The sequence below is a fragment of the Oncorhynchus clarkii genome, chromosome 18 (assembly GCF_045791955.1).
Source record: "Oncorhynchus clarkii lewisi isolate Uvic-CL-2024 chromosome 18, UVic_Ocla_1.0, whole genome shotgun sequence".
Taxonomy (NCBI): Eukaryota; Metazoa; Chordata; class Actinopteri; order Salmoniformes; family Salmonidae; genus Oncorhynchus; species Oncorhynchus clarkii.
In genome coordinates this window covers 26,778,788-26,850,876 of record NC_092164.1, presented here as the reverse complement: position 1 = coordinate 26,850,876, position 72,089 = coordinate 26,778,788, and the positions used below count along the sequence as shown (strand labels likewise).

At 43.0% G+C, this 72,089-nt stretch overlaps 2 protein-coding genes across 3 annotated transcripts in view; both read left to right on the top strand.

Moving 5' to 3' along the window:
• Positions 1-6,111, top strand: part of LOC139373284 (neuropilin-2-like) — a 69,716-nt gene extending 63,605 nt beyond the window's left edge. The window contains exons 16-17 of one of the 2 annotated variants that reach the window (XM_071113619.1): positions 3,203-3,262; positions 3,710-6,111. In XM_071113619.1, the coding sequence (XP_070969720.1) occupies positions 3,203-3,262; positions 3,710-4,026 (377 nt within the window). In that variant the 3' untranslated portion in view covers positions 4,027-6,111. Of the gene's footprint in view, positions 2,998-3,202; positions 3,263-3,709 lie in introns of those variants that run through there. The other variant, XM_071113620.1, reaches the window with a different exon arrangement.
• A 38,481-nt stretch (positions 6,112-44,592) lies between these two features.
• LOC139373283 (ATP-binding cassette sub-family B member 6-like) lies at positions 44,593-71,235 on the top strand. Its single transcript, XM_071113617.1, has 20 exons — positions 44,593-44,796; positions 46,062-46,589; positions 48,397-48,540; positions 50,774-50,963; positions 51,220-51,312; positions 54,385-54,577; positions 55,510-55,631; positions 59,051-59,160; positions 59,416-59,481; positions 64,039-64,164; positions 64,968-65,044; positions 65,310-65,373; positions 66,013-66,098; positions 67,402-67,459; positions 67,623-67,727; positions 67,986-68,160; positions 68,534-68,646; positions 69,082-69,176; positions 69,446-69,514; positions 69,783-71,235. Exons 2-20 carry the CDS (start codon positions 46,074-46,076, stop codon positions 69,940-69,942), a joined length of 2,562 nt encoding a protein of 853 aa, XP_070969718.1. The 5' UTR covers positions 44,593-44,796; positions 46,062-46,073; the 3' UTR covers positions 69,943-71,235.
• The last annotated feature ends 854 nt before the right edge of the window (positions 71,236-72,089 follow it).

Below are 72,089 nucleotides of genomic sequence, written 5' to 3'. Positions count from 1 at the left end.
CTTTCAGTACTCCCAGTGCTCAGCCAGTAACCCGGTGACCGCCGCTCCAGGGACGGAGCCCGTGCTCACCGTGAGGCTAGACAACCACGGCCACCAAACATATGCCCTCTGCTGAAAGGAAGAGGTGGGGCTTACAGCTAAACACCTCCCCTTTTGATGGCATGGATCATGGATGATGCAACGGGGGACAAGGATCGGAGTGGTATTGACAGTGACATTTTCTGTTGGGTCCTGCTTTCATCAGCAGCGGATGTTATTGTTCACAGACTAACTCTTCGAACACTATTTCTATCATTTGAATCTGTCTACGGACTATGGACGTAGTTTTGGCCACTGTTTTTCTGGGGGAGTTGGTCGTTGACATTTCACACTTCAAGCTGGGGTGATGTGATTCAGAGAGAGATGAAGCGATCTATGTGAGTGGCTCGTTTCAAACCCAACCTCCAGCCTTGCAGGACTATTGGTTCAAGTTCTGGTTCCTACCCCCTGGGGTTTCCTGAAATCACACCAGCACGGACACACTCAGTGTGGGCTAACCTCCCGGCCCTGTGTGGGTGCAGTAGTTCAGCCATGCAAAACCTCCAGCGCTGTCAGACCACAAACAGACAAGCGAGAGACACTGTCTCGCTGACAGCTCCGCTGGGACACTCCGAGAAGAGAGAAGAGCGAGAGGAGGGGGAATGTTACAGACAGAGACGATGGATGTGCCTACAGGAGAGGCTTCATTGTAAAGATGGTGCTTCAGGACAGGCTGCTAAGATGTCAGTGTTAATATTACTGAAGGAGATGTTAAATAGATACACTGTAACGATTATGTGCGTTTTGTTTATTATGAGTGGCCCGGGTTTATTGGGTATTCCAGTGTAAGACTAAAAGCATGTTTGAATATGAAGTTGAGCATTTTTGTGTCGCCCTTATTGACCTGAGGAATCAATCTCATTCATGCAGCTCAAGAATAATATTTTAGTAGTCCCACACCGGAAACCCCGCATCAAGCTTTTGATTGAATATGACCCCTCAGTCAGTCTGTGAGCAGAGTCCCCGTCTTTATAATATAATTATCATCATCATCATCATCATCACTTGTGATTTAATGCTCATTCCCACATTGTTTGTGTTCTATCTTGGAAAGTCCTCGATGGTGTCACCCATGTGAAAACATGTGTCTGGTAAGCCCCACATCCAACTCTATGCAATACTCTCAAACAGCTGGAAGACCATTTTTTTTCCTGTTGCGTGTGCTCTTAGTTGAGAAACATCATGCACAAACTGAAACACCGAAACATCATGGACAAACTGCAAACGATGCTTCCCTATAACTTAAGATGGAGGCTGGCGGGATGCATCCCTCATTAGAACATTGAGGGCATAAACAAAATGGCAAAGAATGTAATGGTATAACAACTGGTGGCCAAGAGAATTGGAAATATGTTTAAAATGGGACCAGGCCCAATTATGATTATAGTTAGCACATATTTAAGTTGGTTGGTTTGTTAGTGGTTATGTAGAGCTCTGTGAATCAGATGGCCCTTAAAGGGGAAGTTCACCCAAATTACAAAACATTGGCCATGTAAACAAAGCCTAAGCATGGATTCTATAGACTGATTTCAGGGGAATATTTTTGTTGTTGTTGAATTGTGTAGTTTGGTTGAACTATCCATTATTGTAAATCCAGAGCTAGTTTAGTTCAATACCTGCCCATTCAGCCCATTCAGCCCATTCAGCCACCCACCAACTATGTGAAAGGTGTTTTCCGACCTCAAAAGTAGTCTATGAGATGAGTCCACGTCCCATAGTTGCGTAGATCCAGCTATATGCCTCAACCTCGAGTGAGTGGAAAAGATAAACACCAAATCAAATCAGCAAATGATGGTGCTTCCATTTTGCCACCGGTGAACTGGGATGTGAACTTATCTCAACGTAAGACCAATTCCCAGGTCTGAAAGCATCTGACAAACTTTGAGTTTGGAATGAACTGTCCCTTTAAGTAGGACAACCATGTTTGGGTTAGAGTGATGCCTCCACGGAATTCAATAGAACATTTCTATGGAAGCCACCATGTTATCAGTTGGGGGGGGGGGGGTTGAAGAAGGCTATAAGGAGTCTTCCCATAGAGTCTTCCCATTGAGTTGGGTGAATGTGTATGGCAATCAGGCTTTTTACTTTTCTCAGAGTTAAGAGGAGTTTTTTTGGCATCCACTCACAATGTGCTTTTAAATCAACTGGGGGTTGGGCACCCCACTCTGTCCATCTCACCGTAGGTCCGCTCCAAGCTCTTAATATCTCTAATTAGGTAATGGAGTGATAACATTTATTTAGGCTGTGGTAAGCACTTTTCTCTTTTCCCATCTCCTGCTCACACAGACACAATCTCTCACGCAAACACACACACACACACACACCCACCCACATGCAGTCTCTCTCACACATGCGCACATGCACCCCTCCCCCGACACACACACTGCACCCCCCACACACACACACACACCAGCAGCCAACAGCAGTTGCCCCTGGAGACCATATTAATGATTCTCGTTGAGGGCTCCAGTTAAGGTGTTCCTGCCAAGCACTTACTCCCACCCCTGTCCACATGCCAAGTGTTGCGCACACACCTCTCGAGATGAAAATCAACCTGAAGTTAAAGTGGCCTTTTCAAAAACGGCGTCGGGGTGAATTTTGGGGCGTTGAACGGAGGGCTCGGCTTATGCACTCCTAAGCACCACTCTCAGTGCTGATACTCATTGGTATCTCATGATGATCGCACCACATCACAACGCACTGGGTGGAAGCCAGGAGGGAACTGTGTTTGATTGTCTCATTGTCTGTTTAGCGCTCAATGCAAAATCTATTTGTATGATGATGATGATGATAAAATGGTTTGCTGATACTTTACTTGGGCTTTGCACCTCTTTGTGAGCTATGTTGAAAGTGTGATTTGAAATAGTTAAATGAATGTGAATATAGTATGGTCTGTGGTAATAAAGTGATATTTTTCTACATTGTGGTATGTGTCTGTATGCCATTGGACTTTAGCAGCCCCAACACATATTATAGTAATTCATTACTGGCATTAGTAATTACAGTGAAGGAAGATTTTACATAGACAGCTTAAATTATTGCATGAAACCAAAATGTACTGTGTGGATGCTTGGCATTGTACATACTTTGTACAATTGTTCTGTTGTATCTTCTTCTCTCATAGATAGGAGACCAGAGTTTGGAGACAGCAGACTTTTTAATGGCAGGGACCAGTTAGATGGAGGTAAGTGCTTCCATCAACTACAATGTATTTCATGTGTCCATTACTGCAATAGGTTTTTCCAAATGTGAAAAAACACCTAGTCTCTAATAAGCATCTCTCTTTGTCTCTCCTTCTCTACTCCTCCTTTCTCTCTCTCTCTCCCTCTCTCTCTCTCTCTCTCTCTCTCTCTCTCTCTCTCTCTCTCTCTCCCCCTCACTCTCCTCTCTCTCTCTCTCTCTCTCTCTCTCTCTCTCTCTCTCTCTCTCTCCCCCTCACTCTCCACCTCTCTCTCTCTCTCTCTCCCCCCACTCTCCCCTCTCTCTCTATCTCTCCCTCACTCTCCCCTCTCTCTCACTCTCTCCCTCACTCTCTCCTCTCTCTCATCTCCCTCTCTCTCTCACTCTCCCCCTCTCTCCCTCTCTCTCCCCTCTCTCTCATCTCCCTCTCTCTTTTCCTCCTGTCGTCCAGGCTGGGCGTTCCCCGAGGAGTTGAGTACCGCGGCCCCGTCCTCCGAGCCACTGGAGACGCGCGTCTCCTCCTCGGCAGACAAGGACAACTCGTGGCTGTACACGCTGGACCCCATCCTGGTCACCATCATCGTTATGAGCTCCCTGGGCGTGCTGCTGGGCGCTGTGTGCGCCGGCATGCTGCTCTACTGCACGTGCTCCTACAGTGGCCTGTCATCGCGTAGTTCTACCACGCTGGAGAACTACAACTTTGAGCTGTACGACGGCCTCAAGCACAAGGTGAAGCTCAACCAGCAGCGCTGCTGCACCGAGGCATGAGGGGAAAGAGTAGAGAGGGGAGAGGGGTAGAGGAATGTAGAGAGGCAGCCATTTTGAGGAGATTATTTTCTCCTTTGTTTTCTCTCCTTTGCTTGGACCGTGAATTTCCTTTCTGAGCTGAAGGACTACACCTGCCAGATGGAAGGACATTTTGGGGGAAATACACTTTTTTTAGACTGATCTTGAGACCCCTCCACCCTGCTTCAATCAAAGTGGTGCAGTCCAGGGTGGGGTTTTCTGGACCAAAACCAATGAGGGAAGGACCGGGTAATTCCCAAAGTGGTCCCTATAGCGGACTGTTCCATTGCCAGGGGAGTTCAAATATCAACACATATCAATACCTACTACCCCCCCCCAAATTCCATATAAATACGTCATAGTTTTCTAGGCCTAGTTTTTAAACTGGAAAGATGTTATGCTAAACTCCTTGACACAGGAAACGCCTTAGACAGGTGTTCATGCAGTGCTTAGATAGTATTTCTCTATCACGTGGACACAGTGGCCTAGAACCTAGTGAAGTGAATTCTTTATGAAGTGTTTTCGTTGAGTTAGACTCTTGCGTCTCTGTAACACATCAGCCTCAGTTCTCCACCCCATTTTCTGACAGGTCTGGGGTATTTTTAGATTAATCACCATCTTTGGTGTGTCTTTTTGTTATTTGTTCAATTCTTCTCTGTTTTCTTTCTCGTTTTGGCCCTTTGCCAGCCTGTGAATGCTGATAAAGAAAGGATGGAATGGGGGGAGAAGGGGGGGGGGGGGTTCTAATCATGTTCTCTTCTAAACGTGTTCAGTTTGAAGATAGAAAGCAAGGGAGTTTATTGTTAGATTTAGTTTCAGGCTGTTGTTGCCGGTGGGTTTGTATCGAAAAGAAGGTTGACAGTCGTGTTTACAGTAAACTGTGGCTAGGTGAAGTAAAGGTTAAGGTGGAGATGGTTTTGGACAGTGCAACCTATGGATTGCTGGGAAATCCAGGCAGAGACTGAATAGCCATCTACAAATGAGAACTGATGAAGAGAGAAGGAAACAAAATGATGAATCAATGGAGCACAAAGTCCTAAATCAACCTCTCTGGGGACAATGCACTCTGTGTGTTGGATCAGGAACGAATCGACGATAAAGCGCAAAGTGGGATACAAAAAAAAAAGATATATATATTCTAGATCATTACTTGACAGTGGACACACATCTGAGCTTTAAGTCAGCGATTGGCAGAGGAAACCCCAATGGAAGGACACCATTTCCTCAGAGTGGACCAATGTGGTCTTGGTGTCATGGTTCTTCACTTGTGCTCTCCTCGTTTGATGTTTGTTGCTCATTTTTTCACACTTTGACGTTGTCACGGTGAGGCTGGCGTGTTAACAGGAAACAGGTTTATGGGGAGAGGTAAATCAGGAGGATTTAAACACACATCTGCTCCCTCTGGACTCTAGCCTTGTGAAGGAGGAGTGGGAAAGAGAACAGTAAATCTTTCCACTGTACCTCAGACTTCTCACTTTCACACACACTGATCACACACACACATGCACAGCGTGCACATGCTAGCGCACACACACCGAAGACAGAGTATCCTGGTCATTCTGATGCAATGCTGGGCATGTATAGGGCTGTGTGCGTCTGGATGCACTGAAGTGGACCCAGGCTTGTGCTGACCGAGAGGCCCAGGTTGTTGGGGGACGGGTCGCTGGGCCGTGAGGTAGAGTCTATCCCCTTCTCCCTTCCACCCTCCACCCCACCAACCCACATTCCCTCTCCTATCCCAGAGGCTCCCATCACTGGACCCCACTGACTCTCTTCCAAGTGCCTTGGAGCTTCTGTGATCCAGCTTGCCTTTGTAGCCCGAATCAGATTACAGATACAGAACAGTAGCCCAATCTGTCTGGGCGGGAGGGGCTAAAACACACCTCCCTGGGCAAGAATGAGTCAAACTCACCCCTCTGGGCAAGAGACCTCACGAGGACGACCTTGACACTGGTCAGACCTAATTGTTGCTTGGGGGCTTTGTACAGAAATGTTCTTTTTATGATTGTTATTAATATTGTTATTATGATTATTTAATAAAGGATTTATACCGTACAGAGAACGTCATCGCTGGATGTGCTCATTTGTCTTGCTTTGTGTGAGTTTCAGATGGGTTGTTAGTATGAGGACACTGAGGTAACCTCGGCTTGTACACACACACACACGCACACACAGTACATTGTATCGTCCATAGCCATGTACACACTTGTACACTCTAACAAACCAAACACCCTCACAGGCACATTTCTATTCACACACTGTACACCGTTTGTATTCACAAACTCTCTGTATAGGTCACACACACAGGCTTTCAAACACAAACATGAAAACAGACATGCATACACACAGTGTCAGCCAGCCATAGTTTTCCTCTCATCTCTCCATGGCCTCCCATTAGCCCAGACCTCTAGTCGCCCTTGTTCAGGAGCTCCAACATCAAAGCTTTGAAGTGCCCAGCATCTCTCTCACACACACACACACACACATAACACACAAAGCACACACACACATATGATTACTCTGCTTCCTCCATTTACATGGCTCCCCATCTCCTACACATGGTTTTGTTTGGCCATGTCAGCCCTCATACCTAAACACTAACACAACCAGAAGGTATGGCCTGTAACATATCCGTGACTGCAAGGATTTCTTTGGCTGGCATTAGTAAGAGGGAGGAAATGGATACAGTCATAATATGAATAGGCCGTGTATTGAATTTAAAGGGAAGGTTTAATGAAATTTCGTAATTCGCTAAACTATCCCTTGAAGGGGGAAATTTGCCACACAACAGACCAAAAAGGTAATTGTCTCATAACTTTTCATATCCCTCACAATGGATTGACAACATTCACTGTTAGCTACTTCCTGGGAACCGTGGCTCAGCTTAGAGTTAGTTGGCTCCTTACTGAGGGCGTAATACCCACTGCTCCACAACCAGTGATTCAGAGCCTCGACACATGTTGTTACCCAGTCAAAGTGGGTGCGCGGCTGTTAGCACGCTCTGCGGTGCAACATAACAGCCCAATTATGGTCCCTAAACGCAACACCCGAACCAACAGAGGAGCACACCACCATCTGTTAACTAGCGAGCAAGTGTGATTGATCCCAGCAGAAACGAGCTAGCACACCAGACACAAACCATGACCGAACCGTCAACAAGAAACTACCAAAGAAGACTGATTGTCGTTGTTCTGTGCCGGGGGTGGGGGGGGGCGGGGGGGGGGGGGGGCTAGGTTCTTAAGACTCAAATTATAAAAAAGAAAAATAATATTTTGCCAAATAATGTTTTTTCCCTTTTCTCTGTGAGTTAGAAATGGAATACTCCACATGAGCTCAGAGAGACGTCTCGCTTCTAACGTTGCACCCGGCCAGACCAGCCTTCAAAGCATCTGTAAACTGATAGGGCCAGATTAAGAGCGGCAGCGCCAGTGGACGCACAGCTCATTACTCATTCTGTAATCACAGTGTCTGTGTGAGGGCTACAGTGGTTGCTCCACTAAAAGTTTTGCGATTATGCTGCGGGACTTTGTAGGTCCAATCATTTATTTGTATCTTGATTACATGTAGAGAGGAGAGTGTTGTGTGGTGTGATTGGGTGTTGCTGTATATTTTGTTGGTTGTTGGTGTATTTGTTGAATGTAGGTTAGTTGGTTTGAGTGGATTTTCTCTGTGACTGAATCGACAGATGAGAGATAGACCTATTGACAGTCTGGGCGAGTTGGATCTGATCGAGATGGAGTGACAGTCCATTCTCCTCATCAGTGATTAACAGGAGCAGACCCCAGAGAAGCACCAAGAGACTGACCCAGTATCCCTTTCAGCAGTATCCAGACCCCTCACATCACACCCTCCCTCCCCCCACACACACACTCCTTCTCCCTTCCACTGAGCAGCCCCCCTGTCTCACAAGGCATGCTGGGAAGTCAGCCCAGTCACATCCCTGCCTGTCCTGTCCTGTGTGCCAATGGTTCAAAGCTTGTATCTGGGTCAGAGGAGGGGTGGACAGGGGATCCGGGCTGCTGCTGCCATAGAAATGGAATTCGATTCTAGAATAGATTATCCCATTCAAGTCAATGTTCTGTGTTAGGTGGACCGGCGGCCACATTGAGTACTTCCATAGGCTAACCTAATTGCCTCCCTTCTAGTAATTATATTTCTATGATCGCTATCGCCCAAACACAGTGACATCCACAGCCACCTATCTAAACATTTACAGAAAGACAGGCTGTCACTCTTTCCTAGAGATTCATTCTCCGCCACTACAGGATATGGCTTCTGAAAGCAAATAAATGGAGGAAATATTAGAACAAGAACATAGAGTATCTCTGTTTGTGAGCTCAAACTAGGCCAGACTCAATGTGGATCTGTGTCCCAAATGTAACCCTATTCCCTGCATAGTGCACAACTAATGTAGTAGTGTAAGTACACCACTATATAGGGAATAGGTGGCCATTTGGGACGCAACCTGGTTCTCGCTCCCCTGTCATGGAAGGTCATCATGGAGGAAATTCACTCAGTATACATATTCCCTGTGAGCTGATTGAATGAGGCGCTCTTAAAGCTGAAGACAGCAAGAAGAAACCTTCAATTATCAATGCATTGCTCTGTTTGTAATTACCATTCAGATGGTAATTTCTCAAGTTATTAGTCAACCTTTGAGGTCAAATGTTTTTCATAAAGATCTAATATCTATGTGGCTCCGGAGTGGCGCAGTGGTCTAAGACACTGCATCTCAGGCGTCAATGCAGTTCCTGGTTTGAATCCAGGCTGCAACACATCTGGTTGTGATTGGGAGTCCCATAGGGCGGCGCACAATTGGCCCAGCGTCGTCCAGGTTTGGCCGGGGTAGGCCGTCATTGTGAGAAAGAATTTGTTCTTAACGGACTTGCCTAGTTAAATAAAGGTTACATTTAAAAAATAAAAACAACCTCATAGATATAAAGTCTCCCTGTTTAGGGGACCTGTGTGGTTTTGGTACTGGTTCCGACCAACATGTTTGCTTGTATATAGATCTGTGGACACTGTAGATCGAAGGGGTAGCCCTGGTTCTCACGGACACAGAAGTATATCTCTTCCACCTGTGTGATGTAGGACGTGAAATCTGTCACCACTTGAAGTTGGGATTTCCCTCCTACCATTTAATTCGCTCTTATGACTGTCCATCAACTTCTGGCTAAACCCTACGTTAAAGCCACTAATTAAGCACATGCCTGCAATCCTTACGACACATTCAAAGCAACTGGGAACTCCGACTTCAGTACGTTCAAGACAATTGGGAAAAATACTAGCTCCGACTGAGATAAATCGTTTTGAATGGTCATCCAACTCGCTAGAGCTGTGTGACGTTCACAGCGGTGGGGAAGACGTTTTGTTTAAGAGAGACCTTTTTAATTTTATTTATTTATTTCACCTTTATTTAACCAGGTAGGCTAGTTGAGAACAAGATCTCATTTACAACTGCGACCTTGCCAAGATAAAGCAAAGCAGTGCGACACAAACAACAACACAGAGTTGTTGGAATAAACAAACATGCAGTCAATAATACAATAGAATAAGTATGTATACAGTATGTGTAAATGAGCTAGGATAAGGGAGGTAAGGCAATAAATAGGCCATAGTGGCAAAATAATTACAATATAGCAATTAAACACTGGAGTGATAAATGTGCAGAAGATGAGTGTGCAAGTAGAGATACTGGGGTGAAAAGGAGCAATATTAATAAAATAAACAGTATGGGGATGGGGTAGTTGGATGGGCTATTTACAGATGGGTTATGTACAGTACAGGTGCAGTGATCTGTGAGCTGCTCTGACAGCTGGTGCTTATAGTTAGTGAGGGAGATATGAGTCTCCAGCTTCAGTGATTTTTGCAGTTCGTTCCAGTCATTGGCTGCAGAGAACTAAAAGGAAAGGTGGCTAAAGGAGGAATTGGCTTTGGGGATGACCAGTGAAATATATCTGCTGGAGCGCGTGCTACGGGTGGGTGCTGCTATGGTGACCAGTGAGCTGAGATAAGGTGGGGCTTTACCTAGCAAAGACTTATAGATGACCTGGAGCCAGTGGGTTTGGCGACGAATATGAAGCGAGGGCCAGCCAATGAGAGCATACAGGTCGCAGTGGTGGATAGTATATGGGGCTTTGGTGACAAAACGGATGGCACTGTGATAGACTGCAGATAGACTGCATCCAATTTGCTGAGTAGAGTGTTGGAGGCTATTTTGTAAATGACGAAGTCAAGGATTTAGAAAATATGCTAATTTATTCATACAGTTTTGTTGAATAGGAAATAAAAAATATTAAAATATTATATATTTTATAGGATGTATCATATTTACACTGTGTACTTGAGCTTGTGTCCTCAAAGGTGATTACACCTCAGCAATGTATGTCTATTTTTACCAGAAAGGTGAGATGAAACCTTTCTTGAAGTATGCAGCATTACTAGAAATTGTTTATGCCCCTCATGATAAATACATTTTTGGGATTACGGGATGTGATCCCGCACACCCCGTAACCTTTTGTTGCTACTTTCACTATCTGTTTGTGACAGAAAATCGGTCCTCAGTTGTCTGCACAAAGTCACCAGCTTAATGTACTCCTATTCTCTATTCTCAATGCAACATGTCAACTGCCACCACAGACAATATTTCACTCTGGTCCCATACTCACTCATGTTGTACAACTGATGTACAAACCATTTGATACACTAGTTGTGATTAGGGCTGTTACAGTGACCGTATTACCGTCACACCAGCGGTCACGAGTCATAACAGCAGTCAAATTCCACGTGACCATTTAGTCACGGTAATTAAGCATCTCCAAGCTCTGATGCTGCTGATGGTCATTAGTAGCCTACCGAACTTGCTAACTGCCTGGTACTTGGCACTCTATTGTCCTTCTAATCTAATCAAACACTTCATGAGAGCCCATGAGCTCATGTTGCACAACATTTCTATAGGCTATGCAATTGTGTGAGAAAACAGAGTGATGGCCTCTATTAAAAAGAGGAGGATCCCATCAGCTTTCTATAGGCTAGGCCTACTATATTTACTTCTCAACTTTGCTAATATTGAGCACATTGCTTATCTTTACAACAGGAGTATAGCCTACCTGGCTGGCATGAATATAAACCATAGGGAAACGCGCCCTCCATTCGCTATTTAAGTGCAGAGATGACATGTATTTTTTCCTCCTGCCTGTTTCGAGACAGTTACACAATAAATTAAAAAACTTCAAGCAATAATTATTTAGTATATGTAAATAGAAAATTAAATCAAGAATAGTGTGATGGGTGACAATATTAGCCTATGAACTGTGAATGATACATTATCACTTGTGAATGCTGCCCAGTTTAAGGCAAGAAACATCACATGCTTTTTTTTGCGACTTTTTCAAATCATCGTCGAACACCTCATGTAGCCTAGCCCATAGGCTTACAACAGGTGTAGTGCCTAACTGGAATACATAAGTTAGGGGGAAGATAATTTTCACCATAAAAATGCACCTTTATAATAAAAGCATTACATGCATAATCGCATTTGTGTTCACTTTTCGCTTATAATGTGAAGAAATAGCCATATAGTTTATCAACATTTCAATCTAAAAGTTCTCATCTGTTGAGTCAGGCTCATTGCGTAAAACAAGTTTGCTGATGCTAATGGTTGTATTACTTTGGGATCTATTGGATCCCACAACTGTCCCATACTTTGTTTGGAATATGTATTTCTCGCACAGAATACAATAGGTCAACACTTGTACTATGGGGGATAGTAGATTGACGTAGGCTAGTGCTTTTGAAGTTCGTTAGGCCTACTCACCTTGTTGGCTGACGAAAAGTAAATGTGGACAGTTCTTCCAATATCTTCAATATGCACCTCGGAATTGGATAAGGACTCTCACAGTTGCATCCCCGATGTGTCTGTCTTCACTTGCGAGTGAGAGGTGCTTCGGCACGCAGCCGGGAGTAGGGAATTATATTAATTTTATTTAACCCAAGGGCACAACGGCCACTGGCCACTTGTAGAACAACTAAAGTTACATGAATAACCGCTCAACACAGAATAGCCCCACGTGCTCACTTCCTCAAATCGTTTGGAGAAAATATTATTTATATTCTAAGCATATCTTGTCTGTTTAATGAACTAGTGTAGCCCACAGCCATATGGCATAGCCAGATCAGGGCCTAACATAAGGACAACTCAATCTATACTGTTCTGCTCTTCTGAAATAGAATACATTTTCTTCATATCATGTTTCTTTAGAACTGTCTAAAATAAATAACTTATTGTCATTGTGTAGGCTTTATTAAATGGATTTGTAGACTTTTTTAAAAATGTAGATGTTCCAAAGGTCTGCATCAGTGGCTGGTAGGCCATGCATGGAAGCCACTCAGTGGCCCTATATGTTGCACACCCCTGAGACCAAAATTAATTAGCTAGCAAGCTAGCTAACTAGCTAGCGAGCATAGACCAATGCTACCTGCTCTCATAAGAGAGATCTGCAATTGATACTAACTTCAATCTATTAGCCATATAATGAATTATATTCAGAGATTTCATCTGATTGTTTCTTTGGATCAGTACACCATACACACAATTTCTAGCCACCTAGCTAAAACTGACGCGCCCCTATCAAAAAGTCAAAACCTACCTGGCTAGCATTAGCTTGAAGCAATAGATTTGTGCTACATGCTCTCATAAGAGGCTATCTGCAGTTTATACTAGCTTCAATCTATTATATCTGGAATGACTATAATCCCTATAGTTGTCACACCCTGACCATAGTTTGCTTTGTATGTTTCGGTTGGTCAGGGTGTGATCTGAGTGGGCATTCTATGTTGGATGTCTTGTTTGTCTATTTCTTTTTTTTTTTTTTTTTTTTTTTAATTTTACCCCTTTTTCTCCCCAATTTCGTGGTATCCAATTGTTGTAGTAGCTACTATCTTGTCTCATCGCTACAACTCCCGTACGGGCTCGGGAGAGACGAAGGTTGAAAGTCATGCGTCCTCCGATACACAACCCAACCAAGCCGCACTGCTTCTTAACACAGCGCACATCCAACCCGGAAGCCAGCCGCACCAATGCGCCGGAGGAAACACTGTGCACCTGGCCACCTTGGTTAGCGTACACTGCGCCCAGCCCGCCACAGGAGTCGCTGGTGCGCGATGAGACAAGGACACCCCTACCGACCAAGCCCTCCCTAACCCGGGCGACGCTAGGCCAATTGTGCGTCGCCCCACGGACCTCCCGGTCGCGGCCGGTTACGACAGAGCCTGGGCGCGAACCCAGGGACTCTGATGGCGCAGCTGGCGCTGCAGTACAGCGCCCTTAACCACTGCGCCATCCGGGAGGCCCCTTGTTTGTCTATTTCTATGTCTGGCCTGACATGGTTCTCAATCAGAGGCAGGTGTTAGTCATTGTCTCTGATTGGGAACCATATTTAGGTAGCCTGGGTTTCACTGTGTGTTTGTGGGTGATTGTTCCTGTCTCTGTGTTTTGCACCAGATAGGGCTGTTTTTTGGTTTTCCACGTTTATTGTTTTGTAGTGTTCATGTTTATCTGTTTTTATTAAACATGAATCAATATAACCACGCTGCGTTTTGGTCCGCCTCTACTTCACCACAGGAAAACCCTTACAATAGTTGTATTGTGACATTTAATGAGTTATTTGAATCACTAACTTTACACCACACACACGATCTCTAGCCAGCTGACGGTCAGTTGGACGTGCACCTCATACTGAATTGTCAAAAGCCACGCACACTCATTTTCCGGTTGAGCGCACACACACAGCATTGCTAGGTCATTAATAATATATCTACTCACATGTTCAGGGTTTCTGGTTTTGTTTTATATTCCAGTATCGTGTGACTGTCTCGGTCAAGAAAGTTAAAATCCCAAATTGTATCCATCACCTTTGTTGGTGGCATATGTAATTAGTACAACAAGCTTTGACATGATAAATGTGTGCTCAATGTGTCTGCTTCAGTGCCATCATTACATGAATGTGGAAAAAAACACTTGTGCCAAAATGACTTCAACCAATCCCTGTGGTCTAGATGATTGGCATCTATGCGGATCAAAGTTGCCATGTGAGGGTGTATTAGGACAGTACAACCACGTCAATATTAGGTGTTATTCCTGTCAATGTCCATCCATGCAATTTTTTTTGTATTTGTAAATAAAGATCCAAATTTAAGAGCCTTTTTGGGAGCAGGTATGAAATTAATAGATGACAGTGAAAATGATTAAGATAATGTTTGCACAAGATAAAATCAACATTGATTATACCCTATACTATAGAATAACTGAAAATGATTATGATCATATGTTTGCACACCACATGTCAGTATTAATTATTATCATCCATGACAGAATAGAATCATTAGGATGCAGGTCCCTGATTATTTGCTCTATTTATTTCAGTTGAGTTTGAGGGCCACATTCCAACAAAGATTTGCTGATCTACCCCCTTTAACTGAAGTCACAGTGTCAACACTATCTGAAGAAATAGAGAACCAGTGGGTGGTCTCCGCCTCCTTAGACATCAGACTATCAGATAAGAAATCAATTGCCGACGATGATGATGATGAAGATTATCATCCACCTTCAGAGTTGGATGTTCCAGCACAAGTGGCAGCTGAGCCCGTGGACACAACTCCAGACAACCCATCAAACAAGAAATCCAAGATTCCACCAATGGGTAAGCCACGTGGTCCCAAATGCAAGAGGCAATGTACTCAGAATATTTCAGAGGGTAGGCAAAGGGAAATCTGGGGAAAGTATTGGGAGATGAAGTATAAGGAGAAGAGGACATGGATCTTCCACATGGTGGCACAGCAATCTAAGAAAAATATCACTATTGGTGCTGGCAGTCGACGCTGCAGGTCGTTTCTGTTCCATCTTCCAAACCAGAGTGGTTCTGTACAACAGGTGTGCAAAGTGTTTTTTTCTGACAACATTGGGCTACCACCCCAAAAATGACAAGCTGATTGTCACAATTAATCAAGTCAATCACCACCAAACTGATTCCATCAAAGCATCAGAGGGGAAAGAAAGCTTCAGCGAGCAAATTGAACATGAATTCAATCCTGCAACACATTGAGTCCTTCCATCACCAAATCAGCCACAACAGACGAGAGCATGCCCCACATCGCCTCTACCTCCCGGGTGACGTCAATATTCGGTTCATGCATAATGACTACAAGAAGAAGAACAAAGATGCCAACTGCGGTTACGAGACCTATCGCAAGGCGGTAAAAGGAAGGAACATCAGCTTTGTGAAGCTTGGAGAGGAGGAGTGCGAGCTCTGTTTGGTGCATGGTCATCATCTGAAGATGGAGCACAGGGAGAATGAGCCAAGACAACAGCCATGCAGCACCTGAATTCACCATCCCCAACCCCGACTGCATGCAATGTAGGAAATATGAAGAACATAAGAAGATGCACAGGAAGATTGGCCTGACGACTGGTCTGTGAGGAGTGTTGATATGCAAAAAGTCGTCATGCGCCCTCGCTGGCCATTCCATCGCCAAGCTGAAGAAGGCAGCGGCACCAAAGCTGGCAGAGATGGCTGAGATCCAGTTGAGGCGTGGATCCAGAAGCCTCTTCTACAAAGTCTCCCATGAAGAAAAGGACTTCACAGAGCTTGACTTTATCAGAAGAAAGTCACTCTAGAGACACCCTCGACACTACGTACACAGGATAGAGGGATAGAAGAGTCCAAGAAGATGGACATAATCACCAAGATGTGTCCTCTGATGCCTGCAAATCGAAGGCAGTTCTTGAATGCCTTGCCTGTGAACTTCATTGCTGAGGATGAGGACGGATATGGAAGAGCAATGAAGAAGTTTTACTAAAAAATTAAACGTTACTTAAAAATTAAATGTAACTATTCAGCATTTTATCAATTGTAGCTAAATGTAATTTGTGTCATCTTATGAATATGAACATGTAAATATGTTTAAAATGTATTCTTAAAACAATTATTTATTTATTCATTCAAAAGTGTAATTTGAAAAAATTCAAATAAAATGTTTTTATTAGCAATCTCATAGTAATTATTTTAAATTAGTATTACCCTACGTCATACTTCTATCATGTTCCGTCATTATATATTACAAGACAGGTAATCATTTCATGTAATTCAAACAATTGCAGTGCTGCTTTTCTTATTTATTCTTATAACAAGACATGGGCTACTTGTCAAACACAGCATGCAATGTGACTAATGCAGAACCTACATCTCTCTGTACTGGTGTCTTAGTGGAAGACACACAAACGATGCAGTTTCAACTCTGTTACACTGTCAGAAATTACACTGTTCTTTTATTAATAGCATAAATGAGAAGTAGTGTCACGACTTCCGCCGAAGTCGGCCCTTCTCCTTGTTCGGGTGGTGTTCGGCGGTCGACGTCACCGGCTTTCTAGTCACTACCGATCCATTTTTCTGTTTAGTTTTGTTTTGTCTGATTACATACACACCTGTTTTACATTCCCTCATTACATTCCCTATTTAACCATCTGACATACATTTCTGTTCTGTCCGTGATTGTTTATGTCGTTAGCGGTTGTGTTCGTGTTAGAGTTTTGTTGTATGTTCCATTTTGGAATTCCAGTTGGATTACTCAATTGGATTACTCCGTACCTGTGTCCTGTGCCTGACTCCGCTTTCACTCTGCACCCAATCGCTGACAGAATCACGGACCATTTTAATGGAGTCAGTAGGTACAGCCAGCCCTTCTCTCCCAGTAGAGGAGCGAGTTCAGCAGCACGTGACCATGTTAAACCGGCTAGGGACAACCATGGACCGCGTGTTACAAACTATGGACAGATGGGAGAGAGGAGGCTTTCCTGTCAACGCTACTACACCTCCACCCGCGCCTCAACCTACACCGATGTTCACCCCTCGTAGTCAAGTCCCAGTGGAATTCGGCTCTCGCTCCCAGGAGCCTATGACGGATCAGTTGCCAGGTGCCAGGGGTTCCTACTCCAGCTGGAGCTCTACCTGGCAGCTGTTCAGTCGGCTCCTTCCGGACGCGAGAGAGTGGGCGCTCATCTCCTGCCTGACTGGAAAAGCCCTGGAGTGGGCCAACGCCATCTGGGGAAGGGAAGGTCCGACTCTGGATGACTAGGAGGACTTCTCCCGCCGCTTCCATCTGGGGAAGGGAAGGTCAGACTCTGGATGACTACGAGGAGTTCTCCCACCGCTTCTATCTGGGGAAGGGAAGGTCAGACTCTGGATGACTAGGAGGACTTCTCCCGCCGCTTCCATCTGGGGAAGGGAAGGTCAGACTCTGGATGACTACGAGGACTTCTCCCGCCGCTTCCATCTGGGGAAGGGAAGGTCCGACTCTGGATGACTAGGAGGACTTCTCCCGCCGCTTCCATCTGGGGAAGGGAAGGTCAGACTCTGGATGACTAGGAGGACTTCTCCCGCCGCTTCCATCTGGGGAAGGGAAGGGCCGACTCTGGATGACTAGGAGGACTTCTCCCGCCGCTTCCATCTGGGGAAGGGAAGGGCCGACTCTGGATGACTAGGAGGACTTCTCCCGCCGCTGGCACTCGCCTTCTGTAAAAAGAAGGCGACTCAATTACCACCCCATCGACAGGGGGATTGTGCGATTGATCTCTTGGTAGATGCTGCACTTCCCAGGAGTCATGTGTATCCTCTGACACAGGAGGAGACGGTGGCTATGGAGACATATGTCACCGAATCTCTGAGACAGGGATACATTCAACCTTCCATCTCACCTGTCTCCTCGAGTTTCTTTTTTGTGAAGAAAAAGGATGGAGGTTGGCGCCCGTGTATTGATTATCGAGGTTTGAATACCAGTATGACCGAGTCATTACACGGGGTGCGCTTCTTCACAAAATTGGACCTCAGGAGCGCTTACAAACTAGTGCGTATCCGGGCGGGAGATGAGTGGAAGACAGCATTTAGCACCACGTCTGGGCATTATGAGTACCTCGTCATGCCGTACGGGTTAATGAATGCTCCATCAGTCTTCCAATCCTTTGTAGATGAGATTTTCAGGGACCTGCACGGGCAGGGTGTAGTGGTGTGTATATAGATGACATTCTAATATACTCTGCTACACGCGCCGAGCATGTGTCCCTGGTACGCTGGGTGCTTGGTAGATTGTTGGAACATGACCTGTACGTCAAGGCTGAGAAATGTCTGTTCTTCCAACAGTCCATCTCCTTCCTAGGGTACCGCTTTTCAGCGTTGGGATAGAGATGGAGAATGATCGCATTTCAGTTGTGTGTAATTGGCCAACTCCAACCACGGTAAAGGTGGTGCAGCGGTTTTTATGGTTTGCCAACTACTACCGGAGATTTATCCAGGGTTTTGGTCAGGTAGCGGCTCCCATTACCTCACTGCTGAAGGGGGGACCGGTGCGACTGCAGTGGACAGCAGGGGCGGACAGGGATTTTGGTCACCTGAAGGCTCTGTTTACCTCGGCTCCCATGTTGGCTCATCCTGATCCCTCCTTAGCGTTCATAGTTGAGGTGGACACGTCCGAGACAGGGATAGGGGCTGTGCTGTCTCAGCGCTCGGGTACGCCACTAAAGCTCCGCCCCTGTGCATTCTTTTCGAAGCAGCTCCGCCTGGCGGAGCGAAACTATAATGTGGGGGACCGGGAGATGTTAGCTGTTGTCATGGCTCTGAAAGCTTGGAGACATTGGCTTGAGGGGGCTAGACACCCTTTTCTCATTTGGACTGACCACCGCAATCTGGAGTACATTCGAGCAGCGAGGAGACTGAACCCTCGCCAGGCAAGGTGGGCCATGTTTTTTTACCCGTTTTGTTTTCACCCTTTCCTACAAACCAGGTTCCCAGAACGTGAAGGCAGACGCACTGTCCCGGCTGTATGATACAGCGGAACGGTCCACGGACCTCACTCCCATAATTCCAGCTTCTCGCCTGGTGGCACCGGTGGTATGGGAGGTGGACGCGGACATCGAGCGGGCGTCACGTGCCGAGCCCACTCCCCCTGAGTGTCCAGCTGGGCGTCTGTACATTCCGTTTGATGTCCGCGATCGTTTGATCTTTTGGGCTCACACGTCACCCTCTGGTCATCCTGGCATCGGCCGGATGGTGCGCTGCATTGCTGGAAAGTACTGGTGGCCCACTTTAGCTAAGGACGTGAGGGTGTATGTTTCCTCCTGTTCGGTATGCTCACAATGCAAGGCACCTAGACACCTGCCCAGAGGGAAATTACAACCCCTTCCCGTTCCACAACGACCATGGTCACACCTATCGGTGGATTTCGTGACGGATCTTCCCCCGTCGCGGGGTAACACCACAATCCTGGTCGTTGTGGATCGGTTTTCTAAGTCCTGCCGCCTTCTTCCTTTGCCCGGTCTCCCTATGGCTCTACAAACTGCGGAGGCCCTTTTCACCCACGTATTCCGGCACTACGGGGTGCCTGAGGATATAGTTTCTGATCGGGGTCCCCAATTCACATCTAGAGTATGGAGGGCGTTTATGGAACGCCTGGGGGTCTCGGTCAGCCTTACCTCAGGTTTTCAACCCGATAGTAAAGGGCAGGTGGAAAGAGTCAACCAGGATGTGGGTAGGTTTCTGCGGTCCTATTGCCAGGACCGGACAAGGGAGTGGGCGGTTTACATCCCCTGGGCGGAGATGGCCCAAAACTCCTCTACCAACCTATCACCATTTCAGTGTGTGCTGGGTTATCAGCCGGTCCTGGCACCATGGCATCAGAGCCAGATCGAGGCTCCTGCGGTGGATGAATAGTTTCGGCACTCAGAAGAGACATGGAACGCTGCCCATGTGCAGCTACAACGGGCCGTCAGGAGGCAAAAGGCGAGTGCTGACCGCTACCGCAGTGAGGCCCCGGTGTCTGGCTCTCGACCCAAAACCTACCCCTTCACCTGCCCTGCCGGAAGCTGGGTCCGCGGTTTGTGGGGCCATTTAATGTCCTGAGGAGACTGAACAAGGTTTGTTATAGGTTACAACTCCCCCCTGATTATCACATTAACCCCTCATTCCATGTGTCTCTACTCAGGCCGGTGGTGGCTGGTCCGCTCCAGCAGTCTGAGGTGCGGGAGCTTCCTCCACCCCCTCTGGACATCAAATCAAATCAAATCAAAGGGGGGGTCCCGGCGTATACCGTACGAGCCATCATGGACTCAAGGCATCGGGCGAGGGGCCTTCAGTACCTCGTGGAGTGGGAGGGGTACGGCCCGGAGGAGAGATGCTGGGTACCGGTGGAGGACATCCTATATCCCTCATTACTACAGGAGTTTCACCGTCTCCACCCGGATCGCCCTGCGTGCCGTCCTCCTGGTCGTCCCCGAGGCCGGTGTCGGCGCGTTGCTGGAGCCGAGCGTCAAGGGGGGGGTACTGTCACGACTTCCGCCGAAGTCGGCCCTTCTCCTTGTTCGGGTGGTGTTCAGTGGTCACCGGCTTTCTAGTCACTACCGATCCATTTTTCTGTTTCGTTTTGTCTGATTACATACACACCTGTTTTACATTCCCTCATTACATTCCCTATTTAACCATCTGACATACATTTCTGTTCTGTCCGTGATTGTTTATGTCGTTAATGGTTGTGTTCGTGTTAGTTTTGTTGTATGTTCCATTTTGGAATTTCAGTTGGATTACTCAATTGGATTACTCCAACCTGTGTCCTGCGCCTGACTCCGCTTTCACTCTGCACCCAATCACTGACAAGTAGAGTAAACTAACAAATTAAAATGGCAGATACTGCTCTTTGCAATTTATAACATGTCATGCCAAGGAGGATAAATAATAATACAATTTTAAAAATATTTACTCATAGTAAGGCAACAGATCATTACATCTCCAATGATCTCCCTAGAATTAATTTGGCTGGACAATTAAACTTTGAAGCCATTTTTCTCAGTTCCACGCTATGAGCAGTTACTTACTGCCTTTTTGCTTCCATATGTGTTATTTCATCGTTTTAATCCAATCAAAGTTTATTTGTCATGTGCGCCGAATACAACAGGTGTACCTTACAGTGAAGTGCTTACTTACAGGCTCTAACCAATAGTGCAAAAAAGGTATTAGGTGAACAATAGGTAGGTAAAGAAATTAAACAACAGTAAAAAGACAGGCTGTATACAGTAGCGAGGCTACAAAAGTAGCGAGGCTACATACAGACACCGGTTAATCAGGCTGATTCAGGTAGTAAGTACATGTAGATATCATTAAAGTGACTATGCATATACAGTGCCTTGCGAAAGTATTCGGCCCCCTTGAACTTTGCGACCTTTTGCCACATTTCAGGCTTCAAACATAAAGATATAAAACTGTATTTTTTTGTGAAGAATCAACAACAAGTGGGACACAATCATGAAGTGGAACGACATTTATTGGATATTTCAAACTTTTTTAACAAATCAAAAACTGAAAAATTGGGCGTGCAAAATTATTCAGCCCCCTTAAGTTAATACTTTGTAGCGCCACCTTTTGCTGCGATTACAGCTGTAAGTCGATTGGGGTATGTCTCTATCAGTTTTGCACATCGAGAGACTGACATTTTTTCCCATTCCTCCTTGCAAAACAGCTCGAGCTCAGTGAGGTTGGATGGAGAGCATTTGTGAACAGCAGTTTTCAGTTCTTTCCACAGATTCTCGATTGGATTCAGGTCTGGACTTTGACTTGGCCATTCTAACACCTGGATATGTTTATTTTTGAACCATTCCATTGTAGATTTTGCTTTATGTTTTGGATCATTGTCTTGTTGGAAGACAAATCTCCGTCCCAGTCTCAGGTCTTTTGCAGACTCCATCAGGTTTTCTTCCAGAATGGTCCTGTATTTGGCTCCATCCATCTTCCCATCAATTTTAACCATCTTCCCTGTCCCTGCTGAAGAAAAGCAGGCCCAAACTATGATGCTGCCACCACCATGTTTGACAGTGGGGATGGTGTGTTCAGGGTGATGAGCTGTGTTGCTTTTACGCCAAACATAACGTTTTGCATTGTTGCCAAAAAGTTCAATTTTGGTTTCATCTGACCAGAGCACCTTCTTCCACATGTTTGGTGTGTCTCCCAGGTGGCTTGTGGCAAACTTTAAACAACACTTTTTATGGATATCTTTAAGAAATGGCTTTCTTCTTGCCACTCTTCCATAAAGGCCAGATTTGTGCAATATACGACTGATTGTTGTCCTATGGACAGAGTCTCCCACCTCAGCTGTAGATCTCTGCAGTTCATCCAGAGTGATCATGGGCCTCTTGGCTGCATCTCTGATCAGTCTTCTCCTTGTATGAGCTGAAAGTTTAGAGGGACGGCCAGGTCTTGGTAGATTTGCAGTGGTCTGATACTCCTTCCATTTCAATATTATCGCTTGCACAGTGCTCCTTGGGATGTTTAAAGCTTGGGAAATATTTTTGTATCCAAATCCGGCTTTAAACTTCTTCACAACAGTATCTCGGACCTGCCTGGTGTGTTCCTTGTTCTTCATGATGCTCTCTGCGCTTTTGACGGACCTCTGAGACTATCACAGTGCAGGTGCATTTATACGTAGACTTGATTACACACAGGTGGATTGTATTTATCATCATTAGTCATTTAGGTCAACATTGGATCATTCAGAGTTTGCTGCACTGAAAGTAAAGGGGATGAATAATTTTGCACGCCCAATTTTTCAGTTTTTGATTTGTTAAAAAAGTTTGAAATATCCAATAAATGTCGTTCCACTTCATGATTGTGTCCCACTTGTTGTTGATTCTTCACAAACAAATACAGTTTTATATCTTTATGTTTGAAGCCTGAAATGTGGCAAAAGGTCGCAAAGTTCAAGGGGGCCGAATACTTTCGCAAGGCACTGTATGATAAACAGAGAGTAGCAGAGGCATAAAATAGGTGTTGGCAGGTGGTGGGTGGGTTTTGATGTCTTCACTATTATTCTACAATGTAGAAAATAGTACAAATAAAGGAAAACCCTTGAATGAGTCAGTGTGTCTAAACTTTTGACTGGTACTGTATACTTGACTTGACTTGGTCTTTTTTAATAAACCACAAAATACAACTATTGTTTGTCCAGTTCTGGTTGCCATATTATTACCCAATTATTTCAAAGGGAGTGAGTCAATATAAATCTGGGTGAAAAACAAGGTGACATACTGTATTTCATATTGAAAACCATCAATCAAGTATGTCAAATTGAAAATCCTTTACTTTCAATAGAAATGAGTCACCCTCAACAACAGAATGCAATGAACACAACTTGAGGCCCATCATTCAGCCAATTGTTCTCAAGATCTTTCTTTTGTTTTTATTATGTGGCAGGCAGATTTTTGTCTTTTGTTTTGGGAATAATAATTCAAATGGCCTTCTCATAATTTCCCTCAAATTTCTTCTCTTTCATTACAGACTCCATTGGGGTGATAATAAAATTCAATGGCACTTCAATATGTTTCAGAATAATTGACAATGTTGTTGCAAAAAAAAAACTTGGAGCCTATAAGGTTTGCCCATAAATAATCTGCCTCTGAATTCACTCTTCTTCAACAAATGATTTACCCAAACTGCATTATATAGCCAATCTAGTCATATTCTAACTGTTTAATCATTTTTAGAGTGAGAAGCTTGGGTGACTATGTTTCTGCAGTTTGAAGGGGCTGGTATGGGTACATTTGCTTTCTGTACTCTTTTAATGTTGACTGATGGTTTGTTCTGTTCATTATCGCTCACTGAGTGAGCAGGGGTTTTGTTGACGGACGTTCCCATGCCTTGTAGAAGGTATGTTCACAGACCTTGACAGTGTGTGTCTGCGTGCCTGCATGCCTGCATGCGTGCGTGCACATAAAAACACACACTTTTGTCCACGTGGGCAAGTGCCCGCGTGTGTGTTTGCCCGCGTGTGTGAGTGTACTTTATGTAATGACTGTGATGATACCCCTCTCGGCTCTTTCCCCTTTCTCTCTGACTGATAGTTCTGTGCTTCTCTAAGTAACAGCACCCAGGGGAGAGAGGATTTACAACCCGTCAGCTGCTCAAAGACTAAGCTTAGCATCATTCAAACCACTGAGGTACGCACACACACATGAAAGCATGCACACACACGTGCACCCAGATCAGCACCTCTTTCAATCACTTATGAATGATGATATGGAAGTGTTCATGAGGAATTTATGGAAGACATATGGAATGTAGAATTTATCTTTGCAAATCCCAGGAATGTTCCTGTATGGTATTGTTTTAGCGAGAAGATGATAATGCCCAGTACAGGAGATAGGAATCTCTAGGCACAGTGTGGTGAGACTCCACACTCTCACACTCACACACACACACACACACACACAGAAATACGTGGAAGCGCACGCACACTGAGAGAGGAGGTGGTTGAAGATAGCTAGAAGACGATGCAAGGATGACAGAAATAGCTGGGGATGAAGGTAACAGAGAGAGAAGACAGAGGAAAGGTCATAAAGAATTGTTCCATTTTTGTTATAAAGTCAAATATAATTGATAGGAAATAGGGCCTAATGCTGTTATCAGTCTCTCTCAAGATTTTATTTTGGAGGGCCTCTGAGACAAAGTTTTCATCCCAAATGGCACCCTATTCAATATTGGCACTGGTAAAAAAAAAAATAGAACCTGAAAGTGTTCTTCGGCTGTCCCAATAGGAGAACCCTTTGAAGAACCCTTTTCTGTTCCAGGTAGAACCCTCTTAGGTTCAATGTAGAACCATTTCCACAGAGGGTTCTACATGGAAACAAAGAAGGGTTTTCCTATGGGTACAGCCAAAAAACCCTTTTGGAACCCTTTTTTCTAAGAGTGTAGGGAATAGGATGCGGTTTGGGACAAAGACCAAACAGCACAGGGACAGTGGGACACTAGCTGTAAACAGTTCTCTGTAGGATAAGCAAGCCTCACAAAAGGCCTTCCTCTCATGAATAGACCGCACACAAAGAGGCAGCACTGCACTTTCCATAAACACAAAACAACAAACACCCCAGAGTCGCCGGGCAAAATATATCTCTCCAAATACCACGTTATGCATCAATATCCGTTCTTTATTTTTGAAACTGTTTTAAAAGGCGTCACCCTAGGCTTATTTCTATGAATGCCCAGTGAAGGGACCCTTGGACTCGTCACCACCTGCCTGGCCTGTCCTGCAAACAAATTTGGGGAGGAAACACAGACTTCACATGTGTGTGTTTAAGTGGGGGTTGTATGTGTGTGCACATGTATATGCGCACACACATCTGTGTGCATTCGTGCATATTCAGTGATATCCTGAGCTCTGTATTTTGAGTGGGAGCCGTCCTACCTGTACTTGTAGAAACAACAATGGCTGTTATAACGAATGCAGTTGTACAGTAGGCAAAAAGGGACACAACGTGATTTCCTATGAGCAAAATAACATAAGAACAGAGGTCAGTGGTGAGTCAAGCTCAACCATCAGTATCATATTTAAAGAAGAAATGTGTGCCCAGAAATGTCCCATCTGGCATGCAACATTAGCACAAAAAAACACTATTTGAATACACAAATTGTAACCGCTGAGTTAAATATGTGCATATTTGTGTAAAACATCAATGGCCCTGTCACACACACCCTGACCTTAGAGAGCTTTTTATGTCTCTATTTTGGTTTGGTCAGGGTGTGATTTGAGTGGACATTCTATGTTATTTTTCTATGATTTGTATTTCTTTGTTTTGGCCGGGTATGGTTCTCAATCAGGGACAGCTGTCTATCGTTGTCTCTGATTGGGAACCATACTTAGGCAGCCCTTTTTCCCACTTGTCTTTGTGGGTAGTTGTCTTTGTTTGCTGGCACTATAGCATTTAGCTTCACGTTTGGGTTTTGGATTGTTTATTGTTCTTGTCGGCGTCAATATAATAAAAGGAATATGTACCCTCACCACGCTGCACCTTGTTCCGGTTCATTCGACAGCCGTGACATTCCCTTTGAGCAATTCAAGGTGATTTTCACATAGTTGTGGAAACAACAGATCATTCCCCAACAGACTAGGAAAGAAACTCAGCTTCACTCTACTCCAGACACTGGCTCCCTGCTGGGCTTAGTCTGGGCGAGGGTGTCAAACTCAGAGACGCACCATAGAAAAATGATCCCTACGAATATGACTCATGAAATCTGCTGCATTCAATGTTTGTAAGAGAGAGGATGGGCAGATAAGATCAGTGTGTTTGTCCATGTGACATCTATGTACAGCGTGATTGTGTGTATGTGTACATGTACTTGGGTGATTCCATGTATGTTTATGTGGTTCCGTAACATGAAACATACTGGCAGGGGAACATGCCAGCCGGACACTGCGCTATTCGTCAAAAAGTAGATGTTTCCCAAATTCCCACGCCCCCAACCAAATAAATAATCGGCCCTGTTTGACAGAGTGAGAGCCCCTTGTCTCCAGATGCTCTGACCTGGCGTGTCACACACACACACACTGATGCACACCTAACCCCCTGACACTCACACACATATGCCTGCCTGTCTGTCTTGTATCCTTCTGCACTACCCAAGGCCTCCTCATTCCCACCAACCCCACAGACAGACACCCAGAGGGGGATCGCATTGCCTGCAAATGATCAAACACCAACATGATGGATGGCTATCCTCTCTTGGTAATACATAAATGCAATATCTGTCACGGTCTGTCCCGAGGCAGAGGTAGTAACTCTTTTTAAGACTGACGCTTACGTGGCCTGGGGTGGCCTAGCGGACTGCCAGCATGGGTTTAAATCCAGCGCACTGCACTTTCAGCAATCTCTCTATCTCTCTTGCACCTGTCTTTATCCAAAAACACACAGAGACAAACAATATATGTGACTAAATGTTTTACACTCACTCTCAGGCGGTTTCTCCAGCCACCTGCCAGACCGGGAGTAGGACCCACTCTTGCGGATAGAAGATACCCATCCTCAAGAGTGCTCCCCGGGTGCCAGATCACAACCCTTATACTTAATTGAACACTTCCAACAGTTCTTATAGTTCATTATTCATAGTTGCTATGATTGGGACTATATATGCTCACTTTGGGGACACTTTTTACCCTTGGTAAAGCATGACTCTTCAATGTCATGATTGTGCATTAAAATCCCTCAAATGAAAATGTATGCACGAGCCATTGTAAATTGCTTTGGATAAAAGCATCTGCAAAATGGCATACATGATTATATTCTGAACTATTACTAGATGTAGGCTGTATCTGTAAAAGAGCATACTGATAGAAATGAAAGTCATGTTCAAAGGCAACCCAGTACATTAAGGCAAAGCCAGACTGTAGTGATGTGCTATGCTAGCTCACATGCAAGCCTTCTTGAGGGGTAGGAGAAGCCACCAATGTGATCATCAAGATGCTGTAGCCTATACATCTACACTGAACAAAAATATAAACGCAACAAGCAACAATTTCAAAGATTTTACAGTTACAGCTCACTGAGCCAAGACCTCAGATATACATTTGTTGACCTCCACAAGTCTGGTTCATCCTTGGGAGCAATTTCCAAATGCCTGAAAGTACCACGTGCATCTGTACAAACAATAGCACGCAAGTATAAACACCATGCAGCCGTCATACTGCTCAGGAAGGAGACGCGTTCTGTCTACTAGAGATGAATGTACTTTCGTGAGAAAAGTGCAAATCAATGGGGACAAAGATCGTGGGGACAAAGATCGTTCTTTTTGGAGAAATGTCCTCTAGTCTGATGAAACAAAAATAGAACTGTTTGGCCATAATGACCATCGTTATGTTTGGAGGAAAAAGGGAGAGGCTTGCAAGCCGAAGAACATCATCCCAACTGTGAAGAACAGGGGTGGCAGCATCATGTTGTGGGGGTGCTTTGCTGAAGGAGGGACTGGTGCACTTCACAAAATAGATGGCATCATGAGGGGGGGAAATTATGTGGATATATTGAAGCAACATCTCAAGACATCAGTCAGAAAGTTAAAGCTTGGTCACAAATGGGTCTTTCAAATGGACAAGGACCCCATGCATACTTTCAAAGTTGTGGCAAAATGGCTTAAGGACAACAAGGTCAAGGTATTGGAGTGGCCATCACAAAGCCCTGACCTCAATCCTGTAGAAAATGTGTGGGCAGAACTAAAACAAATGTGTGCGAGCAAGGAGGCCTACAAACCTGACTCAGTTACACCAGCTCTGTCAGGAAGAATGGGCCAAAATTCACCTAACTTATTATGGGAAGCTTGTGGAAGGCCACCCAAAAACGTTTTACCCAAGTTAAGCTATTTAAAGGCAATGCTACCAAATACTAATTGAGTGTATGTAAACTTCTGACCCACTGGGAATGTGATGAAAGAAATATCAGCTGAAATAAATCCTTCTCTCTACTATTATTCTGACATTTCACATTCTTAAAATAAAGTGGGGATCCTAACTGACCAAAAACAGGGAATTTTTTCTAGGATTAAATGTCAGAAATTGTGAAAAACTGAGTGTAAATGTATTTGGCTAAGGTGTATGTAAACTTCCGACTTCAACTGTCGGTTTTCAAGCAAATATAAGTCAAAACTGGAACTCAGCCACTCATGAACATTCGCTGACTTCTTGGTAAGCATCTCCAGTGGAGATTTAGCCTTGTATTTTAGGTTATTGTCCTGCTGAAAGGTGAATTCATCTCCCACTGTCTGGTGGAAAGCAAAGTGAACCAGGTTTTCCTCTAGGATTTTGCCTGTGTTTAGCTCATTCAGTTTCTTTTTTTATCCTGAAAATCTCCCCAGTCCTTAACGCTTACAAACATACCCATAACATGATGCAGCCACCAGTATGCTTGAAAATATGGATATTGGTACTTACTAATGTGTTGTACTGGATTTGCCCCAAACATAACACTTTGTATTCAGGGAAAAAAGTTAATTGCTTTGCTACATTTCTTGCAGTATTAGTGCTTTGTTGCCAACAGGATGCATGTTGTAGAATATTTTTTATTCTGTATAGACTTCCTTCTTTTCACTCTGTCAGTTAGGTTATTATTATGGAGTAACTAGAATGTTGTTGATCCATTCTCAGTTTTCTCCCATCCCAGCCATTGCAATTTGTAACTGTTTTACTTTGGCCTCATGGTGAGTGGTTTCTTTCCTTTCCAACAATTTGTCCAGCCAGTGACAAATCTCAGTTTAATCTGTTTTGTATTCAGGCTGTAGCACAACAAAATGTGGACAAATGTAAGGGGTGTGACTACTTTCTGAAGACACTGTATTCTGTTGGCAGTAATTCTGGTGGGATGTCCCTTTTTAATAATAAAAACATCTGTGATACTCCTACACTGTAACTAATGGAACATAAATGTTTTGAATACAATATTGTATGACAACACCCAGTCAGCAAAACAGTATAGTGACCACTGCTGCTTGTCATAAGAGTGATTTGTTTTTCAATATTTCATCAAAACTATAGGCCCATAGTACGTCAATGGCAGGCAGACAGAAAGGTTGTCTTTCTGACAGAGGAGTCCTGCAAATGTATTCTTTCCCTTGCCAGTTGCCAGTGCTTTCAGACCTTTGGTTACAGGAAGCCTCGGAGTCACTCTAGCTATGATACGAGACTGCCCCTGGTGATCAAAACGCACTGTTGCATCGTAGACATGGTACTCAAATGAGTAAAAATGTACGAAAGCTGCTGCTTGTCAAGAAGTCCATGGCATACTACCTTACTGTGCTACCCACCCACTCATATACATTGGAGGTAATGCTTCCCTCGTTCAAGCTACCTCTATTTTTTTGTCTCTCTCACAGCCACGCTGACGTGTTCATTAAGCTTGTCTTAACTGTGGCACTATCTCTCACTCTTCCCTTCTTCTCTCTCTTCATATCTCCCTTTCTGGCTCTTTGTCTATGTGTCTCTCTCTCCAACTGCCCCTTCCATCTCTCCATTCCTCTCCCCCCTCTCTCACTCTCTCTTGAGAATTTATTAAACCTTTATTTAACCTTTATTTAACAAATTCTTATTTCCAAGAAGTGTGGTAAAGGTTTAGCGTTTGCAGAAAGTGTCTGTGTTTGTCAGCGACAACCTGACTGGCAGAGATATCTTCTCCCACTTCCCTCTTCTCCTTTCCCTTCCTCTTTCTCCCCTCTTTTCACCCCTCCTCTTTCTTCTTCTTCCTCTCCTCCTTTCCCTTCCTCTTCTCCCCTCTTTTCACCCCTCCTCTTTCTTCTTCTTCATCTCCTCCTTTCCCTTCCTCTTCTCCTTTCCCTTCCTCTTCTCCCCTCTTTTCACCCCTCCTCTTTCTTCTTCTTCCTCTCCTCGCTCCTCCTTTCCCTTCCTCTCACACTCCTCGTTAAGACGACAGTGCCCTACAGGGACCAACGACGTGTCCTTCTAAACCCTTTCACCTGGGTGTAAAGTGTATTGAATACCTAAAGGCTGTGGTATAGTTGTTAGTGCCATACCTACACCACTCATATACCAGTGTCTATGATTCACGTTCCGACCCACTTCCTGTGAAACACTCTATTCCTATTATTCCCTGTCTCTCCTGTCCAATAAAAATATTAACAAATACTTTATAAGCATTTTAGACAGGATACTGTGTTTAAAACAAGATAGTAGATTACCCTCACAGTGGAAACCGACATTATCAAAGTTGGTTTGTCAAGACAGTGATGTTTATTATGATCTTACAGAGAGTTGATACTGGCAGACTGGCTTGTCTCTTCGGGGGAGTTCTAGTAAATATTAAGAGTTTGGAGTGCTCTCGTACTGTACTTATTCAAAGATTGAAGTAGAAAATGATTTCCCCATATTTTCTGGGTAGATTTATAAAAGCCTGTGGCATTTGTGGTGCTAAACATGATGTCCTGCTCTTTCTGAGATTCTGAAATCTGACATCGCCATTTTTGGGATGGAACATCTACACACACTGTGTACAATGTGAACAACCAAAGGTGTTAAGATCACAATCTCAACTGACATGATCTGAAAAAAACAACAACCCTCCCCTCCAAAGAAAGATATATCACAAAGTTGAATAGGTTTATAAACTGATATCCCTTTGGTCTCTGTTGAGATCTGAATGTAACATTTCTCCATGCTCCAAAGTGCAAGAATATAGGCCTACCATTTTACCGCTGTGCCAAAGCTTTAGATTGATACACCCCCTATCCTCCTCTCACTCTGCCCATCAAACTGTCAGTCAGTCAACCCACTTCAGTTCAGATGGAAAGCAACAACATGGAGAGGGAAAAAGAAAAGGGAGAAGAATGAAATAAATAAAATATGGACCTAAAAGAGGCCTTTACGGTCCTGCTGTGCTGCACAGTGAGGTTGAGCCAGGCCCCACAATGAACAGGAGATATGAGCACTGTGTGGGTGTGTCCCAAATGGCACCTTTTTCCCTATGTAGTGCACTACTTTTGACCAGAGCCCATAGGTTGACATTTGGGACGCACAATGTGACAGACAGGCCATGGCAGCCATCGAATTCATTGGGGACAAAGGAGATGTGTGAGAGGCAGCTGATTGACAGAGGGCCCATTTCCACTCGCACAAAAGACTGGAGAGATGAAGCAGATAAGCCACTCTCTAGACCTTTTGTGAGCGGGCCAAATGATAAGATTTCCCTTTTCGATTCCTACTTATGTGCGTATGCTGCGCGACGATGGACATAAGTTTTTTTGAAAGGTTCTTTTATTCCCCTTCTTTTTAAGCAGCTCAGATGTGACAGCTGCCTTTTCATTTCATCTCTGGTCTCCTTTGTCCCTTGGCTGAATTGAAAGCAGGATACTGGTGATCGGCTATAAGGCTTAAAGTGTGGCCCTCATCATGAAAAAGTCAATATACTCCGATATCCTCTCCAGGATTAGGTGCATTCTGCCGCATTCTGTAGAATACAAAGCATACTTACACATCAGAGATATCTAATTGCAGGTATCTTCTTAAAAAGCATAAAACTGCCAATAAATGTAATATCATGGGTAGTTCTTGTGCCACATTGAATTTACTTTCCCCCCCCCCCCGATCCTCAACACCACTAACAGTAAATTGTTGACACCTTATGGCCCTAACCTACTGCTCTTCAACAGTACCCATTGATTCTTGGAGAATATGACTACTACTAAATGCCTCATGGGTTTATTACATCTGTCTTATCCCATCATAACCCCAAAAATATAAGGTTATTGTTCTCTATTGTAAATTATTACAATTATTCTATAAAATTTTATAATTTCACTCCTGGGCTACTGGGTGTGCAGGCTTTAGGTCCAGGTCTGCAGTAACACACCTGATTTTGTTTTATGGTCCAGAGAGAAGACTGCTTAGTACAATACCTGAATCAGGTGTGTTAGTGATGGGCAAGAACATAAGTCTGCACACGAACTTATTGTAAATTGGTCTGGATGAGAGCATCTGCTAAATGATGCTCTTAGGTCATGTGAATGCACAAAAACACATAGTGGTGCAATGATGTCTCTGTGACAGGGATGGAGTGGATAAAGGACCTAGTCAGGTTAGAAGTAAGAAAGAGCATTTTCACGTTAGAACATCAAAAAAATGTATGTGGAAACCTTCAGTTGTCCAGAAGCAAGAAACAGGCCCATGATGCATGGTTCACATCAGTATTTTCAATCCGTTACGTTTTAATCAGTGACCTTTACCACTGCACTCTGCTCTCTCATCACAGGCACTCAGCATTTCAGAGAAATATTTTACATTTAAATAACAAAGGAACACAAAACGTACTCTGTTCGAGTAACGACCCAAAAGCAGATATGAAAAGTGCTACTGGCTGTTTAAGATATGTAAATGAAACGTGCTACTGAAGCAATAAAAAGGCCCATGGTGCAATCGTAATTCACATCAGCATTTTTCAATCTCTGATCTTTTAACCTATCCGTGACCTTTCCACTGCACTCCGTTCTCTCCTCTCATACGATAACTGAGCAAAAGCCGATATAAAGCTAGTGGTTTGTCACAACACAATCAGCAGAGACAGAGTGTGTACAATGGCCTCTGTCACAAAGCTGAAAATTCTACTTTCTGTTCTGATGGGAAACATCCATGATGTCTAAGAAGTCTATTAGATGAAAGCAGAAGGAGGAAAGTATGCTTTTTACAACAATCTTGCTTTTTACAACTGTTTGACCTTTAAATCCGAAGCTGAAGAGAGCCTGCTTTTGTTGAACTCTTCTAACACTTCACCTGAATATTCCACGCTGAATGCCGGATTAAGGGATCGATGGAAATTGATTCATAACATGTCAACTGTCCTGATCCAGAACATCTCTGTCAGACACTGGACTATACAGGGCGGAGTGCTGGACAGCTGGCAAGAGGAAACTCCAGAAAAGCATCAACCTCAGTGTCTGCAGTACTGAAGCTGTATAATCAGTTTATACAGTATGTATGTATGCTCATTTGGGAGGGAAATTGGACCTGCAGTGTGGGGATTCTTGGGGGGATGGTAACTTTACAGTCAGATGGCTCCGCAAGCACTTTTGGGACATGAACAAATCCGCAAATCCCTTCATGGAGGAAGTAAGGGGCCGGGTGCTGTTGGCTGACAACGGATCCTCTCTCTATATGACCAACTTCACATGTAATGCCTGGTAGTGGAGAGACGGCGTTGTGTTTACAGTCAAACCATCTTAGCGATCTACTGTATAAGGCAGTGTTAATTCACCATTATGTGGGAAAGAAGGCTGTGCTTCCCTGTTTCAACCCTGACCCCAATGGGACAAAGACATGGTGGGGGAGAATCCTCAGTCATCAAGGGAAGCAGACATCGTATGTTGTGAATGGAAGGTTGTAAGGAAAATACTCCCTAGTCATCCCATCACCGATGCTCAACAACTCAGGGTTTTATGATTGCCATCAGAAGCCCCCATCAAGAGTCATCATATCATATTGTCTAATGGTGTACCCTAAGTCTGAGTCCCTCAAAGAGTTTTTCTAAGAGGGAGGGGAGGTTGCCCTCACATGCAGCTGATGTCCCACAGTATGACAGGGTGGAGTGGCGGAGGAAGACTACAAAGGTGGCCAATGTTATTCTGGACACAAGATGTATGGATAAGTATAAACAATTCCCTGAAGTTTTGGAGGGCATAATGAATGTATTTCGCCCTTAGGTCTGTCTGGTCCTCTCTGACCTCTCACCAGAGGACAGTGGGATACTGGTGTGCTCTCATCTCTGACCAGAAGAACATGGTCTGTTTATCAATAACTACAACCTTCTTGATTGAAGGGCAGAGAGACCCGTTTGGCATGGACTCCACATTATATGCTGTGTACTCTTCACATGCTGGGCTGTGCTATGGGGATGGACTTTGCTGTGATCACTGTGAACCTTCAGACCAGGAGAAGAGACCAGGCTTCCATGAAGACCAGGAGACGTTACCAGGCTTCCCCTGAAGAACATGAAGTCTGCAGCCAAGACGCTGGGCAGCAGAACAGCAGAGTGGAAGAGGAGAGTGAATAAAGGGAAGAGAGAGTTCGGATAGTGAAGAATAAAGAGACGACTTTAACATTTTATCTGTTTTTTCACTTGCTCAATTGATCCAGATAGGTTTAAAGTCCACATACGACTTTTAAAAAATTAATGTTTTACTTTCAGTAGCTTCTGGACAGTATTTTTGTGCATGTAACAAAGCTAATGTAATTGTGTAGGGCAGCTATACCTTAGCACATTTCCAAAATAACCTTTTTTTGCACATATGAATGTACACCATTTGTTTTTTAGACATAAAGCATTGATATTGAGTAGGTTTTAATAGGTCCACTCATTAAAAATAGCTCCACAAAAATGTTACTTTACCTTAATAATGTGTTACTTCTATGTACAATTGCGTTCAAGGATTTTGTTAATACTTCTATGTTAAGTTTATTTCAGGAATTTTGCTACAGCCACAATCTAGAAGATGTCCTGCATTTCATTTGATTTGTCATATCAATTAATGATATATTCCCAGCTAATTGAATATTATGCCTTGTGAGCTTAGTACATCTTTCTTACCCTATCATCATAACCCAAACTATAAGGTTATTAAAGACAAAAAAAACGGCCTAATTCACAATAATGGGTTTTGTACCGCTCGCAAATGGTTTCTTCACACACCACACTAAGACATTATATAAGTGCACAAGGCAAGACCCAGATGCAGATGGTTGGTGTCTTACAATATTTATTCATCCAATGGGGGAAGGCAAGAGAATGGTCGTGGACAGGCAAAAGGGACAAAACCAGTTCAGAGTTCAAAAGGTACCGAAGAGCAGGCAGAATCAATGTCAGGGCAGCCAGGATGATCAGATGGGCGGGAAAATAGTACAGAGTCAGGCAGGGGTCAAAACCGGAAGACTATCAAAAAGAGAATAGCAAAAGGAGTACGGGAAAAACACGCTGGTTGACTTGACTAACATACAAGACGAGCTGGCACAGAGAGACAGGAAACACAGGGATAAATACAATGGGGACAATAAGCGACACCTGGAAGGGGTGGAGACAATCACAGGAACAGGTGAAACAGTTCAGGGTGTTTCAAGATTTCTTTTGGACATTTTCAATTTAAAAAAATTATACATGCAAGTAGACCATCAGGTTTGTTTAAGTGAGCTGTATTCACATTCTCAGTTGGAGTGCTGATCTAGTTTGGCCTTTTAGATCCTAATCAAGAACGCTAGCGTTACGTTACGAGAGAGCGACGTCATCAGAGTGCGCAACAGGACACTGTACTGTCTACACTTGGTTTGTTGTTTACATTAAAACTTTTTCATTAAATCGATTATAATCCGAACTAACGTTTTGTTACTAAGTATTCCACAACGCAGTTAGCCTTTACGGCTGGGACTGCAAGTTTGTGTTCCTTTTTTGTTGTTGCGTGGATTCCGCGAGTGCTAGCTGGCTGTACTACAGACACTGGTCGTCATCGTGGGAAAGACTCATTGCTATCTTTTCGTGAAACAACTGGTTGCAGTATAGATCCAATCTGGATACAAAGCAGATCCTGAGGGAAATTGACGAGTACCAACAGCTTTACGCTATGGAGGAACAACATACTCCTTCGTGGAAAGATCCGACCACCTCACAAAATAACTTTAACCCGACAAAAAAAAGAAAAACAGATTAATCTACAGACACGGACGATTTACTTACCATTGAGGTAGAGGCTAGTGCTCTGGCTGGAATCCATGCAACAATGCAAAAGTTGAGTGAGGAGGTAGCAGGGCTGAGGGGGAGTTTGGAGTTCAGCCAGAGTGAAATTCTCAAGCTCCAAAGAGAAAACAAGACACTCACAACCAAGGCAAAAATACACGATTCCAACATGGATTGTCTACTCAGGGAAAACAGGGTGATGAAGGAGACGCTACTAGACATACAAAGTCGTAGCATGCGTGAACATCAAATTTTGTCTGGTATTCCTGAGCACGCATCCAATAATCCAGAGGGCGCGATCAGAGAATTCATGAAATCCGCATTGAAACTTCCTATAGAGACTGTAAACAAGGTGGCTTTCCACCAAGTACACAGACTTGGAGCTTGGAGCGACAAGACCAAGGGTCCCCGACCGATCATCACAAAATTTGAACACTACCAACAAAAGGAGCTGATCAAAAGCAGAGGAAGGGAGCTTAAAGGGACCAATTTCCAAAGGAGATAAACGAAAGTCGTAAGAGACTGTATCCGGTATAAAGAAAACAAAGGATGGATGGTAGGCGTGCCTTTATCATTGTGGACATACTCTTTATAGATGGACAGCTATTCCGAGACAGCTCCATAACACCGTGTGGCTGTACTAAATTCTACAGGGACTTAAGGTTACGAAAAAAAATAAACTATGGGAACTGTTTAAAATATCTGAACATTATGAAGTGGATATGAACACACACGTACTCAACTACATGCTTGCTTACACATACGGACTTATACATACACACACACACACCTGATCTCGCTCTCTTCTCTCTCTCTTTCTCTTTTCTCTTCTCTTCTCTCCCTCTGTCTCTATTGTCGAGAACCGTTTTATAATTGAATGTGTTTATTGTTTGTCTATCTTTTTTATGTATTTGTCTAAAAGTTTATGTATGTTTACAACAAGCAAGGGGAAGATATCAAAATAAGGTCATTGGGGATTAATAACATATTGTACAGAATACATTTGGACTGTAGTGAAGCCGTCTCTAGGGTAATGCAAGGTCTCTTTCATGATCATGTGAAACGTCAATAACTATGGAAATGCTGGGATGTATTTTTCAATTATGTTAAAGGTAATTATGATGCAACTATGATGGTGATACAATATGGATTACAATTATGAATATTAAGGCTATACGCACTACATGTTACACACATAGACACTCAAACATGCAAATTGGCAGAGTTATTATTTATTTATTATCACACATTATATACAGACATCTTATACAGACATCATACACACGCATTATATCATATCCAATATCATACACATCAACCTAGTCAGATTTGTTACACACATAATTTGTCTCAATTTTCAAACATCTGTGGCATTGGGTAACAGGCAAACAGGCAAGGGAGCAAACAAATATTGCTAGAACCTATTTCTTGAATTCTAAATATCAGACATTTGAAAGCTCTAGTTTTGACCTTCATAATACCTCTGATGGCAGTAACTAGCACTAATTATGGTCAATTTAGCCTGAGAATAGTATCTAGTTATGGTAAGGGGTGAAATAAGTATAGATAGTTATAATTGTAAAGGTTTGGCAGATTATAAGAAAAGAAGATCAGTCTTTACTTGGCTAAAAGAAAAGGAATATAACATATACTGTTTACAGGAAACTCACTCTACATCCTTAGATGAAGTTGCGTGGAAAAAAGAATGGGGTGGTGAAGTAATTTTCTGTCATGGACAAAGGAACTCAAAGGGTGTGTGACATCAATTAACAAAAAAAATTGATCTGAATGTGCAAATAATCAGGAATGATTCGCAAGGAAGGTGGATCCTTTGAATTTGAAAGTGGACGAAAAAGAGATTTGGCTCATCAATCTATATGGTCAAAATCAGGATGATCCACACTTCTTCGAAAACATTTATACCAATTTATTGAACTTACAGGCAACAAATGATCTAATCATTATGGTAGGAGACTATAACACAGTGTTAAGTACCTCAATGGACCGTAAAGGTAATCACTCTACAAACTACCATCACCGTGCCCTTAAGGAAATCACAAATATTATGGACACATTAGAAATAGTGGATATTTGGAGACTAAAAAACCCCGACCTAGTGAGATATACATGGAGGAGACTTAATCAAGCTAGTCGTCTTGACTACTTCCTTGTCTCTTTCTCTCTTGCATCAAAGGTTAAAAAAGTTTTAATAGGAGACAGAATGTGATCGGATCATCAACTAATTGGCATTCACATAACTCTTGTAGATTTTCCACGTGGACGGGGATATTGGACATTTTATCAAAGTTTACTGGAGGACAACTTATTTTTAAAGACTAAAGAGTATATAACTGAATTTTTCCAGTATAATATAGGTTCAGCAAATCCCCTTATTTTTTGGGATACCTTTAAATGTACCTTCAGGGGTCATTCAATTCAATATTGATCAATAATTTTTTTTAAAGCAGTTTCTGGCTAAAGAGACAAGAATAACAATAACCATGAACTAATAGTACAGGTAGATAGCAATACAAACGATACTAGAGAGATACAAAATATGTTGGAGGAAAAACAAAAAGAACTTGAGGAACTTATTCAAGGACGATCTAATGTAATCTATTACAAGAATAAAGCAAACTGGATGGAATATGGAGAAAAAGTCATCTATGATTCTCCGAATTATATTTTAAAAGAGGAAGCTAATGTTCTCTTTTCCGTCTCATCCTCTTCCCCCTGAATGAAGATTACGCTAAGGAATTCTTTCCAAATAATATAAAAAATGGAAAATTAACAAATGTACAGAAAGATCAGTGCGAAGGCCAAATTACAGAGGAATAACTTGTTGAGGCTATTAAATGCTTTCAGTCTGGAAAACCCCCTGGCCTTGATGGCATACCGATAGAGGGAAATCAAGTATTTTTTATATACTAAAAGCTCCATTGTTAGATTGTTTTAACTACTCCTATAGAAATGGTAGTCTGTCAGGTACTCAGCAGTAAGGTCTGATTTCTCTATTATTATAACAAGACCCAGATGGCAAATATAAAGACCCGGTCTATCTAAAAAACTGGAGGCCCCTTACACTTCAATGTTGTGATGCAGAAATACTAGCAAAATGCATAGCACTCAGAATTAAAAGGGTTTTACCAGGTATTGTTCATCCTGATCAGACAGGTTTTTTTTACATGGATGATACATTGGAGATAATATACGACAACTAGAAATAATAGAACATATAAGAATCCAGGAATGGTATTTATAGCTGATTTTGAAAAGGCATTTGATAAAGTAAGACTGGATTTTATTTATACATGCCTGGATTTTTTACATTTCTTATAAAATGGGTAAAAAATAATGTATAGTAACCCCAGGTGTAAAATAGTAAATAACAGCTACGTTTTGAATTGTCAAGAGGAGTTAAACAAGGGTGTGCGCTGTCACCATATCTATTCGTTATGGCTATCGAAATGCTAGCAATTAAAATCAGCCCCAATAACAACAATAGAGGATTAGAAATCCAAGGCTTAAAAACAAAAGTGTCCATGTATGCCGATGACTCAAGTTTTATGTTAAGTCCGCAAGCTAGATCCCTGCAACGTCTCATTGAAGATCTAGATAACTTTTCTGTACTCTCTGGACTAAAACCTAATTATGATAAGTGTACAATATTACTTATTGGATCCTTAAAAAATACAACTTTTACATTACCTTGCAGCTTACCTATAAAATAGGCTGATGGTGAAGTAGACATACTCAGTATTCATATCACAAAATATATAAATAAGCTCTTCACAATGAATTTAGATAGAAATCCTGCAATGAAGAGGTAAATATCTGTCTATTTATGAAAAAATTGCCTTGATTAACTCCTTAGTCATATCTCAGTTTACTCACTTACTTGTTGCGCTGCCTACTCCTGATGATTCGTTTTTCAAATTATATGAGCAAAAAATATTTCACTTTATCTGGGACGCTAAACGAGACAAAATAAAACGAGCCTATCTATATAATGAATATGAATTGGGTGGGTTGAGATTATTAAATATAAACACACTAAACATCTCTCTAAAAGCTTCACTCATTCAAAAGATTTATTTGAACCCTAAATGGTTCTCAAGTAGATTACTAAGAAAACCTCATCCATTGTTTAAAAATGGACTTTTTGCCTTTGTGCAGATTGCCATGTCTCATTTTCGATTAATTGAAAATGATACTTTTTTTAAAGGATCTCTCTTTTTCAAACAAGCATTGCAGAGCTGGCTACAATTTCAATTTCTTCCCCCTGAAAAGGTAGAACAAATATTACAACAAAATATTATGGCTGAACTCAAATGTGCTGGTTGATAAAATACCTGTATTTATGGGAAAGATGTTTGAAAAGGGTATTTTGTTCTTAAATGATATTGTAAATTGTAATGGTAGAGTTATGTCCTTCATGGAGTTATCAGAACTGTACGGGAAGGTCTGCTCAATCCAAGAGTACCACCAATTGATTACAGCATTGCAGCAATGGAGGAGGTGGGTGGCAGCGGGAGAAAGTGTCCAATATAAAGGAACAAAACTGGCGGAGGAACAAAAATAGCATAAATCGGAAAGTATACCAGTTTCATTTGAGGACCAGGATGTTGACAACCGTGTCATACAGATTGCAAAATAGTTGTGAAGAGATTTTTGATGTACCGATTCGATGGTACAGGGTGTATGAGTTGATATATAAAACAACGCAAGATTCAAGACTTCGTGCTTTTCAGCTAAAATTATTATATAAAATTCTTGCCACCAACAAAATGTTGAATATTTGGGGCATAAAATCATCGAAGCTCTGCAGATTTTGTTGTGAGGATACAGAATCAATAGACCATTTATTTTGGTATTGTTTCTGGTCTCAGGTTCAGGAATGGCTGAAAATGCATAGCATTGATCTAAAATGGACCCTAGAAATAGTGCTGTTAGGAGATCTGGAGAGACCGGGTCAGTCAATTACTACCTTTTTTCTCTTTAGTTCATTATCTTGGTTGTTGGTGCATTGGGGGGTTCTTGGGGGTGGGGAATGGAATTATTATTATTTTTTTTATTTATTTTTTCTTCGGGGGAGGGGGGGACTGTGGGAGGGGTCTCGAATGGTTGAGGGACAGCTATTGGGGAACTGTGGGGGAATCTTGGAGGGTTCGGGTTTCACAAGATTGTGATCATGAAAAAGCAAACTATGACATATTTTATATCACTATCATGCGCACGCACCCTCACACATAAGGATGGCTCTGTTGCGGAAAGACTGATACATGTTTGATAGTGTCTTGATGCTGTATTGTTTGTCCTTCATGTTCTAATACTTTAATGTTACCCCTTGTGTTTTTTTGTAATAAATAATTATTTTAAAAAATAATTTAAAAAAGACGATGATCCAAAACACAATCAAGTCTATATGAAAATAGTTGAAAAAGTAACAAATTTGAAGTTTTGGAACGGCCTAGTCAAAGTCCAGACATAATCCCAATTGAGATGTTGTGGCAGGACTTGATGTGAGCGACTGATCAACAACTACAGGAAGAGTTTGTTTGGAGTCATTGCAGCTAAAGGTGGCACAACCAATTACTGAGTGTAAAGGGGCAATTACTTTTTTCACACAAGGGCATTGGGTGTTGCATAACTTTGTTTATGAAATATGTATGTAATTGCTGTGTTATTTGTTCACTCAGGTTCCCTTTATCTAATACTAGGTTTTGGTTGAATATCTGACAACATTCAATATCAAAAATATGTAAAAGTAGAAAAACTTAGAAAGTGGGCAAATACTTTTTCACAGCACTGTAACTAGTACTCACATCTGTATTCATAAAAAGGCGTTGAAAGGCTGGTCAGGGCTCACATCAACACCACCATCCTAGATACCATGGACCCACTCCAATTCGCATACCGCCGAAACAGATCCACACATGACGCAATCTCTATTACACTCCACACTACCCTCTCTCACCTACACAAGAGGAACACCTATGTGAGAATTCTGTTCATTCACAGCTCAGCGTTCAATACCACAGTGCCATCCAAGCTCTTCACTAAGGTAAGGACCCTGGGACTGAACACAGCCTTCTGCAACTAGATCCTGGACTTCTTGATGGGCTGCCCCCAGGTGGTGAGGGTAGGTAACAACACATCCACTATGCAGAACCTCGACACTGGTGCCCCTTAGGGGTGCGGTTTAGTCTCTCCCTGTACTCCCCTTTCACCCACGTCTGTGTGGCTGCGCATGACTCCAACACCATCATTAAGAGTGCTGATGACACGACAGTGGCAGGCCTGATCACTGATGACAATGAGACCGCTTATAAGGAGGAAGTCAGAAACCTGGCAGTGTTGTGCCAGGACAACAACCCCCCCCCCCCCCCCCAACATCCGCAAGGCAAAGTAGCTGATTGTGGACTACAGGACACGGAGGGCCGAGGACGCCCCATTCACATCGAAGGGACTGTAGTGGAGTGGGTTGAGAGCTTAAAGTTCCTCGGTGTCCACATCACTAAGGATCTATCATGGTCCATACACACCAACACAGTCGTGAAGAGGACATGACAATGCCTCTCCCCCCTCAGGAGGATGAAAATATTTGGCATGGGCCCTCAGATCCCCAAAAAGTTCTACAGCTGCACCATTGAGAGCATCTTGAATGGCTGCATCACCGCTTGTGATGGCAACCGCAAGGCGCTACACAGGGTAGTGAATACGGCCGATCCGTGTCCTCCATACCAGGCAGTGTCAGAGGAAGGCCCTAATAATTTCGTAAGCAGTACCGATGCGCCAAGTCTCGAACCAACAAGACCCTGAACAGCGTCTACCCCCAAGCCATAAGACTGCTAAAGAGTTAGTTAAATAGTTAACCAAATAGCCACGCGGACGTTCTGCATGGACCCTTTTTGCACTAACGATTTTGTCTCATCACATATGCTGCTGCTACTGTTTATTCTCCATCCTGTTGACTTATCAAATTTCAAATAAAATGTATTTATATAACCGTTCGTACATCAGCTGATACCTCAAAGTGCTGTACAGAAACCCAGCCTAAAACCCCAAACAGCAAGCAATGCAGGTGTTGAAGAACGTTGGCTAGGAAAAACTCTCTAGAAAGGCCAAAACCTAGGAAGAAACCTAGAGAGGAACCATGCTATGAGGGGTGGCCAGTCCTCTTTTGGCTGTGCCGGGTGGAGATTATAACAGAACATGGCCAAGATGTTGAAATGTTCATAAATGACCAGCATGGTCAAATAATAGGTCTGGGACAGGTAGCACGTCCGGTGAACAGGATTCCATAGCCGCAGGCAGAACCGTTGAAACTGGAGCAGCAGTTTGGACAGGGGACAGCAAGGAGTCATCATGCCAGGTAGTCCTGAAGCATGGTCCTAGGGCTCAGGTCCTCCGAGAGAGAGAAAGAAAGAGAGAAAGAGAGAGAGAATTAGAGAGAGCATACTTAAATTCACACAGGACACCGGATAAGACAGGAGAAGTTCTCCAGATATAACAAACTGACCCTAGCCCCCTGACACATAAACTACTGCAGCACAAATACTGGAGGCTGAGACAGGAGGGGCAGGAGACACTGTGGCCCCATCCGATGATACCCCCGGACAGGGCCAAACAGGAAGGATATAACCCCACCCACTTTGCCAAAGCACAGCCCCCACACCACTAGAGGGATATCTTCAACCACCAACTTACCATCCTGAGACAAGGCCGAGTATAGCCCACAAAGATCTCCACCACGGCACAACCCAAGGGGGTGCGCCAACCCAGACAGGAAGATCACATCAGTGACTCAACCCACTCAAGTGACGCCAAGTCTAGAACCAACAAGACCCTGAACAGCTTCTACCCCCAAGCCATAAGACTGCTAAAGAGTTAGTTAAATAGTTATCCAAATGGTCAAATAATCACTTTATTTCTAGTTATATGTGTATATCTATCTCAAATAACTCGTACCCCTGCACATCAACTCGGTACTAGTACCCTGTGTATATAGCCAAGTTATCACTACTCATTGTCTATTTATTATTACTTGTGTTAATACGTGTTATTACTTTTCTATTTCTCTATTTCTTTCTCAATTAATTGTTGGAAGGGGCCGTATGAAACATTGTACTGTTTGTCTGCACCTGTTGTTTACAAAGCATATGACAAATACAATTTGATTTGATTTGTAATGCATTGAAATTGCTACTCCTCATTTTGATAGGAACGATCAAATGTATTTTCTTATCCATTTTAATCATCTGTAGCTAAGATATTGGTATACTGACTGACTGTATACTGTTAGCCTATTCTTCTCTGTAAGCTATGATGAGACCCAGCGTTCAGATGGCATTTTGATGTGAGGTATGATGTCTTTGTATGTACGGTCATCTACTGGCCATATATGAGATTGCGTAACATTATATTTGAACATGCTTGTTATCCAGGGGGCTCTAGGACCCGGTTCAGGCAGTAGTGTTTTGTAAGAAAGTGTCGATTGTCGAGTGATGGAATACTTTACTCCATGCATGCCACAAGAAGAATAAGGACAATTTACAAGTGGATACAACAAGATTACCATTATTGTTGTTTTTGACTTTTAATATCTCTTCGCGTAAAACGGGTTATTTGTTTGGAGCTTCAATTCACTAAATCGCTTTCCAGCACCAGCTTTTCTTGAGAAGGTGAGTGTTGTAATAACAGCAACAGATCTAAGCTAGCTAATTTAGCTAGCTAGCTATCTTGATAGGTCAGACAGATAACGCCACAAATGTATTTATTACAATTTTTATTTAACTAGGCAAGTCTCACAAATGATAGCTAGAGAAAAACTATACTGCTAAGGTTATTCTGAAGCTCTGTCGTTGTTGTCACATTGTTTAAATATGCCCTCTGTCAAAGAGCGGGCCACCAAGAAAAACAGGCTAACAATGCCACTGGGACAAATGCATCATGATTACCATGATAATATCTGTAGTGCTCAAGAAATTATTCCATGAGAGCAACAACATCTGAAGCATTTGTTTAGAAAGTTCCATTTCATATGACGACAAAAACATAAACATTGGAGTTTTTTTGGGGGGGGGGGGGGGGGTTATGATAGTAAGGTACAGTTGTTCTGAACATTTATGTACATCCAAATGAATAATTTTATTAGTTGGAATTACAATGTGCACCATGACCTCTTTGAACTGGAGCTTGTGAGGGCTTCGTTCCTACATACCAAGCTACTCCATGGTACATTAGCCGTGTGTCAGCACACCACTGTAACCTAATTCTAGTATGATATTTTGAATGAATATCAGTTGATGAAATGTGATGTGTTTCAGGTGTCTTAAGTGCCTTGACTGAATCAGAATTGGTCCACTGCCCACCCCAGATGACAGGCTGGGGTGCTTTTAGGAGCCATGACTGAAGCACTAACCATATCTTAAAGTTCACAGCCCGATATAGCAGGGTTGGCCTGGATCTCTTAGGCCTATTAGGTCTGTTAAATGATTATAGACTAGGAAAAGATGCTTGCTGTGTTTTGCTTCATAGTACAACACACACACCTCAAGGAAATTCAATCTGCTCTTGACCCTGATACATTAAGTAGGGTATAGCATGATTGTCCTGCAAAATAATGAACACGTGTTCATTGTGTTGACTAACTTCACTTTTGATTGCTGCTGGGGTAGTTATGAATGGAAGAAGTTAGACTAGTTGAATGTCATCATGAATCGCAGTTTAGAATAGGATACAAATACGGTCCTGTGCAAATACTGCAGAGAATGTATTTTTGAAAACTAATTTCATGCAGTCTACTGTATGATTTCCTTTGCCTGTCCTGCCTTTTTAAAATCTCTTAACATACATGTTTCTGATCTTGAGCCCTATGTGTAGGCTTAATGTGGTAGTAATATGTCTGTTATAGTGAATACTCTCTTTTCCCTCCCTGTCTCCCCAGCTCCCAGCCACCATGGTGGTAGTGCAAAGCTACTGTGAGGCCAGCGCTTCCATCTCCGAAGCCTGGCTGGAGGGCGGCATCTCGCCCTGCTTCTACTTCACCCTGGTGCCCACCGTCCTGCTTACCCTCTCCTTCTTCTTCGGCGCCTTCCACTGCGTCTGCTACCGCCGCTACGGCACCGAGATGGAGCCCAAGTTCGTGCCGCGCTCACACCTCTATGGCCTCCAACTGGCAGTCTCCCTGCTCCTCCTGTTGCAGTTCCTAGGGGGGCTGGTGTGGAGGGCAGCCGGAGGATTGGAGCTCCCCGGCTATGTGGTGCTGTACGGCTGCCTGTCCATGCTGGGCTGGGTCTGGGCAGTGGCCCTGCTAAGGCTGGAGAGAAGGAGGGTGCTGGTGAGGGACCGGACGCGGGGCCACAGCACGGTGCTGCTGCTCTTCTGGGCTGTGGCATTTTCAGCGGAGAACCTGGCCTTCGTCTCCTGGGCCAGCCCCTACTGGTGGTGGGGCCTGGAGAACACACAGCAGCAGGTGAGAGAGGACCAATGGTATTGTTGAGGGTTTAACATTATAGAATGTCCCCAATATATCACTCAAAGAGACACGTCTGTTCTACATAATGTATTTATATCTGAATGTTTCACAACCTTGCCTACTGAACGTGGCACTGGGGTCTGTTCAGGAGGGTGTAGCGTTAGAGGACCTTCAGATAGAAATGTATTTGTGTAGAATAAACATGATTAACTGTCAGGTTATGTTGGAAATGGTGTTAGATCTGTTCCTTGCATTTCTGTCTGCATCGTTTGAAACGTTTCATCTCTTTGAATGAACCCCACAGTGAGGATGAACTGCGATCCCACTCCCTAGTTTCTTTGAGGTTGTTAAAATGTTGACATATATTGTTACTGGCTATTAGTATTAAACTTAACATTGAGTTTTTACATTCCATCACACAAGTCTAGTAATTGGCCTCCTCAAAAGTAAGTTAGTCTACTCATAGGGTGTGATACTGTATCTGCATAAATGGGACACATAGGCTAGGTTTTATGTTTCTTAAATCCCATTTCGTAATGACTGTTGTGATTGTAAAAAAAATATTACAAAGCAGTTTCTCGCAAGAAGACTGCTAATATAGAAACTGGCATTCCAACCATGACACAGCAGTGAAAGGGGGCGGAACCATTATCATTATTCAGCTTTGAGTAACTCTAGAAGTGCAGAGTCATTGCCCCATCTTGTCATTCACCATCCCTCTCCCTCTGGCCACGCCCCCAAATATAAATGTTGTAACCAATCAGAACATGCCTTTTCTTAGTCCCACCCTGTGGCTGTCATTGGTCGTCCTACTCAGCATGACTTTAGGTTGTACAAGTCATGTCTGGAAGTATGGCTGTTTAATATGTCTCCCTGGTGTGTTCAACTGATGCATTCTGAATGCATCTTCATTAGCTTTTTACCAAGCTTTCACCATCTTTGTTCTTCCAATGGGTTGTTATACCACAAAGTATATGACACGGTCCACTGTTTACTTTGTGTCATAATATGTACAGTATTTTACTTTGTACAGTCAGTCTGACTGTAACCACTGACTCACCTCTCACCTTTGAATTGAGAGGTGAGGCAGGCACCTCTGCCTCACAGAGCAGACTTGATGACAAATCTGCTGATGTGCCCTTGAGCAATGCACTTAACCATAATTGCTCCTGTAAATCGTTCTGGATAAGAGAGTCTGCTAAATGACTTAAATGTAAATTGTATGTGTTGAATGGAGTATTGAAATAATTTTTTCTGTGTTTTATGCAGCTATGCTTGTCAGTCAGCACTTATTTAAAGGAATACAAAACTCACTTTTTAATTATTAATTATTTTACTCCTGATGTGCACCATTTGCGATTGTGATGGGATTGTATTAACAGTCCCATTGGGATTGAATTATCAGTGGACAACATACTAAAATATAGTATATGTGCAAGATTCTTTTAAATAGTCAATGTGTAATTGCTACATCCATTTTTGAACTAATGATCTACACCCATTGATTCTTGAAGATTATAACTTTTGAATGCCTCATGAGCTTAGTTCAACTGTCACACCCCATATGAGCTTGTTTTACTTTAATGTTTATAACATTGTAAATGTAAACACAGTGTATAACCTCTAAAGATGGTTAAAACTATAATGTTTATACCATGGATGGTCAGTCCTTGCATCCATAGCTCTGTCTATGTATTTGAGTGGTTCTATTTCTCCAAGCCATTCCTTCAGCTTTTTACCAAAACTGCAGTTTGCCCCTTTAAAGGTTCAGTCATGGTTAAGCGTTTTTCATTCATTACCTCAGGTGGAATTTTCTCTGTGGTTGATGCGCTACATCGGCACAGGAACACTCTTCTTCCTGGGCCTGAAGGCTCCGGGATTACCACGGAGACCGTACATGCTCCTGATCAACGAGGACGAACGTGACGTGGAGGGCGGCACTGGCCAGGTAACCTAGTAATGGAATCAAATGTTATTTCTCACATGCGCCGAATACAACAGGTGTAGACTTTACCGTGAAATGCTTACTTACAAGCCCTTAACCAACAATGCAGTTTTAAGAAAATAGAGTTAAGAAAATATTTACTAAATTAACTAAAAGTTAAAACATTTTTTTTTTTTAAATATCACATTAAAATAACAATAACGAGCCATTTTACAGGGGGTACCAGCACCGAGTCAATGTGCGGGGGGTAGAGGTTAGTCAAGGTAATTGAGGTAATATGTACAGGGAGTTAAGGGTAAAGTGACTGCATATATAATAAATAGTGAGTAGCCACAGTGTAAAAAAAGGTAAAGGGGTCCTGGATGGCAGGACGCTTGGCCCCAGTGATGTACTGGGCCGTATGCACTACCCTCTGTAGCGCCTTACGGACGGATGCTGAGCAGTTGCCATACCAGGCCTCGATGCAACCGTTCAGGATGCTCTCAATGTTGTAGCTGTAGAACCTTTTGAGGATCTGGGAACCCACCAATCTTATCAGCCTTCTGAGGAGGAATAGGCATTGTTGTGCATTCTTTGCGACTGTCTTGGTGTGTTTGGACCATGACAGTTTCTTGGTGATGTGGACACCAAGGAACTTGAAGCACTAGACCCACTCCGCCACAGCCCCGTCGATGTGAATGGAGGTGTGTTCGGCCCTCCATTTCATGTAGTCCATGATCAGCTCCTTTGTCTTGCTCACGTTGAGGGAGGTTGTTGTCCTGGCCTGACCTCCTTCCAAAATGCTGTCTCGTCATTGATCAGACCTTCCACTGTTGTTTCGTCATCAAACTTAATGATGGCGTTGGAGTCATGCTTGGCCAGGCAGTCATGGGTGAACAAGGAGTACAGGAAGGGACTAAGTACGCACCCCTGAGGGGCCCTCATGTTGAGGATCAGCGTGGCAGATGTGTTGTTGCCTACCCTTACCACCTGGGGGGGCGGCCCATCAGGATCCAGTTGCAGAGGGAAGTGTTTAGTTCCAGTGTCCTTAGCTTAGTGATGAGCTTTGTGGGCACTATGGTGTTGACTACAGCTCAGCATTCAATGAACAGCATTCTCACATAGGTGTTCCTTTTGTCCAGGTGTGAAAGGGCAGTGTGGAGTGCAATTGAGATTGCATCATCTGTGGATCTGTTTGGGCTGTATGCAAATTGGAATGGATCTAGGGTTTCCAGGATGATGGTGTTGATGTGAGCCATGACCAGCCTTTCAAAACACTTCATGGCTACCAACTTGAGTGCTACTGGGTGGTAGTCATTTAGGCAGGTTACCTTGGCATTCCTGGGCACAGGCACTATGGTGGTCTGTTTGAAACATGTAGGTATTACAGACTCGGTCAGGGAGAGGTTGAAAATGTCAGTGAAGGCACTTGACAGTTAGTTCACACATCCTCTGAGTACACTTCCTGATAATCTGTCTGGCGCCATGGCCTTGTGAATGTTGACCTGTTTAAAGGTCTTGCTCACATTGGCTACAGAACAGCTGGTGCTCTCATGCATGCTTCAGTGTTGCTTGCCTCGAAGTGAGCATAAAAGGCATTTAGCCTGTCTGGTAGGCTCGCGTCATTGGGCAGCTGACGGCTGGGTTTCCCTTTGTGGTCCGTAATAGTTTGCAAGCCCTACCATATCCGATGAACGTCAGAGCCGGTGTAGAAGGATTCTATCTTAATCCTGTATTGACACTTTGCCTGTTTGATGGTTCGTTTGAGGGCATATCAGGAATTCTTATAAGCGTATGGATTAGTGTCCCGCTCCTTGAAAACGGCAGCTCCATGGCTTCTGGTTGGGACATGTACGTACGGTCACTGTGGGGACGATATCATCAATGTATTTATGGATGAAGCCGACGACTGAGGTGGTATATTCCTCAATGCCATTGGATGAATCCCGGAATTTATTCCAGTCTGTGCTAGAAAAACAGTCCTGTAGCTTATCATCCGCTTCATCTGACCACTTCAGTATTGAGCGAGTCACTGGTACAACCTGCTTTAGTTTTTGCTTGTACGCAGGAATCAGGATGGTCAAATTTTTTTTTTTTTTTGGTTGCACAGGTGACATGTTGGTAGAAATTAGGTCAACCCGATTTAAGTTTGCCTGCATTAAAGTCCCCGGCCGCAACCCTTTTTGTTGTTGTTTATTGTCTCTGTCTGTATTTATTAAGTTCACAATAACCCCTAATATCTCTATCTGTATGCCAGCCCCTGTTGGATGGGGCAGAGGAATCCCAGTCTACCTGGCAGGACTTTGGGCAGAAGGTGCGTCTGCTGGTGCCCTACATGTGGCCCAAAGGCAGCATGCTGTTACAGGGCCTGGTGGTGCTCTGTCTGTGCCTGCTGGGTCTGGAGAGGGTCATCAATGTCTTCGTGCCCATCTACTACAAGAACATTGGTGAGAGAGCATCCCTCCTTTCGCAACATCTGCCCTAGATCCAGCTTTTATCTGGATTCCTTTTTAAATTCCTACTTGTTTGCTGTCACAGCCTTATTGGTTGTGTTGCAGGTTGTCTTTATTGGTGCTGCGCTGCATATTCTCAAAAGTATTGTGTGATATCATTGTGGCTATGATAATCTGCCCAGCAAAACTGCAGAAAAGATGACCTGGGACTGTCGACCCTTTTCAAAACCTCTCTCTCTCACTCTCATAGTGAATGAGCTGACTGATGGAAGCAGCTGGAAGACCTTGGCCACCACTGTGTGTGTCTATGTCTTGCTCAAGTTCCTGCAAGGTGGAGGGGCAGGTGAGTGCAAGGCTCTAAAGTGCGACTCATTTGGTAAATAATATTTTGCCCTGCGACTACTTTTTTATTTCGGGAGCACTGTGCAAGTATGAAAAAAATCTCCCAGATAATTGTTGTAATGATAAGACTTAGCCGTACCGTTGTCTCTGAGTTCGCTAGAGAAATAAGCGAGTGCAGATTCGTTAGTGTCCTTGTTGCACCATTACTACAGCGAAAGTGGCTTGTTTCTAGCCCAACCAGGTCAAAAGATCTGACCCGTATTTGCGCCGCAACATTTTTATCTTCCTATAGCGGATAGCTGGGACCACATTTTACATACATAAACCATGTTGTGGGCCGTTCTAAAACTACTCGCGAACCATTTGTTGACACTTTGTTCTGTCATTGGCTAGCTAGCTAACAACCTGGTGACTTGACCAGTCTATCCAGACATTTGGGGGCACAGAAAGAAAGGAAAAGGGATAGCTTCTTCAGGAGATCAATGAATATAGCAATGAATGAATGAGGGATATATTGCATGTCATCATCACAAACCTGAGTTTTTAGAGAGAATGCATCTCAAACAATATGGTGTATTTGCAGACCGCAATTCGGGGCATTTTCTGATGTGGTCATTCCTTGATATCAGGAAACGTCCATTGGTGCCTGCCATTGGTCAATTCTGGTGTTATGCGACGGATGGTTTCTCAACACATGATTTGTTTACATAGCAGGTTAGGATAATTAACGTGGCAGTTTAGGATAATTAACGTGGCAGGTTAGGTGAATTAGCGTGGCAGGTTGGGAGAAGACTAAAGTTAGGAAAAGGGTTGGGCTTAGCTACAATGCTACACTTGTCAACAACTGTTGTCCCCAACGTGAAAGAAACGGCCAAGGACCAATGGCGAGCATCAATGGGTGTAATTTGATGGGTCAAGAAACCCCTATATAAAAAAAACGCCCATAATTGCGGTCTGCAATTACACCCATCTCTCTCTCTCAATAGGAAAATAGTGCTTTTAATATTCCACAAATTACATTGTAATTTCAATTACCAGTATTTGTATCAACGTTTTAGCTTTTATAATAACCTCATGTATTTACAGTGTTACATATTAGTTTCCAGGGCACAACATGTGCTTCAAAAGCAGCTATAATTCATCAAAGCCAAATATAAGCTATATATCAATCAATGAAACAATACAGTGGTGCAAAAAGTATTTAGTCAGCCACCAATTGTGCAAGTTCTCCCACTTATAAAGATGAGAGAGGCCTGTAATTTTCATCATAGGTACACTTCAACTATGACGGACAAAATGAGAAAAAAAAGAAATTCCAGAAAATCACATTGTAGGATTTTTAATGAATTTATTTGCAAATTATGGTGGAAAATAAGTATTTGGTCACCTACATACAAGCAAGATTTCTGGCTCTCACAGACCTGTAACTTCTTCTTTAAGAGGCTCCTCTGTCCTCCACTCGTTACCTGTATTAATGGCACCTGTTTGAACTTGTTATCAGTATAAAAGACCTGTCCACAACCTCAAACAGTCACACTCCAAACTTCACTATGGCCAAGACCAAAGAGCTGTCAAAGGACACCAGAAACAAAATTGTAGACCTGCACCAGGCTGGGAAGACTGAATCTGCAATAGGTAAGCAGCTTGATTTGAAGAAATCAACTGTGGGAGCAATTATTAGGAAATGGAAGACATACAAGACCACTGATAATCTCCCTCGATCTGGGGCTCCACGCAAGATCTCCCCCTGTGGGGTCAAAATGATCACAAGAACGGTGAGCAAAAATCCCAGAACCACACAGGTGAATGACCTGCAGAAAGCTGGGACCAAAGTAACAAAGCCTACCATTAGTAACACACTACGCCGCCAGGGACTCAAATCCTGCAGTGCCAGACGTGTCCCCCTGCTTAAGCCAGTACATGTCCAGGCCCGTCTGAAGTTTGCTAGAGAGCATTTGGATGATCCAGAAGAAGATTGGGAGAATGTCATATGGTCAGATGAAACCAAAATATAACTTTTTATTTTGGGTAAACTCAACTCGTTGTGTTTGGAGGACAAAGAATGCTGAGTTGCATCCAAAGAACACAATACCTACTGTGAAGCATGGGGGTGGAAACATCATGCTTTGGGGCTGTTTTTCTGCAAAGGGACCAGGACGACTTATCCGTGTAAAGGAAAGAATGAATGGGGCCATGTATCGTGAGATTTTGTGTGAAAACCTCCTTCCAACAGCAAGGGCATTGAAGAGGAAACGTGGCTGGGTCTTTCAGCATGACAATGATCCCAAACACACCGCCCGGGCAACGGAGTGGCTTCATAGAAGCATTTCAAGATCCTGGAGTGGCCTAACCAGTCTCCAGATCTCATCTCCATAGAAAATCTTTGGAGGGAGTTGAAAGTCCATGTTGCCCAGCAACAGCCCCAAAACATCACTGCTCTAGAGGAGCATGGAGGAATGGGCCAAAATACCAGCAACAGTGTGTGAAAACCTTGTGAAGACTTACAGAAAACGTTTGACCTCTGTCATTGCCAACAAAGGGTATATAAAAAAGTATTGAGATAATACTTTTGTTATTGACCAAATACTTATTTTCCACCATAATTTGCAAATAAAATCATTAAAAATCCTACAATGTGATTTTCTGGATTTTTTTTCCCTCATTTTGTCTGTCATAGTTGAAGTGTACCTATGATGAAAATTACAGGCCTCTCTCATTCTTTTTAAGTGGGAGAACTTGCACAATTGGTGGCTGACTAAATACTTTTTTGCCCCACTGTATATATATATATATATATATATATATATATATATTCTGGTGCCCCTAACTTTTTTAAATTGGGAACACCAGTGATACCAATACATTTTTTTTTTTAAATTTAGAGCCCTGGGTGAGGGGGAATTTCACCTTCCATATTGTCTTTCTCTGCTACACCCATTCCTTGGTCTCCTTGAGTACTGTTATTTTAAATGTCTCTCTCGCTCTATATATCTCCTCTCCCCAACCCCACTCTTACCCTTCCCCCCTGCCCTCTCCCTCTTCTTCTCTTTCCTGAACCTCACTCTCTCCCTAGGTGCGTCTGGCTTCATCAGTAACCTGCGCTCCTTCCTGTGGATCCGCGTGCAGCAGTACACCAACCGGGTGGTGCAGGTGCGTCTGTTCGGCCATTTACACTCACTGTCACTGCGCTGGCACCTGGGCCGACGCACCGGGGATGTCCTGCGTAGCATCGACCGCGGCACCTCCTCCATCAACAGCCTGCTCAGGTGAGCCTCCAAATAATAAATTGTGTGCGTGGTTTTCTGAGCCACGCCCCTACCTTTTTTTAAAGGTATGCATATTTGTATTCCCAGTCTTGAGAAACACATAGTTTAGGGCCTAATGAATTCATTTCAAGTGACTGATTTTCCTTATGAACTGTAACTCAGTAAAATATTTTAAGTTGTTGCGTTTTATATTTTTGTTCAGTGTATATACTGTCCAGTGCCTTCAGAAAATATTCACATTTAAACAAAACAACAAATGATTTAAAAATGAAAAACTGAAATGTCTTGAGTCAATAAGTATTCAGCCACTTTGTTATGTAAAACTTAAATAAGTTCAGGAGTAAAAATGTACTTAACAATAACAAAAAGCAGACATTGAATATCCCTTTGAGCATGGTGAAGTTAGTAATTATACTTTGGATGTTGTATCAATACTCCAAGTCACTACAAAGATACAGGCATCCTTCCTAACTCAGTTGCCGGAGAGGAAGGAAACCGCTCAGGGATTTCACCATGAAGCCTATGGTGACTTTAAAACAGTTACAGAGTTGGCTGTTATAGGCTGTGATAGGAGTTGGCTGTAATGGCTGTGATAGGGTAGCCATCAGCGGCACCTCACCGCTGCTAAATTAATATAGGGGAAATGCTGAACATACGTGTTTGTTCTTGGTGTGATTTACCTTATCCTCAAAGTTTAGAGACTGCTTCCTCAGGGGTTTACTCAATTGTCAAAAAGAGAGATTAAACTGTTCTCCTTTCCACCTTAAAATTGAGTCTACATTAAATTTCTTCCATCACTACCAACCAGTGTGATGTGACCCAACTATGATCCCCCTGTAGTATGTCTTAGTTTCTTAGTGTCATCCTAACCTGTGGACAGTCTGTGTGTTCATTCCGAGTTAAACCTGGCCTCCCTCTCTTTCTCTCCACAGCTACATTGTATTCAGCATCTTCCCCACCATCGCAGATATCGTCATCTCCATCATCTACTTCATCACCTACTTCAACGCCTGGTTCGGACTCATCATATTCGTCTGCATGTTCCTCTACCTCAGTGAGTACAAGGCCTCCTTTCCAGAACCAATTCAGTTATATTTCTAAGGTAATAATAATTTGATCTTAGTCAAATGTGTGAAATACTTTCAAATGACTTGACCTGCACCAATGGAATAGTCCCAAAAGTGTAAATTAAATCTAATCAAAATGTATTGGTCACATACAACAGGTGAAATGCTTAATTACGAGCCCCTAACCAACAATGCATTTAAAAATGTAAAATACGGATAAGAAATAAAAGTAACAAGTAATTAAAGAGCAGCAGTTAAAAAACAATAGCGAGAATATGTACAGAGGGGTTCCGGTACATAGTCAATGTGTGGGGGAACCGGTTAGTTGAGGTATTATGTACATGGGTAGAGTTATTAAAGTGACTATGCATAGATGGTAACAACAGAGAGTGGCAGCGGTGTAAAAGAGGGGGGGGGGGACAATGCAAATAGTCTGGGTCTTATGGCTTGGGGGTAGAAGCTGTTTAGAAGCCTTTTGGACCTAGACTTGGCGCTCCGGTACCGCTTGCCGTGCGGTAGCAAAGAGAACAGTCTATGACTTGGGTGGCTGTAGTCTTTGACAATTTTTAGGGCCTTCCTCTGACACCGCCTGGTATAGAGGTCCTGGATAGCAGGAAGCTTGGCCCCAGTGATGTACTGTGCCTTTTGCACTACCCTCTGTAGTGCCTTGCGGTCGGAGGCTGTGCAGTTGCCATACCAGGTAGTGATGCAGCTGTAGAACCTTTTGAGGATCTGAGAACCCATACCAAATCTTTTCAGTCTCCTGAGAAGGAATAGGTTTTGTCGTGCCCTCTTCACGGCTGTCTTGGTGTGCTTGGACCATGTTAGTTTGTTGGTGATGTGGACACCAAGGAACTTGAAGCTCTCAACCTGCTCCACTGCAGCCCCGTCGATGAGAATGGGGGCGTGCTCGGTCCTCCTTTTCCTCTAGTCCACAATCATCTCCTTTGTCTTGACCACGTTGAAGGAGAATTTGTTGTCCTGGCACCACACTGCCAGGTATCTGACCTCCCTATAGGCTGTCTCGTCGTTGTCAGTGATCAGGCCTACCACTGTTGTGTCATCGGCAAACTTAATGATGGTGTCGGAGTCATGCCTGGCTATGCAGTCATGAGTGAACAGGGAGTGCAGGAGGGGACTGAGCACACACCCCTGAGGGGCCCCTGTGTTGAGGATCAGCGTGGCGGATGTGTTGTTACCTAACCTTACCACCTAGGGTGGCCCATCGGGAAGTACAGGATCCAGCTGCAGTGGGAGGTGTTCAATCCCAGGTTCCTTAGCTTATTAATGAGCTTTGAGGGTACTATGGTGTTGAATGCTGAGCTGTAGTCATTGAATAGCATTCTCACATAGGTTTTCCTTTTGTCCAGATGGGAAAGGGCCGTGTGGAGTGCAATAGAGATTGCATTATCTGTTGGGGCAGTGTGTAAGTTAGAGTGGGTCTAGGGTTTCTGGGACAATGATGTTGATGTGAGCCATGACCAGCCTTTCAAAGCTACATGGCTACAGATGTGAGTGCTACAGGTCGGTAGTCATTTTGGCAGGTTGCTTTAGTATTCTTGGGCGCAGGCACTATGGTGGTCTGCATTATAGACTCGGACAAGGAGAGTTTGAAAATGTCAGTGAAGACACTTGCCAGTTGGTCATCGCATGCTCGCAGTACACGTCCTGGTAATCTGTCTGGCCCTGCAGCCTTAAAGGTCTTACTCACATCGGCTGCAGAGAGCGTGATCATAGTCTTCCGGAACAGCTGGTGTTCTCATGCTTATTTCAGTGCCATTTGCCTCGAAGTGAGCATAGAAGTAGTTTAGCTCATTTGGTAGGCTCGTGTCACTGGGCAGCTCTCGGCTGTGCTTCCCTTTGTAGTCTGTAATGGTTTGCAAGCCCTGCCACATCCAACGAGCATCAGAGCCGGTGTAGTATGATTCAATCTTAGTCCTGAATTGACACTTTGCCTGTTTGATGGTTTGTTGGAAGGCATAGTGGGATTTCTTATAAGCTTCCGGGTTAGAGTCCCGCTCCTTGAGTGGCAGCTCTAGCCTTTAGCTCAGTGCGGATGTTTCCAGTAATCCATGGCTTCTGGTTGGGGTATGTACGTACGGACACTGGGGACGACGTCATTGATGCACTTATTGATGAAGCCAGTGACTGATGTGGTTTACTCCTCAATGCCACCAGAAGAATCCTGGAACATATTCCAGTCTGTGCTAGCAAAACAGTCCTGTAGCTTAGCATCTGCTTCATCTGACCACTTTTTTATTGATCTAGTCACTTCCTGTGCTAATTTTTGCATGAAAACAGGAATCAGGAGGATAGAATTGTGGTCAGATTTGCCATGTGGAGGGCGAGGGAGAGCTTTGTATGTGTCTTTGTGTGTGGAGTAACGGTGGTCTAGAGTTTTTTTTCCCTCTGGTTGCACATTTAACATGCTGATAGAAATTTGCTAAGTTTCTCTGCATTAAAGTTCCCTGCAACTAGGAGCGCTGCCTCTGGGTGAGTGTTTTCTTGTTTGCTTATGTCGGAATACAGCTCATTCAATGCTGTCTTAGTGCTAGCCTCTGACTGTGGTGGTATCTAAACAGCTACGAAAAATACAGATGAAAACTCTCTAAGTAGATAGTGTGGTCTACAGCTTATCATGAGATACTCTATCTCAGGCGAGCAATAGCTCTAGACTTCCTTAGATATTGTGCACCAGCTGTTATTTACAGAAATACATAGTCCGCTGCCCCTTGTCTTACCAGATGCCGCTGTTCCGCCACTGTTCCTGCCGGTACAGAGTATAACCAGCCAGCTGTATGTTGATAGTGTCATCGTTCAGCAAACGACTCCGTGAAGCATAAGATATTACAGTTTTGAATGTCCTGTTAGTAGTTTAATCTTGCGCATAGGTCATCTATTGTATTCTCCAAAGATTGCACGTTTGCCAGCAGAATGGAAGGAAGTGGGGGTTATTTGATCGCCTGCGAATTCTCAAAAGGCAGCCCGCCCTTTGGCCCCTTTTTCTCCACCTCCTCTTCACGCATATCACGGGGATCTGGGCATGTTCCCGAGAAAGCTGTATATAGTTTGCGTTGGGCTCATCAGACTCGTTAAAATAAAAAAAGGATTCTACCAGCCCGTGGGGAGTAAACGCAATCCTGATGTCCAGAAGTTATTTTCGGTCATAAGAGACGGTAGCGGCAACATTATGTACAAAATTAGTTAAAAAATAAGTTATAAACAAACAAAAAACACAATCGGTTGGGGACACGTTAAACGTCTGCCTTCTTCTCCGGCGCCATTTTTAATCAACTCTAAGCTATATCAATCACACCTATTTGAAAGTATTTTACATATGCGTTCGACCGAGATCCAGTAATACCGATGTAATATTTCATAATGGTCCATCGATACATCTCTTCAGCCCTTACCATCATCATCACGGAATGGAGGACCAAGTACAGGCGAGACATGAACACCCAGGACAACAACACAAAGTCCAAGGCTGTGGACTCCCTGCTCAACTTTGAGACGGTAACGAGATGGTCCCATTGACCTTTAACCTCTACTTGGATTGTGTTCTTTAGGGCACACAACAGAACATTTTTAAAAACATTATTCAACGTAAACATTCCAGGTAGTCCCTCCCAGTTTGTCTGTTTGATGCTTAATGAACATGACCCAGAATCCCTACCTGCCATGGTGGCACATGAAGATGCCCGCAAACATATTGCATTTCTGCAACTTCAGAGTTGCTTCATGGCTGCGATTGTAATGTTTTTCCAACAGGTGAAGTACTACAACGCAGAGAATTACGAGGTGAACCGTTTTGAGGACGCCATTCTGAAGTATCAGGTAATCCAGGCTATAGATGTCAAACTCTGATGAGTTGAGAATATAGATCTGAGTTAATTTACACCAGAGTGCTTGCTTTGGTTTTTCACATGCACAGTCCCAAGAACCCAGCAGAAATCAGCTTTTCATATATATGACTTTCATTTATCTGTCCAGTCTTTTATATTTAGCCAACAGTTGCATTCATGAGTTGTATTGACAAATGTCAATAATAAACATTAGGTCAGCCAAAGCAAAAATCTGATAAACATACGATATGACTACTGTAAGTACAGAAGTTGTTTGTTCATTGGGAAATGAATGTCCAACTAGTCAGTGACAACTGGAGTTTGACAGCAATTATGTAAGCGTATTACAGTATTAAATTACAGACACTTTGTCCTGGGATTTCCTATGATCTTCTATGTAGAAGAACCCCTTATCTTCTAACGATTCTTGTGTTGCTTGTGAGTGTTCGTGGGAGTCTCATATTTTCATATACTGTATAGCTTTTAATAGTTTGTAGCTCAAACCATTCGGACTCTACGGATGTTTTTGTTTACCAAACCCTGCCCTGGTCCCCTTCAAGATCCACCCTTGTCTCACAAATACCACTCTAGCTCAACCCCTGTTAATCACACAGACTATGGATGCAGAAGAAATAGACAAATCCAATGTTACAATCCAGAAGTCTGTAGTGCAAACACACAATCTATAAAGTTAGAAGTCCTAAATCACGCCTTCATTATGGTGGTGCTCATTGTCTTAACTTGCAAGCCCCTACCCAGCAGTGCAGTATTCAATATAATATCAAAAAGTATAATTAATAAGAAAATGTTTTGTAATAACACAAGAAATAAGAGAGGAAGCTATATACAGGGTACATGTGCAATGTGCAGGGATACTGGAGTTAGGTATGTACATGTAGGCAGGGATTAGGAGAAAGTGACTGGTAGCAGGATAAATAATAAACAGGATGGCAGAAGCATGTGGTGTGTGTGTGTGGTGAGTGAGTGAGTGTCAGCAGGTGTGACAGGCGGATGAATACACAGTGCCTTCAGAAAGTATTCATACCCCTTGACTTATTCCACATTTCGTTTTTACAGCCTAAATTCAAAATAGATTAAATATAATTTTGTCTCACCCATCTACACACAATACCCCATAATGAGTAAGTGAAAAATGTGTTTTTAGACATTTTTGCAAATGTATTTAAAATGAAATACAGAAATATCAAATTAACGTAACTATTCACTCTCAGCACTTTTCACAGTGATTACAGCTGTGAGTCTTTCTGGGTAGGTCTCTAAGAACTTTCTACACCTGGATTGTGTAACATTTGGCCATTTTTATTCTTTAAAACTCTTCAAGCTCTGTCAAATTGGTTGTTGATCATTGCTAAACAACCATTTTCAGATCTTGCCTTAGATTCTAAAGTAGATTTAAGTCAAAACTGTAACTCATCCACTCAGGAACATTTACTGTCTTCTTGGTAAGCAACTCCAGTGTAGATTTGACGTTTTAGGTTATTGTCCTGCTGAAAGGTGAATTCATCTTTCAGTGTCTGGATTTTGCCTGTGCTTGGTTCCATTCCGTAAAAAAAAAAATATTCTGGAAAAACTCCTCAGTCCTTAATGATTACAAGCATACCCATAACATGATGCAGCCACCACTATGCTTGAAAATATGGAGAGTTACGGTACTCAGTTAATTGCTTTGACACATTTCTTGCAGCAGGTAGTCTAGTAATTAGAGTGTTGGGCCAGTAACAGGAACGGTTGCTGGATTGAATCCCCGAGCTGACAAGGTAAAAATGTGTCATTCTGCCCCTGAGCAAGGCAGTTAACCCACTGTTCCCCGGGTGCCGAAAACGTGTATGTCGATTAAGGCAGCCCCCTGCATCTCTCTGATTGAGGGGTTCGGTTAAATGCAGAAGACGCATTTCAGTTGAATACATTCACTTGGACAACTGATTAGGTATCCCAACTTTCCCTTTCCCTATTACTTTAGTGCCTTGTTGGAAACAGGATGCATGTTTTGGAATATTTTTATTCTGTACAGGCTTACTTCTTCTCACTCTGTCAATTAGTTTAGTATTATGGAGTAACTACAATGTTGTCGATCCATCCAGCCAAAGTGTAGTTAATAACTTCACCATGCTCAAAGATATTCAACGTTAGCTTCTTTTTTTTTTTTAATCTACCTATAGGTGCCCTTCTTTGGTGCCCTTCTGCATTGGAAAATCTCCCTGGTCATTGTGGTTGAATCTGTGTATGAAATTCACTGCTCGTCTGAGGGACCTTACAATTATCTGTATGTGTGGGGTACAGAGATGAGGTAGTCATTCAAAAATCATGTTCAACACTTACTGCACACAGAGTGAGTCCATGCGACTAATGTGACTTTAAGCACATTTTTACTCCTAACTTATTTAGACTTGCCGTAACAAAGAGGTTAAATACTTATTGACGCAAGACACTTCAGCTTTTAATTTTTAATTAATTTGTAAAGATGTCTAAAATTTATAATTCCACATTATGGGTTTGTGTGTGTGTGTGTGCGTGTGCGTGTGCGTGCGCCAGTGACAAAAAAATCTAAATTGAATCCATTCAGGCTGTAACACAACTAAATGTGGAAAAAGTCATAACTAGTTTCTGAAGGCGTTTTACAGGTAAACAAAAGTGACTGGTAGCATATATTTAAATACTATGGTAATATACGAATGATAATATATACAGTTGAAGTCGGAAGTTTTTCACAATTCCTGACATTTAATCATAGTAAAAATTCCCTGCATTAGGTCAGTTAGGATCACCACTTTATTTTATGAATGTGAAATGTCAGAATAACAGTACAGAGAATGATTAAGCTTCTATTTCTTTCATCACATTCCAAGTGGGTCAGAAGTTAACATACACTCAATTAGTATTTGGTAGCATTGCCTTTCAATTGTTTAACTTGGGTCAAATGTTTCAGGCAGCCTTCCACAAGCTTCCCACAATAAGTTGGGTGAATTTTGGCCCGTTCCTCCTGACAGAGCTGGTGTAACGGAGTCAGGTTTGTAGGCCTCCTTGCTGGCACACGCTTTTTCAGTTCAGCCCACAAATTTTCTATAGGGTTGAGGTCAGGGCTTTGTGATGGCCACTCCAATACCTTGACTTTGTTGTCCTTAAGCCATTTGGAAGTATGCTTGGGGTCACTGTCCATTTGGAAGACCCATTTGCAACCAAGCCTTAACTTCCTGACTGGTGTCTTGATATGTTGCTTCAATATATCCACATAATTTTCCATCCTCATGACGCCATCTATTTTGTGAAGTGCACCAGTCCCTCCTGCAGCAAATCACCCCCACAACATGATGCTGCCACCCCCGTGCTTCACGGTTGGGATGGTGTTCTTCGGCTTGCAAGCCTCCCCTTTGTCCTCCAAACATAACGATTGTCATTATGGCCATACAGTTTTGTTTCATCAGACCAGAGGACATTTCTCCAAAAAGTACGATTTTTGTCCCCATGTGCAGTTGCAAACCGTAGTCTGGCTTTTTATGGCGGTTTTGGAGCAGTGGCTTCTTCCTTACTGAACGGCCTAACAGGCGATATAGGACTCGTTTTACTGTGGATAGATACTTTTGTACCTGTTTCCTCAAGCATCTTCACGAGGTCCTTTGCTGCTGTTCTGAGATTGATTTGCACTTTTCGCACCAAAGTACGTTCATGTCTAGGAGACAGAACGAGTCTCCTTCCTGAGCGGTATGACGGCTGCGTGGTCCCATGGTGTTTCTACTTGCGTACTATTGTTTGTACAGATGAACGTGGTACCTTCAGGCGTTTGGAAATTTCTCCCAAGGATGAAACAGACTTGTGGAGGTCTACAAATGTTTTTTTGGGGCTGATTTCTTTTGCTTTTCCCATGATGTCAAGCAAAGAGGCACTGAGTTTGAAGGTTAGCCTTGAAATACATCCACAGGTACACCTCCAATTGACACAAATGATGTCAATTAGCCTATCAGAAGCTTCTAAAGCCATGACATAATTTTCTGGAATTTTCCAAGACATTTAAAGGCACAGTCAACTTAGTGTATGTAAACTTCTGACCCACTGGAATTGTGATACAGTGATATAAGTGAAGTAATCTGTCTGTAAACAATTGTTGGAGAAATGACTTGTGTCATGCACAAAGTAGATGTCCTAACCGACTTGCTAAAACTGTAGTTTGTTAACAAGAAATGTGTGGAGTTGTTGAAAAACAAGTTTTAATGACTACAACCTAAGTGTATGTAAACCTCCGACTTCAACTGGAGTAATAGTGACCAGTAGCAGAATGAATAGATGTATACAAAACATTTTTTGACCACCTCAGAAGCATAGTTAAATAGAGCTTGCCATCATTAATGATGTTCTAGGATTTTAGAAATGCAACCAGCAGACATTTCTTTAGCTTTTGTATCTCTATCCTGGTTCTAGGTCTGTTCAGCAGTGCAAACAGACAGCACAAACCGATCTGGGACCAGACTATAACTCTTTTGATTGTACTGTTGCGTTTGTGGCCTTTTTGTCTGTCTGTCCCCTCCCGTCTTAGACCTCAGAGTGGAAGACACAAGCCTCTCTGGCCTTCCTGAACCAGACACAGAACCTGATCATCGGTTCAGGTCTACTGGCCGGGTCACTGCTCTGTGCCTACTTTGTCCAGGAGGGCAAGTTTAAGGTACTGAGCTCGGAGCCGTTACTAGCTTAAAGGGAAAGTTGAGTATTTTACAATTTAATGTTAGATGGTTCCTCAACCTGACAAAAGTCTATGAGCCAGGACTATGATCATTTATCCATGTTTGGTTTTAGTAAATAACAACTTTCAGGGTGAGAAACTATTTAACATGAAGTTGTGAACTACTGAAGTTCCCGGTAAAGGTCTAGATACTCATTCTACTACTCTTTTCACACTATCGAGCCGACCGAAAACAAACTGCCCTGGCTCTTTTCACATGTTCCTTATCAGCACTGTTCCAACAACTATGGTAAATATCCAGATGTGTAACCTGACCAGTGCAGCTTGGTTTGCCTCGGTAGTGTGAAAATCCCTATTGACCCACCTCAAGCTCCCTTCACTCATCCACTTTTCTCTACTCTATGCTATGGCTATGTTGTTTTTTGGCTCTATGTCCTACATTAGATTAGAAAACGTTATTATACTCTATTAAGGAAATGATTTGTAACTTGCTTTGCCGACAAAAGCAATCAATACAAATGCACAACATCACTACTAGGCCGTGCAGCCTTGCTACTTTATGCATATATGTTTTCATGCATGTTTGAACATTTGCTAAAAAACTTACCTTTGACACAGTGTTGTGGTACTACATGTTTTTCTCAGTAATACATGTGGTGTATGAAGTATACATTCAAGTCAGATGCTGTGAACTTTAGCCTGGTTAAACAAAACTGAACGAAGTGAAACAATAGTGAACCAAGTGTTCAGTCTGGTTTAACCAGGCTAATGCACTCTATTTCCAGGTTGGAGACTTTGTCCTCTTCGGCACCTACATCATCCAGCTCTACACCCCTCTCAACTGGTTTGGAACCTACTACAGGTAAGAGGTGTTATGGGCTGGGTTCCAATTCTACTTCCTCACCTTCTCTAGTCTCTTTTATGTCTGTCACTTATAGCTAAATGGACTGTATTGGTTTCCACCATATTGCTTCCACATGTCTGACTTGATCAGAAAAGACACAAGCAAATGAAGCTTGACTATTGACACAAATCTATAGAAGGCATTGTTTATAGCATCATGTATTACAGTACCCATAATGCACAACTGGTTCTCTTTATAATACTTATGTCCTCAACCTCCACAGAATGATCCAGAACTCCTTTATCGACATGGAGAGCATGTTTAAGCTCTTCACAGAGGAAGAGGAGGTAATTTTGAAATTGGTTGTCAATGACCAGCTTTTTGGTGTGTATGGGAGATACTCAATTGGAAAAGTCTGTCCACTCCTCCACCCTCCGTGACCTGGAAAAACGATAAGTGATCGAGAAGTACCAATTCGCAAGTAGGTCGTTTTCTCCCATCCTCGATTACCTACTTCGACCGAGGATGCACAATAGTATCCTCGTGGCAGGAAGCATGGAAGTGTTTTAAAATCCCTTCGAATAAGCTTTTGTTTTCTCAGAGGAAAAAAGCATGTTCACATTTAAAAACAATACACTATATACAAAAGGATAAGTCATTTTATCTATACAATGTCGTGCACAACTAGCTAATTTAGTTTTTTATCACTACACATTTATTTTGCTGTAAGCATCATTTGCCTGATGATGCGTCAGTGGAGAAAGTCTAATTTCATGAAAAGCTTATTTGTTTCCACGTTCCTTCTCCTCGCCACCTCTCCTTGATTACCTTCAACCTTTTTCAAACGAGGCGAGGACGGAAGAGAGGAGGGAGGAGGCAAGCAAAACCAATCGAGATTCTCCCTGTGTCAGAATGTAATCTTTGCATTTCATTATGGGAAATAAATTTTTTGTAATTTGATGTGCTTTATCTTGATTTCTCTTCAGGTGAAGGACGTGGTGAATGCAGGGAACCTTCTCTATAAACTGGGAAAAGTGGAGTTTGAGAATGTGTACTTTAGCTACACTGACGGGTAAGTCCCAAGATTTGTATTTATTTATATTCAGGTCTTGTTTGGACTGATGAAACGTGTTTAGGCTATACACAGAGACTGATTCAGAAACAGTTTGATGAATAATTATAGTTGTGGTAGTTCCAGCGTTCTTCTTTGATCGGCGACATAGGTCTGGGTGCCTTGTAAGGATCTGACGGCGAGTGGGTAATCTCCCTTTACCATCGGTCCTATTGGCCAACGTACAATCATTGGATAATAAAGTAGACAAATTACGAGCACATGTATCCTGTATAAGACCATAAGCAAACAGGAAAATTATCATCCAGAGGTGGCTCTCCTAGTGGCCGGGGACTTTAATGCAGGGAAACTTAAATCTGCTTTACCTCATTTCTACATGTTAAATGTGTTGGTAACCTGCCTAAATGGACTACAGGTCAAGGAGGACCGAGCACAACTCCATTCTCATCGACAGGGCTGTTGAGAGCTTCAAGTTCCTTGGTGTCCACATCACCAACAAACTATCATGGTCCAAACACACCAAGACAGTCGTGAAGAGGGCATGACAAAACCTATTCCCCCTCAGGAGACTGAAAAGATTTGGCATGGGTCCTCAAATCTTCAAAAGTTTCTACAGCTGCACCATCGAGGGCATTCTGACTGGTTGCATCACTGCCTGGTATGGCAACTGCTCTGCGTTCGACCACAATGCACTACAGAGGGTAGTGCGTACGGCCCAGTACATCACTGGGGCCAAGCTTCCTGACATCCAGGACCTCTATACTAGGCAGTGTCATAGGCAGGCCCTAAAAATTGTCAAAGACTCCGGCCACCCTAGTCATAGACTTGTTCTCTCTGCTACCGCACGGCAAACGGTACTGGAGCGCCAAGTCTAGGTCCAAAATGCTTCTTAACAGCCTATCAAACGGCTACCCAGACTAGTTGCATTACCCCCCCCCCCCCCCTTTTTACGCTGCTGCTACTCTCTGTTTATTATCTATGCATAGTCACTTTAACTCTACCTACATGTACATATTACCTCAACTAACTGGTTCCCCTGCACATTGACTCTGTACCGGAATCCCCTGTATATATCCTCGCTATTGTTATTTTACTGCTGCTGTTTAATTGTTTTTTAAATGTTTTACTTATCTGTTTTTTACTTAAACAGTTATTTTTCTTTGAATTGTGCTGTTGTTTTAGGGCTTGTAAGTAAGCATTTCACAGTAAGGTCTGTGAAACACCTGTATTATTTGGGCGCATGTGACAAGTACAATTTGATTAAATATATATTTTGTGCTTCTGTGTGTTTTTGTTTTTTAAGGAAGGAGATCCTTAAGGACGTATCATTCACTGTGCAGCCAGGCCAGACTGTTGCATTGGTAAGATTGGATTCGAAGCTTCCGAGCATTACCCAGAGGTTACGCACACTTGAGCAGTGTTTTGATTTCTCTCTATCAGTCATGGGATGGTTTGTGTTGGGACCATGTGTAGTACAGATGTTTCTTGCTTCTCAACAGTTTGTGTCTTTGTTGACATCCCTAGGTTGGCCAGTCAGGGTGTGGTAAGAGCACCCTCCTTCGCCTGCTCTTCCGTTTTTATGACGTCCAGGGAGGATGCATCCGCATCGATGGCCAGGACATCTCTAAGGTGAGTAATTTGCCCAGTTGCACAAAAATAGTTCCCAGACAAACTGCCTTGTTAGCAGATGCTGTATATAACATTAGGTTTGTTATATGTTGGTGATCTTCAGGTTCAGTTAGACAGTATAGTTAATATGATACACCTGGGTTGTGTTCATTAGGCACCAAATTAAGAAAAAACTATTATCAGGACGTTTGAAAACGTTTTTCCGTTGCGTGTCCTAATGAGCTTGAGTGTTCTGAGCCTCTTGGTATCTGGGTGCAGGTGAAGCAGGTGTCTCTGCGTGCCCACATCGGCGTGGTGCCACAGGACACGGTCCTCTTCAACGACAACATCCGCGATAACATCCGCTACGGACGGATCTCTGCCAGTGACCACGATGTGGAGGAGGCGGCTATCGCCGCAGACATTCATGAGAAGATCCAGACGTTCCCAGAAGGTATGGAAATACCACGGCCTCTTTTGCTGCTTTCCCAGACACCGATTAAGCCTTGCCCTAGACTAAAACACTATTTCAGTGGAGATTTCTCTATTGAGTCCAGGACTAGGCTTAATCTGTGCCTGGAAACCAGAACTGTATGTTGCCATTATATTTATGTCTGTAGTTAACCTGAAGGTGGCTTATGGGTGTCAATATTGTTGTTTTAAGGGTTTGTATTTACTAACCACATTTGCAGAATAATTTTGACTTCTTAATCTCCTCAAACAAGTGGGGAGATTTTGCAGCGTTCACACAGTAGCTGCTAGGTGCATTGTTACTGAATGAGGTGAGTGACGTTTGTGTCTGTGTTTTCTGTCTGTCCCCCTCCCAGGATACGACACCCAGGTGGGCGAGAGGGGTCTGAAGCTGAGCGGGGGGGAGAAGCAGAGGGTGGCTATCGCCCGGACCATCCTCAAGGCCCCTCAGATTATCCTGCTGGATGAGGTAAACTTTCAGGAAGGGCCACCAGGAGGGTCAATGACCGTGTTCAAATAGATGCCCCGAGACACTGATCTTGGGTCAGTTTCATTTTTTTAAATTGTTTTTTTTTGGCTAAGTTTAGGATTGGGGAGGGAAAGCTGGTCCTAGACCTTTTACCTAGAAGAAACTTCACCCCGGAGCATTCAAATACTTTAAAAACACACTTCCTCCCTCCTCTCCTCCTCTCCTGAGCTTACACAAATTGATAGGTGAACACAATGGCTCTATCACTTAGCTTTCACCAGTCCAGCCATGTCCGATCAAATATTTTTTCAAGAACGAGAGGAAGCAAGGATGCATTCTTAACGTATTTGATGAGGGCCAATGTTTGCCCCCACACCACTGATCCTCCTGTCATATTGTGTTACAGTGGATTAAGAAAGTTTTCCCTCTGCACAGGCCACATCTGCTCTAGACACACAGACGGAGCGCAACATTCAGGCATCGCTCACCAAAGTGTGCTCCAATCGGACCACCATCGTCGTGGCTCACAGGTAAGGGATGGGTCTCAGGTGGACAAAAATGCATGTATAGAGGGAACCCATACATTAGGATCAGTGGAGACTGCTGAGGGGAGGATGGCTCATAATAATGGCTGGAACGCAGCGAATGGAATGGCATCATGATGTATTGGATACCATTCCACTCCAGCCATTACCACTAGCCTGTCCTCCTCAATTATGGTACCAACTAATACCCTTCTAATGTTAAGCTTATATGGTTTGGATCTGTCTTTAGTCTGATTGTGAATCGTCTGTCTCAGGTTGTCGACCATCATCGGTGCCGACCAGATTCTTGTTCTAAGTGACGGTCAGATAGCAGAGCGAGGACGGTGAGGGAATGGTTGAAAGAGTGATTGTTCTGTTTCTGCACACTCCACAAGCCTATTCCAATCAAAATATTGTTTTATGCTCTTCAAGAAACAAACATCTAAAAAATGGATGTAAATGCCAAGGGACAGGGACAGGCCAATGTTTATGATGCTTCTCACACTATAGTCCTATTCTCAAAACCATAGAGTGGGAACATCTTGGCGATGATGTTAATGGTGATTGTGTGTCCCCATTGTAACTACATATTCTCCACTTTCTCCCTCCCAGGCATGATGAGCTGCTGGCTAAGGGAGGGTTGTACTGTGACATGTGGATGAAGCAGCAACATGCCCAGGACTCAGACTCAGCCTCTGACACAGAAGCCAAAGACAGGAAGTCTGAGAAACTACAGCCCCCATCAGTCACTGCAGGCCACAGGAGCCACTGAGGATAGAGTAAGAGGTTCAAGGATATGTAGACATTGTGAGGAGATGGAGGAGGACGAGAGACGCAGTGAGAGGATTAGATACCTCAAAAGGCTGTTTTGTCTGCACTTTTTTCAGGTATCGAGGTCATTCGGTCATGAGTTTTAAGCAGATATTTATTGGGTATTTAATGTTTGAATGATCAATCAAAATGTTTGTGCCATGAATGCCTCAGGCCAGTTGTTTTTAAGTGTATTCAGGATCGTGTTCATTAGGTTAACATACAATTTTTTAAAACGTTTTAAAATCTAAAATTAGTGTTTCTTATTGGACAAGTCCAGGAAGTCCCTCCTTATTGCAGTCTGTTTTGATCCGTTTTCTGCGTAATTATTCTCACTTGCCCCACCGCAATTTTTTTAAATTGAGTCAAATGCTCGTTAACGTGTCGGAAAAGATACTAGAACGAGTAGCAGAAGCAGGGCGGTAGCTCGCTCCCACACACACTCTTTCTGCAAGTTACGGGCAAGTCTAGGGGCCAAATGTCCCCTCCCCTTCAAAAATGTGAAAGATATGAACACCTGCAAGATCCTAATTTATCCAAATGATCTGTGGCAAAAATCTGTGCACCTCGCTGTTGTCGCATCCCACAGTCTGTTGACATACACTACGATACCAGTTCTGTTACACGCGTCTGTCCACGAGAGATTAGTGCCTAATGAACATGACCCAGGACTCAGTCTAATTTGTCCTCTTGCTGTCTGAAGTCGGTTGACTGCAGCCGTCCAGAGAAGTGGCAACAAGTCCAAAGTAGACTAATACCTACCCTTAAGCGCAGGTATAGGCAGTTTGGCACAGTGTCTCACAAAACCTTGAATTGTTGACTAATGTTTAGGGGTTGACAAATGTATTCATTTTATTTACAGCATCTAGAGATTATTTTATTTTTACTATACCCACTTTAAGCTTATTTTTTTAGCTATTATACAAGCAATAGACTTACATTATACTTTATAGACTAATGAAACGATTCAGACCGAATTGAATGTTTAAACAAAGAAATCAGTTGCACTCTAAAAAAAAATGTTTTATAAGTACAAAGGTATGTGTACAACTTTAAAAATGTTCATTTGGTTATTAGTAAAACAGATATTTAGTCTGTGTTTGGTCTGTTTCACATCCAAGCTGCATCAATTTTACCCCAATCAGACTCGGGTCTAGGTGTTGACTGATACATGCCAAATTATCATGTAACTTTTATTTGTCACCAATGGTGATCAATAAGAACTACTGGCAGTATATTAAAGAAAACAGAATCGGTGGAATTGACTAAATTCACAGTGGAAAAGCAAACCTTTCTCTATGAATGAACTCAGAATCTGCAAGCCTGTCTGTGCTTTACCCGTTTTGAGTAAAGAACTACTGTCAGTGTATCTTTATTTTAATGGAAGAAATATGTCTGTATTTGAATTTGTTAATATCTATGCCTTGCATTCCCAAGGCAGTGTGGAGTTTGTCAATATCTGTTGATAATTATCATACTCCATTTACAGTACGTATTGTCAAATTCTGTTTAATTTATTTTTTTAAAGGACCATAAGGGAAGATCTAGCCATTTAGCTGAACTTGAGTTATTTGAGAGAGAATGTGGACTTTACACTACCGTTCAAATGTTTGGGGTCACTTAGAAATGTCCTTGTTTTTGAAAGAAAAGCTCATGTTTTTGTCCATTTTAAATAACATCAAATTGATCAGAAATCAAATTGATCAGAAATACAGTTAATGTTGTAAATGACTATTGTCGCTGGAAACGGCGAATATCTACATAGGCCCATTATCAGCAACCATCACTCCTGTGTTCCAATGGCACATTGTGTTAGCTAATCAAAGTTTATCATTTTAAAAGGCTAATTGATCATTAGAAAACCATTTTGCAATTATGTCAGCACAGCTGAAAACTGTTGTTCTGATTAAAGAAGCAATACAACTGGCTTTCTTTAGACTAGTTGAGTATCTGGAGCATCGGCATTTGTGTGTTCGATTACAGGCTCAAAATGACCAGAAACAAAGAATTTTCTTCTGAAACTTGTCAGTCTATTCTTGTTCTGAGAAATGAAGGCTATTCCATGTGAGAAATTGCCAAGAAACTGAAGATCTCGTACAACACTGTGTA

What these genes read in the sequence shown, in the direction of transcription:
- LOC139373283 (XM_071113617.1), top strand. Translation starts at nt 46,074, where the DNA reads ATGGTGGTAGTGCAAAGCTACTGTGAGGCCAGCGCTTCCATCTCCGAA. An exon ending in ACGCCATTCTGAAGTATCAG is followed by an intron (nt 59,482 to 64,038) that starts GTAATCCAGGCT and finishes CTCCCGTCTTAG; the next exon opens with ACCTCAGAGTGGAAGACACA. An exon ending in TACTTTAGCTACACTGACGG is followed by an intron (nt 66,099 to 67,401) that starts GTAAGTCCCAAG and finishes TTGTTTTTTAAG; the next exon opens with GAAGGAGATCCTTAAGGACG.